We start from the raw sequence: 72,089 nt of genomic DNA, 5'->3' as shown, positions 1-72,089 counted from the left end.
CCTGCAGAAATCACCTTTTCTTTTTTCTGGGTGAGGAATCTGGCTAATGTTGAACCACCCTCCAGAAATGCTCCCTTAATGTTGGCCCTACATTTTCTATTCTCGCCAACACAGCATTTCCTGAGCTTTCTGGGGGTACAATGTAAATTGTTGTTTGTTTAGTTTTGTTTTAAAATGTGTGATCTTATCTAATCCTCACCACAGCCCTTTAAGATAGATGGAGCTGGCAAAGTTATCTGCCCTCCCCACCACTGTAGACACGACAAAACAGACAAAACAGAGGCTCCCGGGGGACTCTGTAGATGGCACAGTTGAGCAAACAGGAGAGGTTAGAAAGTCGTGTTTCATACTTGGGACTGCTCGCTGGAGCCCCACCACTTCCACTGCATTGTTTGTGGATCCAGCATGCACTGGGCTTTTGCTGCTGGCGCCTGCCCTGCTGTAGCACACGGGTCCAGTCTGAGTCCCTGCTCCTGAGCATGCGGGACGTGTGTGCTCAAGCTGAGCAGGGAGGCACAGTCTGTCTCCCCGGGGTTCCTTCCATCACTGCTTCTTTTGGGGGAGTTGAGGGGAGGATGGGTGAGGGTAGAGCAGTACCCAGGCATCCAACCCCACACCTTGCGCATGCACACCAACAGCTAAGCCATACCCCTGCCCTCACTGCTTCTTGATTTGTCCTTCCTGTTTGTCTATTTTGAGGCTATATCCAGTGGGGCTCAGGGGCTATTCCTGGCTTATTGCTCTGGAGTTGTTGCCAACAGGGATCCAGGAACTATAAGCAGAGCCAGGGATTAGACCTGGGCCTCTGGCAATGCAAAGCCTGTGCTCGCTTGTTGAACTCTCTCTCTCCTGCCCATTTTATCACTGCTTTATTTTATTTTATTTTATTTGGGGGACACACCCAGTTATGCTCTTGGTTTAATTCTGGCTCTGTGCTCAGGGAATCACTACTGGTAGTGCTTGGGGGACCATATGGGGTGCCAGGGCTGGAATCCAGGTGGGTCATAAGCAAGGCAAGTACCTTACCTGCTGTACTACCTCCCTGACCCTCATCACTCTATTTCTTGAACCCAGAACTCATGGGTCCTGCTGGTGTTGTGGATAATCAGCCCTGAGAGATAAATAACAAGAGAAAGTACACAAAATTAAAAAAGTAATTCATGCAAAAAAATCCTGTAATATTTTCTAGTTTTGTTAGTCTAACACCATTCACTCTGACTGGAAGGTCTTCCGAAACTGGGGTCTTGGTTTTTTCTGGCCTACTTCTGAGAGCAAAGCCTCTATATGTTGTTCCCTTTATTCTCTTGTGGGAGGAGTCCCTACATTTGGGAACTCAGTGATGAGCATGAGAGAGTGCAGACATTGGTGGGCTTCCTCGTGGGGATGCAGGCATGCTTCTTGCTCATCTCCCACATTAGGCTTGAGAGGCTATTTGTCTCCTTCACCCAGTGGAAACGGAGGCCCAGACCTGAGCTGCAGGCCTCACCTGGTACGAGTGCACAAGGAGCTGTGTCTCAAAGTGCTGTTCCTGGGACCCTGGGTCACACAGTGGGTGACGGCCTGGATCCTCTCGTCTCGAGTGTCTGGCCCTCCAGGAATTCCCAGCTAGAGGACAGTCATCTGAGAATCAGGGCTTCCCACTGGGGCTGTTTCCCTGGATTGACTCCATCCTTCTGGCTGGGTAGGTGGGCATCACACAAGAGAAAGAGAGAGTGCAGTGTCCCAAGCAGACAGCACCCGGTAGGGGACCCTGGGGAACTGTGCCCAGCACTCCCTCTTGGCCTATGCAGATGGCTTTGGACAGTGATACTGCTTTGCATGGGACCTCCAGAGGCTGCCCACATGTGAGCAGAAGGGTTGTCCCAGGCTGAAGGGGACATAATCATGGCTGAGCCCACATGTGAGTGTGGCTAAAACTACATGTGATATGGCCTAAACATCTCTGCTCTCAACACCAAACAATCCTCACTGGACTCCTTTTTCAAGATTCCCACCTAGGTTTTGGAGAAGGTATAAAGAGGACACAAGCAGAAGGGAGAATGGGGGGGGCAGGTGGTGGAGGTGAGCTGTTACCCAGCTTAAAACCTCTGGTGTATAGTGGCAGCAATGACCTCCCTGGGTTCTCAGAAGGAAGCAGCTATGTCTGCAGGTCTGCCCACGTCTGATGCTGGACACCTAGCTGTGGTCTGGGTGAGAGATCAGGTCCCCAGAGCCTCTCTGGCTCAGGCCCTCAACAAAATGGAGCAGGGCATCAGATGGTCCTCCTCTGAAAGCCATTTGTATTTTTTTTGAGGAAGTTTCTGTTCATTTCTTCTCCCCATATTGGAGGTTTTTTCTTTTAAAGTTCTATTAGTGTCTTGTATATCCTGGGTATTAACCCCTTACCTGATCGGTATTGCATAAATAAATTTTCTCACTCCATGGGCTCTCTCTGTATTTTTGTCACTGTTTCTTTTGAGACAGAGAAGCTTCTTAATTTAATGTAGTCCCATTTGTTTATCTTCGTTTCCACTTGCTTGGTCAGTGTTGTTTCATCCTTAAAGATGCCTTTAGCTTCAATATCATGGAGGGGTCTGCCTACATTTTCCTCCATGTGCCTAATGGATTCAGGTCTGATATTGAGGTTTTTAAAATCCACTTTGATCTAACTATTGTGCCTGGCATTAGACAGAGGTCAGAGTTCATTACTTTGCAGGGAACTGTCCAGTTTTCCCAGCACCACTTGTTGAAGAGGCTTTTCTCATTCTGCTTCACATTTGTTGCTCCTTTATCATAGATTAAGTGGTCATATGTTTGAGACTCTGTGTCAGAATATTCAACTCTGTTCCATCGGTCTGCAGGTTTGTTTTTATCCCAATGCCATGCTGTTTTAATTACTACTGCTTTGTAGTACAGTTTGAAGTGGGGAAGGTGATGCCACCCATCTTCTTTTCCCCAAGGATTGCTTTAGCTATTTGTGGGGGTTTATTGTTCCATATCACTATCAGGAGGGTTTTGTTTATTTTTTTGAAAAATATCATGAGTATAGTTATCGAAAATACATTGAATCTGTATAATGCTTTGGAGAGTGCTGCCATCTTGACAATTTTAATCCTCCCAATCCATCAGCCAGGGATGTGACTCCATTTCCTAGTCTTGAAGCAGTGTTTTGTAGTTTTCCTTGTATAGGTCCTTCGACTCTTTAGTTAAACTGATTTCAAAGTACTTGATTTTCTGAGACACTATCATAAAGGGGATTATTTTTCTTTTAATATCTATTTCTTCTCTTTCATTATTTGTATATACAAAAGCCATGGGCTTTTGGGTATTGATTTTGTAACCTGCCACTTTACTACACAAACCTATTGTTTGTAGGAGTTTTTCTGTAGGATCTTTAGGATTTTCTAAGTATAGTATCATGTCATCTGCAAATAGGGAGAGCTTGACTTCTTCCTTTCCCATCTGGATGCCCTTGATATCTTTTTCTTACTATGGCAAAAAAAGGCTATTTAATAGAAGTGGTGAGAGTGTGTAACTTATCTTGTCCCTGATCTTAGAGGGAAGGCTCTTAAATGTCCCATTGAGAATAATGCTTACTGTGGACTTGACTATACTGAGGAAAGTTCCTTTGACTCCCATTTTTTGAGTTTTTTTCCCCATAAATGGGTGCTGGATCTTGTCAAAAGCCTTCTCTGTATCTATTGATAAGATCATATGGTTTTCATTTTTCCTTTTTAAAAAAAATTTTTTTTATTGAATCACCATGTGGAAAGTTACAGAGTTCTCAGGCTTATGTCTCAGTTATACAATATTCAAACACCCTTCCCTTCACCAGTGCCCATATTCCACCACCCAAAACCCCAGTATATCTCCCGCCCCCGCCCCCACCCCCCACCCCCAACTGCATAACTGATGAATTTCACTTCATTTTCTCTTTACCTTGATTACATTCCATATTTCAACACAAAACTCACTATTGTTGTTGGAGTTTCCCCCCAAGAAAGACAGCCCTACTACCAAGGAAGCATTTGATAATTAGTTTTCCATTGCTTAGAATGAAGAGATATGTAGCCCCACTGCTCCAAGTACATAACTTTTTTTTTTCTTTTCCCTTTTTTTTCCCCCTCATCCCCCTTCCCGCACCTCATAGTATGGTGGACGCCACGCCGCCTTTCTCCCTGAAAATGGGAAACAACTGGGAAAGAGGGATATTTCCTCTCCTCGGCCGGCATGGGGCTATTGCTTAGTTCACAGTCTAGAGAAATGGCTGCTACTTTGATTACCTTCAATATTTCAACAAAAAACTCACTGTTATTGTTTGGAGTTTCCCCCCAAAGTCAGACCTGCTAAAAAGGAACCGTTTCACATTGCTGACAATTAAGAGATGTTAAGTCTTGGATTTCTATATAAAGTCCAGGGAAAATTCTACCAGAAATTGCATAGCCCAGCTCACAGTCCCAGTGCATTGTTTTAAGAAGCTGCTCTGGATGCCAAAATGGGTTAGAAGGCCTCTGGAATCAAAGTCTTTAGAAGCAGAGGGTCCGTTTCGCTCTCAGCAGTTCCGGATTTATCTGGGCCGAGGGCGTGCCGGTAACACCCACTTCTCATGATTGCCTAGGAGCCCCAAGTGTAAAAACTGTATACCTCTGGGTTAGGAGTCTTAGAAGGTGGCTCCCGCCACGTGGATATTGCTGCCGCTGCCATTTTCCGTGCAGAAAAACAGGGTGGAGAGGAAAGATCCATCCCCGGGCAGCACAGAGTTGTAGCCCAGCTCACAGTCCCAGTGCATTGCTGTAAAAAGCTGCTCTGGATGCCAAAATGGGTTAGAAGGCCTCTGGAATCAAAGTCTTTAGGAGCAGAGGGTCCGTTTCACTCTCAGCAGCTCTGGATTTAACTGGGCCGAGGGTGTTCATTTTCCTTTTATTGATATTATGTTGACTGACTTGCGAGTGTTGAACCATTCTTGCATCCCCAAGATGAATCCTACTTGGTCGTGGCATTGATCGTTTTGGTTTGTTTTTCACTTTTTGGGTCACACCCGGCATTGTACAGGGCTCTGCATTCAGGAATTACCCCTGCCAGTGCTCAGGGGACCATATGGAATGCTGGGAATCAAACCTGAGTCCGGCCGCGTGCAAGGCAAATGCCCTACCTGCTGTGCTATCGCTCCGGCATTGATCGTTTTGAAGAGTCTTTGAATTCTATTTGCTAAGATTTTGTTGAGGATCTTTGTCTCTGTGTTCATCAGGGATATCAGCCTGTAATTTTCTGTTTTCTGTGTGTTGTCTCTTCTTTTGACATGTGGATAATTTTTGCCTCATAGCAACTGTTTAGAAGTGTTTCTGTTTCTTCAATTTCCTAGAAAAGCTTGAACAGGATTTAAAGGTTTGGAAGAATTCACTAGTGAATCCATCTAGGCGAGGGCTTTTGTTTTTTGGGAGACTTTTGATTACTACTTCAATTTCCTTGATGGTGATAGGTCTGTTCAGGTATTCCAAGTCTTTTAGGGTCAGCTTTGGGAGATTACAGGAGTCCAGGAATTTATCAATTTCTTTGAGGTTTTCTTGGTATAAAGATTCTCAAAGTAATTTCTGATTATCCTTTGAATTTCTGTGGTTCTGTTGTGATGTCCTTCTTTTCATCTCTGATTCTGTTTATTAAGGGTCCCTCTCTCTACCTCTCTCTCTCTCTCTCTCTCTCTCTCTCTCTTTCTATGTGAGTCTTGCTAGTGGTTTATCGATCTTGTTATTTTCTCAAAGAACAAGCTCTTGGTTTCATTGATCTTTCAGATATTTTTTGTCATCAATTTCTGCCTTCTCTGTATCTATTGATAAGATCATATGGGTCTTTGGGCCCAGAGAATTTTGTCAGAGAAGTCAGCTGTAAATCTTAAGATGCTCCTTTATAAGAAATTTCCTTCTTCAATCTTTCTGCCTTCAGAATTTCATCTCTATCTATGGTTTTCATCACTCTGATAAGGATATATATTGGAGTATTTTAGTTTGAATATTTTTTATCTAGTACTTTTCGGGCCTCCTGAATCTGTTTGCATATGCTCTCCAGCTCTGGGAACATCTTAGCAATGATGTCTTTGACAGTTGCTTCTTCATCAGGGTCTTCCTGTCCCTCTGCACCCAGCGATTCTTGTATTATTCCTCTTGGCTTCATCATGACTTTCTTTGTATCTGTTAGTTTATTTTGAGGCTCCTTTCCATTTTCTGCTGCTGTGTGGAGATTCTCTACACCTCATTTTGGAGCTCATTGATTCTGTCCTCTGCAGCTGTTACTCTGCTGCTGAGTTTTTCCCCTGAGTTTTTAATTTCACCTACCAAGTTTTTGAGGTCTGTCATTTCTGCTTGTATTTTCGTTTGCATTTTCCTCATTTTTGCTCTCATATCCTTTTGCATTTTGTCAGCAGTGCATTCCATTGTTTCTTTGAGCTCCTTATGCATCATTAACAGCCCCATTCTAAATTCCTTATCTGAGAGGCTATATAGTTCGTTATTACTGTTTGAATCAGCTGGGCTAGGACTTTACTCACTAAGCCTGGTGAGTTTCTGAATTGTTTTACCATTGTGACCTTTGCATTTTGTAGTTTCTTCCTGCATGTTGTTGTATGTTTTAGCCCCTGCAGTTGGGCTGTCTTTGTGTGTTACCATGGTTTATGAATAGATAAAGAAATGTTTGGCCTGGGATATAGGGTATAGATGAAGTAGCTTCTGTGTGTCTGTGTCTGTGTGTCTGTATGTGTCTGTGTTAGTGTGAACTGGAAAATCCTACTATGACTTATTCAGGTTCTCCCTCACCATCAACCCCTCTTGCTAAGGCTTGTCTCTGTTCCATCATCAGCAATTTATTCTAACCCAAATTAAATCAGTCTCTGGGGAGACAGACCCCATGTAAGGGATGGTGGGAAGAGGAGGGAGAAGAGGGAGAATAGGAGGAGGTGGGGCAGGAGAGAGGACAAGAAATGAGTATTTTCTCAAAGGTCCTGCTTTTGGTTCTGGTCCCTGACTGGTAAAGTACTGACTTCCTTACTCCCACCTCCCTGGCTGGATCAAGTTAAGGCCTTCCAGAAAATTAGGATATAGGCCTCACAGCACCTCACCCAGGAATTGCCCTCCCTTGCTAGTTGTCACCCCCAATGTGCCGGTCTAACTTCTTAAACCAGGTGTGTGGACCCCAGTGTTGACCCCGGATCTACCCCTCCTGGCATACCTTTAAAATCTCTAACTACAGAACCTGTCTGGCAGAGAAGAGCAATTCCCGGATGAGATGCTGTGAAGCCTATACCCTAATTTTCTAGAAGGCCTTACCTTAATCCAGCATGGGAGGTGGGAATAAGGATATTGGTACTTTACCAGTAAGGGGCCAGCGCCAAAGCAGGACCTCTGAGAAAGTCTCTTATTCCTTCTCCCCTCTCCATCACTCTCTCCTCTCTCTCTCTCTCTCTCTCTCTCTCTCTCTCTCTCTCTCTCTCTCTCTCTCTCTCTCTCTCTCTCTCTCTCCCCTTCTCCCTCCTCCTTTCCCCCATTCCTTCCATGAGGTCTCTCCCCAGTATTCTGATTTAGTCTGGGTTAGAATAAGTCACTGATGATAGAACAGAGACAAGCTGGAGCAGTTGATGGTGAGGGAGAAACTGAATGAGTCATGGTGAGATTTTTCACTTTGCACTCACACAGACACACAGGCACAGACAGACACACAGACACACATGCCTTCAGAACCTGAAACTCTTGCTAGATGGGACGCCACTTAGAATAGAAAGGAACCCTATGTTCATTGCAGTACTATTCACAATAGCCAGAATCTGGAAACAACCCTAGTGCTCAAGAACAGACGACTGGTTAAAGAAACTATGGCATAGCCGCACAGTGGAATACTATGCCATTGTTAGGAAAAATGAAGTAATAAAATGTAGGATAACAGAGCCTCAGGTAGTTTAGATTTATTAGGTTACTCCCGTAACAGTGCTCCCATTCCTCTGTGTTTATTTGTAACTTCTTTCTTTGTGTTCCGTTGACTTGTAAATATTGTTTTTCTTTTCTCCTTGAGTCCTCTCCATAGTTTATTCAGAGCCATGTCCTTTTGTATGGGCACAGGAAGACTGTAAAAAATGCTATGCTTTTGTAACCTGGGAGTCATTTGACTCTACATGATATTTTCCTCCTGGGCATCTGTTCTCTTGACCTAAGCCTCAGCTGCCCTTACTTCCTAGCACCTCCAAAAGCAGGGTCCCAATGAGGGACAGAACGGATCCAGGGCAAGCGGTGAGTTATGTGCTACCCTGGCATCGAGATGGGCCTGGCCAAAGTGCTTAATGCTTAACTATAAGTTAAGAGCTTAGTCATGGACAAATGCTGTCATGATCCAAAAAGTAATAACTAGATTTGGACCCTGCTAGGGTTAGGAATGATTTATCTGGCCTGAGCACTGTAGTATGAGTCTGTGGCAAGATGTTGCCAGGAGAGCTGCCCTACAAGCCAGCCTCAATGTATCTCTTACTGTGTCCATACAAAATAATTAGTATTAAGATGTTGATGGAGTTCTTGGACTGAGGAAAGGAGAAAAACACCTTAGGAGGTATTTTGCCTGCAGGCGGTAATGAAGGGCTTTGGAATACCTCTAGGTGGTATTTCCTGTGAACATGGTGGGCCCTCAGGAAGGGCTTTCTTATGATGATTTTGCTACCAGACTGGGTGTGGCCCAGAGGGCAAGATGGAGAGAGACAAGTAGGGAGAAGAGACTAGGGAAGGAGAGAGGAGAATCCAGAGAGCGGGGATGGAGGAATGAGGAGCTAGGAAGGAAGAGTGCGAGAGATGAGAGAGACAAAAGATTGAATAAAGGGTAACTAATCAGCAACCAGCTTGGTCCTCGTTCCTTCGCCTGCCCAAGGCCTTCGACCTCAGAGGGGTGGGGGAAGCAGCACCAGACTACCGAATGTGAGCGGTGGGAAACATGGAGCACCGCTGCCACCTGCCCCTTTTTGTGATTGCACGTTGAAATTTTCTTATAAATGGATGGACCTGGAGAATATCATGCTGAATGAAATTAGTTAGAAGAAGAGAGACAGACACAGAATGATCACATTCATTTGCTGGATATTTAAAAAAAACATAATATATGAATAATATCCAAAGATTAAAAACAAGGGCCAGGAGGACTGGTGCATAGTTGAAAGCTTGCTGCCAAGGGGAAGGGGGAGTGCAGTTAGTACAGAGAAAGGAGCACTATAACAATGATAGTTGGAAATGATCACTCTGGATACAAACTGAGTGCTGAAAGGAGGTGAAGAGATATGCATAATACCATTTCAGTAACATTACTACAAACCAAAGTGCCTAAAATTGCAATGAGAGAGAGAGAGAGAGAGAGAAGAAAAGTGTCCGCTGTAGAAGCAAGCTGGCAAGGGGCATGGGGTGGCAGGAGGGAAACTGGGGATATTAATGGTGGGAAATATACAGTGGTGAAGGAATATTGCTCAATCACAAACAACTTTGTAGCTGTATATCTCACAGTGATTCAATAAAAGAATAAAAAGTTTCAAAAAAAAAAAAAGAAAAAGTCTCTGATGATGTAGACAAGTCTTATCTGGAGGGTTTATGGTGAGGGAGAAACTGAATGAGTCATGAGTCCATTCTGTATGTGCATGAGTACGCACACACTCACACCCCATCAGAACCTGAAGCTCTTGCTAGATAGGAGGCTGCTTAGAATGGAAAGAAAATCTAGGGCCCAAGCAAGGTCAGACACTTGCCTTGAATGTGGCTGACTCGGGTTTGATGCCTGGCACCATATATGGTTCCCCAAGCATCGTCAGCAGTGATCCCTGATATAAGCCAGGAATAAACCCTAAGTACTTCCAGGTGGGTGACCCAAAAAACAAAAATCAAAAGAATGGAATGGAAATTAATTGAGAAGTCTGATGCAATGAAGAGACCTGAGAAGAGCAGAAGCAGGGAAAGCAGGACCAACTTCATCCCTTCTTGAAATCAACTCCAGGATGCTGATGACTCAGCTGACATACACTTCCAAATAATTAATAAGGGATGATGTTGTTTATGATGACCTCTCCCCTCTATCCCTTATATAGTTTGTCCACATCTACTTAATCAATTTTCTCCTCTTAAACATTTAAATTGACCCCATTTTCAACGAATGAACAGTATTGCTTCTTTTTTGTTTGTTTGGGGGCCATACCTGGTAGTGCTCAGGGATTCCTCCTGGCTCTGAACTAAAGGATCACTCCTGGTGGTCTCTGGGAACCTTATGGGGTGCTGGGGATCAAACTTGGGTCAGCTGCATGTAAGACAAGCACTCCATCCACTGTCCTATCCTCCAGCCTCTGGGTCCTTTCGCTTCTTGGGTAAAATCATTGCTGTATACCTGTAATGAAAAAAAAAAATATATATATATTATTCTTCCAAATCACTCATACTGTTGTTCAGCAGAAAACTGATACCTACCTGCATTTATATAGGCTGAATCAAAAACATGCTTTTCACGTATTTTTCATATTTTCCCCTTCTCTTTTAGTAAAAGATTAAATAAGGACCTATTGAAATGAAAATCTGCATTTTTTTTGTTTATGAAATCCATGATCTTTTCCTAGGCTTACCTCTCAATTGTCTTTCCTCTCATAGGGACTGTCTTGTTGACGACCTTTACGATTTTAATATCAAGGTGTCTGTCTTTGCTTTCTAAGTTTTTAAGGAAAAAATAATTTTAATAATATTAGCCCGTAGCTGGCAAATAACTTGTCTGTTTCAGGACTTTGTCCTTGCATGCCTTATGTCTCTTTTGACATGGAAGTTTGAAATAATACAAAATCAAATATCATTACCATCATTATCATCTCATTAATCGTTGATTTTCTCGAGCGGTCTCAGTAACGTCTCCATTTGTCCTAGCCCTAAGATTTTAGAAGCCTCTCTTTATTCCTCCTTCCCAACAGTGCCACATTGGAGGCTCTTTCAGGGTCATGGGAATGAGACCCATCATTGTTACTGGTTTTGGCATATGAATACACCATGGGGGCTTTTCCAGGCTCTTCCAGGTGGACAGGAAACTCTCGGTAGCTTGCCAGGTTCTCCGAGAGAGAGAACTAAGCTATAAGATGTCACAGCCATGTGCTTCTGGGAGCTTAGTTTTATAGTCTCTGGATGTTGGCCATTGATGGGATTACACAACGCTGGGGGAAGTTTTTGGGTGTGACTGCCTAGGTACTGGAAAATGGGGGAATCTGGGTGGAAGAGGTCCAGTCCTGATCTGAGCAGGCTTGGAGATGTCAGCCCCGGCTCCCACACACCTGGGCTACTCTGCTGGTTCCTTCATGCGTGAGGCACCTCCGAACATGACTTAGAGGCCTTGAGCATGGCTGTGGCTGGGTTCCGGAGGTCTTTGGCTGTGGGGGCTCTGCTTGGGGTGGGGAGGGAAACTCAACCTACCCCCTCTGAGGGGCCCTGGTGAAGACAGCTCGGTGCGGGGGCAAGAGACAAAATCAGATATATTGATCCTTTTCTTTTTCATCTGGTTGTCCTCACAGTCACTCTTGGTAGATGCTTTGTTGCTCAGAAATCCACTGAACTGTAAGAGGGATGGAAGGAATGTTTCAAAGAGAACAGAAAGTTGTTCTGTATAGGCCCAGGTAACTTGGGGAAACTGCCTGGAAAGTGGAGGTGGGAGATCCTCTGCCCTTAAAGGTGGGGTGTGGGTGTGCCGCCACAGAATCCAGGTAAGACCTTGAAAGGCTGAAAATTGTTCAGCTCAGTGGACTGGAGCAGGCCCCTCAGGCCCCTCAGGCTTGAGGAGAATGCATGCATACCTCAAGCATTTTTTTCTTTTCAAAAACTCTTCATTATAGAAACAATGTACTTGTTACCCAAATTTTTAACTTTACAAAAGCTCATTTTAAAAAGCTTCCTTCCTGATTTCCTCCTGGAAATTGAAGTCATGAAAGGGGAGTTCTCCTAGTTTAGTCAAATTCTACCAGATGTTCCCTCTTTTATATGCTAATAATACTATAGTGTGATATAGTGTAATGCAGGGAAGGATGGTATAGTGCAGTGTAGTATGACTATGGTATGGCATGGGGTGGTGTGGTATGCAGTGATATGGTATTGTATGGCACGGTATAGTATAAAGTGGTATGATATGGTATAGTATGATATGGTACAAAAGCTATGATACAACATGGACCAGTCTATTTAAAGGTATTTTTAATTTTTAATAATATACTTATGTCAGGAAACATATTACTTCCTTATATATGGTATTATATGACGTTTCCTGGTATAACTATACTCTAATAGTAGTTTCTTGCAGTTTTCCTTACTAAAAATGCTACAACAAATATCCTTCAATAGAACCTGGAAAGATAATAAATACCACAGGGAGGGTGTGCACACACTTGAACCAGGTTTGAACCCTGGCATCCAATATGTTCTCCTGAGTACCACCAAGTGTGGTCCAAAACCAAAATAAAGCAAAAACAAAAACAAAAACAATCCCCCCAGACCAAAAAAATAGCAGAAAACAAACAAACAAATATGCTTGAATAGAATTTTTGCACATTGATGAAATCTTATGCTGACCTCCACAACCCAACTTCTGCCACACTCCAGGCCACTTTCCACAGGCTCGGGCTGAGCCTCACGCATGAGGGAAGTCCCATGGAACCCAGGTAATACGGAACTTTGTGACCTTAGACTCCGGGCTCAATGGGACCCAGAAGCAGAGATCCTCTGCCTACTTCCCCCAGCTTCCAGCCACCTAGGGGTCACACCCATAAGCCACTTCCTGCCACCATCCAGAACTCATAATATGAGGTCCCCATAACCATGCCACTAGACTCTGCGCCAGGCTGTTTTCACTCAGGGTGCCCCAGAGGGGCGCGGGTGAGAGCCCTCTCCACCCCAAGGGACCCAGCCCCGGCAGCCGACTTCCACAACCCAACTGCTGCCATGCTTCAGGCCGCTTTTCACATGCTCAGGCCGAGCCTCACTCATGAGTGAACATATTCCGGTTCACATCATAAGACAGTCCCTGCCCATTCTCCATAATTACCACACCATATTTGATGGGGTTCAGACAGTAGGCAACAAGTCATATATATACATATATATATATGTATATATATATATGCCTGACTGGGAACACCTGTAAACCTGTAAAGGCAATTAGAGGCCAACCCCAAAGCCTCTATGCCTCTCGTAGAGCCTGGCAAGCTACCAAGAGTATCCCACCCACACAGTAGAGCCTGGCAAGCTACCCGTGGCAAACTTGATATGCCAAAAACAGTACCAATGTTGGTCCTCATTCCCCTGACCCTGAAAGAGCCCCCAATACACCATTGGGCTACACTAGTACATGACAGGGACGAATGGAGACATTATTGGTGCCCGCTCAAGCAAATTGATGAGAGTGGTACAGTGATACAGTGATGAAATCTTTGTATAGGACAAACTTCTAAAATCAAGAACATTGTGGCGATACAGACTATTTTCCCTTTATTTGGGAGGCAAAGCTGGCAGTGCTCAGAGCTACCCCTCTGTGGGGCTCAGAGTCCACTCTTGGCAGTGCTAGGGGACAATGTAGAGTGAGACCCCGGGTTTCCACAGGCAAAGGCTGCATCTAGACCTCCAGTCCTTTTTGTCAGCAACCTAAACCCCTCAAGGTACATGTTAAAGTTTGGTGATAATTGTTGATTTTCATTCCCCAGCAGACACACGCCTCCAGTCCACTGGAGCGGGAGGGACTGTTCCTGTTACTCCTACATTCTTGTCATGGATTTCTAGTTTTTGCCAATCTGAAGTGAAACATGGGATTCTATTTTTCTGGCAGATATTTGATCCCTGATATAATGACTAGATCTACTTTTTTTTCACTTTACAATTGTGTGAAAGGAATCTGCCTTTGTTAAAACAGTATTTTGAACTCTGAACCACCATTTCCTTTCCTGACACCCCTCTGGAAAGGGTTAGTTTTTTTTTTTCTTTTTGGGTCACACCTGGCGATGCACAGGGGTTACTACTGGCTCTGCACTCAGGAATCACCCCTGGAAGTGCTCAGAGGACTGTATGGGATGCTGGGAATTGAACCCGGGTCGGCCACGTGCAAGGCAAACGCCCTACCCGCTGTACTATTGCTCCAGCCCCTGGAAAGGGTTAGTTTTTACCAAACTCCTTCACTGTGTTCTTGGCGGCAGCTCAGCTCTAACCCCGTGATCACAGGGAAATTGCTGGCACCCAACAGCGCACACTGCAGGAAAGGATGTGTCTGGGTCTTTTGAAGGGCATACATCCATTTCTGACTTCTGGGGTTTATCAGGACATAACCCCACTGTAAATTGAGGATGAAGATCTGTATGTTTGGGGTCACATAAGAGATTGTCTCAGACATGTACTGATATTTTTTCTAGTAAAGCATTCCATCTATGCTTTCCATTTATATGCTTTGCCCATCATAGAAAATAAAGCAAACTGAGTTTGGAGGACCAGAGAGATAGTACAGGGGTTAAGGCCTGGCCTTGCACATGACCAATCTTAATTTGATATGTGGGTACAACCCTGAACTCCTCCTAAGCACTGAAAGACTCAGGGAACAGAGAGATAATACAGCAGGCAGGGCATTTGCCTTGCACACAGCCAGCCTGGGTTGCATCCTCAGCACCACATATAGTTCTTTGAGCACTGCCAGGAGTGATCCTTGAGTACAGAACAGTAGTAAACCCTGAGCACAGCCTCAAACATAAAATTGGAAATTTGCTTTAAAAATCTGTCAGTGAGGATCCCCTTTTCCTAGAATCTGGCCTCTGGGCACACTTTACTGGGGGCACCAGGCTATATCCCAGATCAAAAGTTTCTCTTTTTTCTGTTCTCTCCTTGGTCTCTACTCCAGGGCTTCCTGCATGCACCATTCTTCCTGTATTCATCACCGAGCTGCACACAGCGCCCCCCCCCCCTTTTCTTCCTTTACCATCCATTGAATTTGCTGTCTTACATGTTTTAGGATTATTTGTTCTGGTTGTTTGATAGTTCTCAGTTTCCATGCCTTTTGTTTGCTCTCAAATTTTTATTTGTCTGTGAATTGCAATCTTAACACCATTGCAATATTAACACCAATACTTGAAGATTTCAAGCATTTAGAGCTTAGCTACAATTAGTAGGTTTTTTTAAAATCACAAAAAGATTTGAGAACATTAAAAGTGCCCTTTGGGAAACAGGTGTGTGTGGGAATCTGACTTTGTAATGTTATCCTAAATATTCTAATATTTACTGTAATGGGATACATATTTGGGTTGTTCTTTCATGGACCACTTGGACACTTCTGCATATTCCTATGTGATCTTGCTATGTGCACCAGGGCCATTGGAAACAGACTGTAGGGCTGAGTTTGTCTCCTGTTAGCAAAGGGTGATTAGGCAATTCACTACATGACCTCTCAGTTCCTCTTCTCATCAACAGGGATAATGAAATCCACGTAAGTTTGTTGTGATGTTCAACCCATGAACAGGGAACCTGCTCATAAACATGCCTGAGTTTATGATCAAATGCACCTGTAAGGTTATTATCTCTGTGAGTGTGTGAATGTGCATGCATGTGTGTTTTCTATGTTACTATGAAAGAAGAAAAAAGGAAGAAGCACGTGGTTAAACTCGCTCTCAGTGGGTGGATCCCTCCAGTTTTGTTTCAGTTCTTTTTGCAAGAAGAGCTCAGAATCACAAGGAAACTAACTCCAAAGATGAACCTTGTTTATAAAATCTTAGCCAGCCACCTTTTGATCATCTTTTTTGCTTCCAAAGGTAAGTTGATTTGTGGGTTGATGTGAGAAGGTTCTTTGGAGCCCTGAGTCAAAGGAGCTCCATCTCAGTTTTCCAAGGTACTAAGTATTCTGACCTCAGTCATTGTCTTGATTTTTTATAGCTAGTGTGGAGACTAGTACTTGGGGTGCCCTGGGTGAGCAAGTCTATTGGGAAACTCCCATTAAGTGCGATAACAATATAGAAGACATACGATTGGAAAAAAATCAAGTCAAGATCGCACAGTTCAAAGGATGCATCTGGAATTCCCAGGAGAAGGGGAAATATTATTTTTTCGATAATGGAACTCTGAAGATTGAACATCTGGAAAACAGTGATAGTGGGAATTACTCAGTGAACATATATAACACGACTGGAAAACACGTATTTGAAGGGAAATTTGTGTTGCAGATTCAAGGTAAGTTCTTCTATTGTGTGGATTGTGTCCACACTGTCTTAATTTGGGGAATAACATTGATGGAGTGTTCCAAGCCCAGATGTTGGCTCTGAGAAACCCAACTAGAAGTGAAATTGATCCCTTCTCCTGCCTCCAGTCCTGAGGGAGAGATGGATTCATGCTTAAAAATAGAGCTTATGGCCCTTCATATATGCTCAGAACTTTACCTAGAGAGGTACAGGGGTCAAGGATCTTGTCATGCTGGTGGCAGACCCCAGTTCAATCCCAGAGACCATATATGGTCCCTTGAGCATAACTGGGTGTGGCTGGGACCCTCCACTAAAAAAAAGCCTCAAACCACTCTTAGTAGTATGGGTCAAAGTCAGCACAGGGGTTAAGTTTCATGTTTTGCATCTGGCTGACCCCAGTTTCATCCCAGGTACCACTGGAGCATTGTCAGGTGCAGGCCTGTAAGCCTGAGCACCACCTGAATGACTGAATCAGGCCCACACTAATGGCACAATTGCACCACATCCTCAGGCTCTTAAATGGAACTGCCAGCCTGCTTGGCCAAGAATTTCTGGGAGGCCACCCCCAAAAATTAAAAACAAAATTAAGAAGCTCTCGTTTGTAGATACAGGATGTGGGAGTGAGTTATGCTAAATTGTGGGGCCTTAATCAGAGGAAGGGAAACAGGTGGGCCAGGGCAGAGGATGAAGGAATGGACAGAGGTTAGATACAGGGTGATTGGCTGGAGAGAGAGTAGCAGGGGTCTTCCCTAGAAAGACTGTTTCAAGCCAGCATGCCCTGAAGGAATGGCAGAAAGTTCTAGAAATAATGAATTTAAGGATGAATCCCCTTGTTTCTGTTCTGCTCAACATCAGATAGGTCAAAGCTAGAAGACAGCATTTGCTGAGAATTGGAAAATTGACAAAGTGTGGTGTTGTTTGTCTAAAGCTGCAGCAGGAGGGCAGGATATTGAAGGTAAAGACCAGGAGACTGGCCAGGGAGCTACTGCTGGAATCCAAGTGATGTGGGAACAACTGATTCATGGTTCTTTTTCAAAATAGGAGCCCGAGCCTGGTGGAGCTGGTCTGGTGGACTCAGGGGGATAGGAATATAGTGGTTCCTATGTTCCTGAGCACCTGAACCATGCAGTATTGGGGTTCCACTCAGGCTCGGACCTATCACTTGAACCATATCCCCATCCCCTGGCTCATGTTTTTTTTTGGGAGAAGTTAGGGATACATCCAGCCACTCTCAGGGCTTACTCCTGGCTCTGTGCTCAGGGATCACTCCTGGTGGTACTTAGGGGACCATTTGCAGTGCTAGAGATCAAACCTGGGTCAGCGACCTTTCAGGCCAGCACATTAACTCCTCAACTACCTCTCCACCCCAGTTCAACCCTGGTTGATATTCATTCAGCTGAGAAGTTGTAATATTTATCTGTGCTCAGGGCCCAACCAAACCAGTTAAATTAGACTATTTCCTCGTGGGAATCTATGCATCAGCAGGTGTCAATATAATTCAACTAAGTGGAAGTTGATTAGGAAAAAGGGTGCCTGGAAAATGAGAAAGAGCAAGTACACTGCGGGGCATGGGGTGGGATGATGGCTGACTGAAGGAGTGGAGAAAGAAAGTGGAATTGTGATGACATTTTACTTGAATGTCCAGACAGCTGGAAGAAGCACCTGCACTTGGCTGGGAGTGAGATGGAGGTATGGGGGTGCCAGGCAGAAACGCCAGGATGAGCACAAGCCAGAGATTTGGTTAACAAATTAGGGTTTTTGTGTTTTGTTTTAGTGGTGCTCAGGGCTCATTCCTGACTCTGCACTCAGGGATTACTCCTGGCAGGACTCGAAGGGACCCTCTGAGGTGCTAGGGATTGAACTGTGTGCTAAGCAAGTATCCTCTCTGCTACACAAATAGACAAATAAGCATTTTTGCACTTCACCAGAAATGTCATGAGTCAGGGCTCCCTCTGTGGACTCAGTCACCCTCAGCCCTGTTTTCGCTGCCTTCAAAATGACAGTTTTCCATTGCCTAGTCCTACAAACTTGGACTGCTGAAGCATTCCAGAAACAGAGGGATGAGGATGAAGTCAGAGGGTCCCTGCTTGTAGGTTCTGGAAATCCCAAGCTGAGTTCTGTGGCATGGTCCTGAGTATCTTGTTGGTGAGCTGTGCCCTACAGCCATGGCTCCAAGAATGTCACAGTCATACCAATGACAGCAGCAGCAGTGGAACTCAGCCTCCACTAGCCGGCCACGGTTCTCCGCCCTGCTGAGGGCAACTCTCCCTACTTGTTGCAAGGTTGGCAGAGTCTTGCCACTGGGCAGGAGCAAAGTTGGGACCCAAGCCCCGGGCTTCTGTGAGCAAGAGTGGGGTACTTTCCCTCTCCCAGGGCTGGACTGAGGTATAGATGACATGTTACAGAAATCACTCACCCGAATGCCTGACTTAGTGTTTAGGGTCATTTCAGTTTGGGGAATGTCACTGTAGTCAATTTTAAAACATTTCATTACTCTAAAATAAATTTTGGGCCCAAAGACACAGAACTTTTTTTTCTTGTGGAAGTTTTTAATTTTTTTTATTTATTTAATTTTTTTTTGTTAATGAATCACCGTGAGAGTACAGATACAGATTTACATATTCTCGTGCTTGTATTTCTGTCATACACAGCTTGAGTACCCATCCCTCCACCAGTGCCCGTTCTCTACTGATGACCCCATCATCCCCCCCACCCCACTTCTCCCCTACCCCGCCTCTGTGGCAGGGCATTCCCTTTTGTTCTCTCTCTCCTTTTGGGTGTTGACACAGAGCTTTTTTCCCCCCATGACACAACAGCCACTCTATTCATGCATGTGCAAATGCCACATTGCATTTGGTGGTGTAGGGAGGGGGCTTGAGTCATACTCATAGTGCTCAGGGATTACTACCGGCTCTATGCTGTGAAATCTCTCCTGGTGCAGCTTGAGGGAACATGTAGGATGCTGGGAATTGATTCTGGGTTTGCTATATGAAAGGCAAGAGCCCTATCCACTATACAGTCTCTTAGACCTCCCCATACAGCATATTTTGGCGGTGCTGGGAATTTATTACATTCAATATTCCAACACCAATCCCACCACCATTATACCTTCTCAACCACCATTATTTAAAAATTTCCCACTGACATCCAAGCCTGCCTCAAGAGTAGGTCCTAAATATTTTGCATTGCTTGTTATGAATGACCCTCTGAAAATGATCCAAAATAGTTTTCTTGGAGGAAAGTGTGTGGAGATTGTTGCGTCTTACCCTGGAGTCATCAAACCCTTGTCAGACCCTATTTTTAAATGCAGGTTTTTTCACTTTAATAATGATGGTATTGATGATGTTTGGAGCTACTCCTGGCTTAGGACTTAGGGGACACTTCTCACTCTTTTGTGGTACCATGTGGTCCTGGGAACAGAACTCAGGTTTCCTACATGCAAAACATGAGCTCTTGCCATTGCACTTTCTCTCCAGCCCTCACACATTAATTCCTTTTATGGAATTTGTGTAATGCTCACCATTTCCTGCCCTGAGCCACAAGTTTTTAATCTGCTGAGAGTCTGATTTTCATCTAAGTGACTCTTTGGAATATTCAGTGAGTAAAGGGTCTCAGGAGACCACTTAGCAGAGGTGCCCTGCAGTGCCTTAAACCCAGACTTGTTTTCTAACACTGCCACCTCTCCTACCCCTATTTTGTCATGCTCTGTCTTAATACTCACATCTCAGCCATTGCCCCCAGTTGAGGAGGCAGTGAAAGCAGATGTTAGTGGAGAAAAAGTTAGATCTAGAATGACGGGATTCTCAGCTTTGAGGTATTCCCACATGCAGTCCAGCTGTTCCTCCCCCTAGCCTTACAGAAGAGAGCATATATATGGAGAGAAAACTTCTGAGCTCAGATCCTCGTGGCTTGTTGTACTGAAGTACTGGAAGATTTAAAAGTCCACAGCAGAAACTCACTCTTTGAATTCACAATGATTAGAAGATTGTGATTTAAATTAAGAATACACTAAGAAGATAACAGCTGGATGTGAACTTCAAAAACCTTCAGATTCACCTTCCTTCCTTCCTTCCTTCCTTCCTTCCTTCCTTCCTTCCTTCCTTCCTTCCTTCCTTCCTTCCTTCCTTCCTTCCTTCCTTCCTTCCTTCCTTCCTTCCTTCCTTCTTTCCTTCCTTCCTTCCTTTCTTTCTTCTTTCTTTTTCTTTTTTTGCTTTTGGACCATACCTAGTGGTGCTCTGAGCTTACTCCCAGCTTTGTGCTCAGAAATTATGCAAAACTGGAGCTCAGGAATTATACACAGTAAAAGGATTCGACCAGGGTTCTCTGTGAGCAAGACAAATGTCTAAATTCCTGTACTATCTCTATAGCACACAAAAAAATTCTTGTTTTTTGGGGGAGCACAGCTAGAAATGCTCAGGGGGTTTTCTGGTTCTTTGCTGAGGACTCAGTTTTGGCAGTGTTCAGGGGTCAGATGTGGTGCCAAGAGGATTGAAATTGGATCTACCATTTTCAGGACAAACACTTTAACCTCTGTACTATCTTTTCAGCAGTCAGTTTAAAAAGCACCTTTATTAGAAGTTAAAGAGACAGTATAGTGGGTAAAGGGTAAAGTGTTTGCCTTGCATGCAGCAGACCCAGATTCAGTCTTGGGTACTGCATGTGGTCTCCCAGGCTCTGCCAGGAGTAATCCCTGAACACAGAGCCAAGAGAGAGCCCTGAACACACTTGGGTGTGGCCCTAAATGCTCCCTCCCCACAACAACAACAAAAAACCCACATTACTTTTTGTTTATTTATTTGTTTCTTGGGTCACACCCGGCGATGCACAGGGGTCACTCCTGGCTCTGCACTCAGGAATTATCCCTGGCGGTGCTCAGGGGGCCATATGAGATGCTGGGAATCAAACCCAGGTCAGCCGAATGCAAGGCAAATGCCCTACCTGCTGTGCTATCACTCCAGCCCACCACATTACTTTTTATGCATATGTTTTCATATAAAACATTTGATAAAGATGCAAAGCAGTAATAAGGATTGATTTGGGCTGTGAAGTTGTAAGAGTTTTCGTCTTAAAACTTTTCTGCCAATTTTTAAAATAATGATCATCATCCCATTGATTGTCGATTTTCTCGAGCGGTCTCAGTAATGTCTCCATTCGTCCTAACCCTGAGATTTTAGAAGCCTCTCTTTACTCATCCTTCCCAACAGTAACACATTGGAGGCTCTTTCAGGGTTAGGGGTATGATACCCATCATTGTTACTGGTTTTGGCATATGAATACATCATGGGGAGTTTTCCAGGCTCTTCCATGTGGACAGGAAACTCTCAGTAGCTTGCCAGGTTCTCCGAGAGGGAGAACTAGGATATAAGATGTCACAGCCATGCGCTTCCAGGAGCTTGGTTTTATAGTCTCTGGATGTTGGCCATTGATGGGATTATACAACGCTGGGGGCAGTTTTTGGGTGTGACTGCCTAGGTACTGGAAAATGGGGGAATCTGGGTGGAAGAGGTCCAGTCCTGATCTGAGCAGACTTGGAGATGTCAGCCCCGGCTCCCACACACCTGGGCTCCTCTGCTGGTTCCTTCATGCGTGAGGCTCATCTGAATGGGTGGAGGGGGTCTTGAGCATGGCTGTGGCTGGGTTCCGGAGGTCTTTGGCTGTGGGGGCTTTGCTTGGGGTGGGGAGGGAAACTCAACCCACCCCCTTCGAGGGTCCCCTGTGAAGACAGCCAGGCGCAGGGGCAAGAGACTCATGGTAAAATATTATTAATTAAAACAAAGAATATTTCCACTTTAAAATGACAAGTCAATGCCTTGACTCAGGCCCTAAACTGCATACTGACCAGGTCTGTGACATAAAGATACATTATCTTTCTCATTATTCTGAGCCATGCAGAATCCCAGAATGAAAAGGAGTTTGATTTATTATTTATTGGGACAGAACTGAAATCTGGGAGAAAACTGCATGGAAAAAAATACTGTGACATAAGTCTCAAGAAAGGGGAAACAATAGAAAAATAAACCGTCTGTCTGCTTAATAAGTAGAGAGGAAGTCAAGGAAAGAGAGTAAAGGATGAGAATAGAATGGAAAAAACGGAAGTTGCCATAGCTTGGAATGGTTGAGCTAAGAGTTGAATATATTTGTGGGGTGCCAATCCCAGATCTTTTCTTCTATGATGAAGCCTCTGTGTACTTCTCCACTGGAAAAGAAGAGGCACCGACTCTATACTCGTGAACACGGATGACATATGTATAGCTGGTACCCAGCGAAGCTTTCCCAGCACAGGCCCTTGCTGTGACAGCTGGGACTTGTTTTTCCTTTCTTTCCTTTTGGAAATGATCTATTTTATGAAAAATGTTTGTTAAGATAGAATTGCATTTTAAGATTATATAAGTAGTTGTGTATATGGGTGTGTGTATTTTTGTGTGTGTGTAATTTTTCCTTTCTGATTATTGGTTGCATTTTTCCACTTCCTCTAGTTTCTCTGACTTAGTGGTTGAAGTTGTTTGTGATAGTCTCTTATGATCTTTGTATTTCTGTGGTTTTTGTTAGGAAATCTTCATTTCATTCCTCATCCAGTTTATTAAGATTTTCTCTCCCTTCATGATCCTAGCTAAGGGTTTGCTATTTTTTTTATCCTTTCTAAGAACTAACTCCTGGTTTAGTTGCTTTTTTGAGGACAATTTTGATTCTTTCTATTCAAATATGTATTATTTTCTTCCTTTCACAGGCTTTAGGTCTCATCGGTACTTTTTCTAGTTTCTGTTGGCGTGAGGCTATATTGTGTCTTTGAGATTTTTCTTCTTTCCTAGTGTAAGCCTGTATTGATATGAACTTTCCCCTTCCTATTGCTTTTTCCCTGTTCTTTATTTTTTATTGTTGTGTCTTCATTTTCATTTATTTCTAGAAACTTACTATTTCCTTGTCCTTGTATTTGGTGGCATGGTGTTTAATATCTGTATGTTTGAGTTCTTTTCCAATTTTCATTTCGTGGTTGGTTTCTAGTTTTATAGCATTCACATTATAGCTTTGAAAAGACAGTTTGGAGTTGGAGAGACAGTACAGTGGGTAAGAAGCTTCACTTTCGTGCTGCCAATCTGAATTTGATACCTTGTATGATACTCTGAGCACAGAGTCAGGAGTAAGCCCTAAGCACAGCTGAGTGTGGCCCCCGAACCATTATAATCAACATCATCAAAGAGAAGAGAGTTGATATGAGTTTAATGTTTGTGAATTTATTGACACATATTTTGTGAGTCCCAACTGTAGATTATTGTTTCCTCATTAGTTCTTTATCTGGCTGATCTGCTTATTAGTAAGAATGGGATATTAAAGTCCCTGAATATTATTGTGTGCTGTGGCTCTCACTCGTCAGGTCTGCTAATAGCTGCTTTATGTGTTTTGATACTCCTTTGTTGGGTGCATATATTAAATATTAAGTCCACTCAATGATTGATCCTTTAATCATTATATTATGTCTACCCATGTCTCTTTTGCCTTTTTAGTTTAAACTCTACTATTTCTGATGTAAGGATGACTCCTCTTACTTCTGGGAGGCTACCAAATGTCTGTTCGATAGTTTTCCAACCTTTTACTTCAAGCATATGTTTTTTTTCCTGGGTATTCAAGAAGGTTGGATTCTGTTTTATGATCTGTTCTTGCCTTATGACTTATGAGTTCAGATCATTAACATTCAGTGAAATTATTATGATAGAAGACTTTATTGTTACTTTTCTATGTGGATTCTGCATGTATTACAATGTGTTTCTGTTGATCTGCACTTCTCTTACTCCTCTTTTGATATCTTCTTTTCTTTATCTCTGTCTTCCTGTCCCTTGGTTGCTGTTATGATTACTGGGGTTTCCTATGCTCCATGGAGTTGGTGACACTTCTACACTTGGATGAGGATCTTAGGAGAGGTGGGATACCTGCTTGGCAGAATCACACATGTAGCCGAAGTACTCGCTCAGGACCAAATGCAGTTTCATTTGTCATGCATGCACAAATGCTCACTGAGATTGCCCATATTTTTTGCTTGTGCTTCTTCTGGTTGTAGTGGCAGCAAAGGCTGCTGTGGTACTCAAACATGAGCTAAATTGGAGTCACATCCCTGGTCTCAGTACTCATACGTATTTAGTTGTGACCTTGCTGTCTGTCGCCGACTGTAGCTGTGGTGTTTGTATACACCTGTCTATATACCAAAGAGCACACAATTTGCTGGGGTCTGGGAGTTTTAGATAATGGAGCCATATGAACCAGGTTTGGCACATGTGGGTGGTACTGGTGATCAAACTCATGGCCTCACACTTGCATGAAAACACTTTTAGCCATCAAGTCACCCCCGGAATCTAACACCTTCATTATTATTATTAATAATATTTTAGTTTTGGGGCTAAGTCTCGCAATGATCAGGGCTTACTCCTGGCTCTGTGCTCAGGGATTACTCCTGGCATTGTTAGAAGACCATGTTCAGTGCCAGAAATCAGAGTGGGGCTTGCTGTGTGCAAGGCAAGTACCTTAACCCCTTTACTATCTCTTTGACTCCTTCCTTAGTTTCTTAGTATTCTTTAGCTTTATGATTTCTACTTGGGGTTGTCTTCTACTTTTTCCATCTCTGCTGATGTTGTAGCTCCTATGATTACTCATTTAGTAATTGCTCATTTTTAACGTCTTCTTTTTTAATTGAACCACTGTGAGATACTTACAAAGCTTTCATATTTGAATTTCAGTCATACAATGATTGAACATTCATCCCTCCACCAGTGCACAGTTTTCACCACTAATGTTCCCAGTATCCCCACCCCCCCGTCCAAATCCTCCCCTATATCTATGGCAAACAATTTCCCCATACTCTCTCTCTACTTTCAGGCATTGTTTTGCAATATAAATACTGAGAGGCCATCACGTTTGGTCCTGTATCTACTTTCAGCACACATCTCCCATCCCAAACGATTCCTCCAACCATCATAGACTTAGTGATCCCTTCTCTATCCCAGATGCCTTCTCCCCCAGCTCATGAGACAGGCTTCCAACTATGGAGCAATCTTCCTGGCCCTGGTCTCTACTGTCCTTGAATGTCAGTCTCATACTATGTTATTTTATATTCCACAAATGAGTGCTGTCCTTCTATATCTGTCCCTCTCTTTCTGACTCATTTCACTTAGCATGATACTCTCCATAGCCATCCACTTATAAGAAAATTTCATAACTGCATCTTTCCCAGAAACTGCATACTTTTCCACTGTGTAGATGTACCAAAGTTTCTTTAACCAGTCACCTGTTCTTGGGCACTCGAATTGTTTCCAGATTCTGGCTATTGGAACAGTGCTGTAGTGAACATACAAGTGCAGATGTCATCTTTGGTATGCTTTTTTTGACCCTCAGAATATATACCCAGAAGTGGTATTGTGGTGTCAGAGGGGAGTTCAATTTCCAGTTTTTGAAGGAATGCCCATATTGTTTCCAAAAAAAGGCTTGGCCAGTTGGCATTCCCACCAACAGTGAAAGAGAATCCCTTTCTCCCCACATCCATGCCAACACTGGTTGTTCTTGTTCTTTTAGGGTGTGCCAGTCTCTGTGGTGTGAGATGATATCTCATTGTTGTTTTGATGATTAGCAACATTTTTTCATGTGCCTTTTGGCCATCCTTTATATTTTTTGAGGAAGCTTCTGTTCATTTCTTCTCCCCATTTTTTGATGGGGTTGGAGGTTTCTTTCTTGTGCAATTCTACGAGTGCTTTGTATATCCTGGATATTAATCCCTTATCAGATGGGTATTGGGTAAATATTTTTTTCCATTCCGTGTGCTCTCTCTGTATTTTTGTCACTGTTTCTTTTGAGACAGATAAGCTTCTTCATTTAATGTAGTCCCATTTGTTTATCTTCGTTTCCACTTGCTTGGTCAGTGTTGTTTCATCCTTAAAGATGCCTTTAGCTTCAATATCATGGAGGGTTCTGCCTACATTTTCCTCCATGTGCCTAATGGATTCAGGTCTGATATTGAGGTTTTTAAAATCCACTTTGATCTAACTATTGTGCATGGCATTAGACAGAGGTCAGAGTTCATTACTTTGCAGGGAACTGTCCAGTTTTCCCAGCACCACTTGTTGAAGAGGCTTTCCTTGTTCTACTTCATATTTCTTGATCCTTTATCATAGATTAAGTGGTCATATATTTGAGACTCTGTGTCATAATATTCAGCTCTGTTCCATTGGTCTGTGGGTCTGTTTCTAGTCCAATACGATGCTGTTTTAATTACTACTGCTTTGTAGTACAGTTTGAAGTTGAAGAAGGTGATGCCACCCACCTTCTTTTCTTCAAGGATTGCTTTAGCTGTTCCATATGAATTTCAGAAGTATTTTGTCTATTTCTTTGAAAAATGTCATGAATATCTTTAGAGGGACCACATTGCATCTGTGTAATGCTTTGGAGAGTACTGCCATTTTAACAATTTTAATCCTCCCGATCCATGAGCAGGGGATGTGTCTCCAATTCCTAGTGTCCTCTTTTATTTCTTGAAGCAGTGTTTTTTAGTTTTCTTTGTCTTCACCTCTTTAATTAAACTTATTCCAAGGTACTTGATTTTCTGAGGCACTATTATGAATGGGATTTAAAAAAATTTTTTTTAATTAGTGATCACCATGGGGTACAGTTACATACTTACAAACTTTCGTGCTTGTGTTTCAGTCATACAATAATCAAGTACCCATCTCTCTACCAGTGTCCATTCTCCACCACCAACCAATGATCTCAGTATCCCTCCCACCCACTCTCACCTCCCCAATCCTGCCCCACCCCACCTCTGTGGCAGGGCATTCCCTTTTGTTCTTTCTTTCCTTTTGCGTGTTGTAGTTTGCACTAGAGGTATTGAGTGGCTATTGTGTTTGATCTATAGTCTACATTCGGCTCGAATCTCTCAACCTTAGTTGGTCCTCCAAATACCCTTTACTTGGTGTTCCCTTCTCTATCTGAGCTGCCTTTTTCCCCAACTTTTGAGGCCGGCTTCCTAACCATGGAGTAGACCTCCTGGTCCTTATCTCTACTATTCTTGGGTGTTAGTCTCCCATTCTGTTACTTTATATTCCACAGATGAGTGCAATCTTTCTATGTCTCTCCCTCTCTTTCTGGCTCATTTCATTTAACATGATACTTTCCATGTTGATCCATTTATATGCAAATTTCATGAAGTCATTTTTTCTAACAGTTGCATAGTATTCCATTGTGTAGATGTACCAAATATTCTTTAACCAGTCATCTGTTCTTGGGCACTCGAGTTTTTTCCAGATTTTGGCTATTGTAAACAGTGCAGCAATGAACCTACAAGTGCAGATGTCATTTCTACTATACTTTTTTACCTCTCCAGGATATATTCCCCAAAGTGGTATAGCTGGTTCAAATGAAAATTCAATTTCTAATTTTTTTAGAATCTTCCATACTGTTTTCCAAAAGGGCTGAACCTATTGGCATTCCCACCAGCAGTGAAGGAGAGTCCCTTTCTCCCCACATCTGCGCTGACACCGGTAGCTTTTGTTCTTTTGGATGTGGGCCAGTCTTTGTGGTGTAAGATGATATCTTATTGTTGTTTATATCTTCATCTCCCTGATGATTAGTGATGAAGAGAATTTTTTCATGTGCCTTTTGAACATTAGGATATCTTCTTTGAGAAAGTTTCTGTTTATTTCATTGCCCCATTTTCTGATGGGGTTGGATGTCTTCTTTTTGTAGAGTTCAACTAGTGCCTTGTATGTCCTTGACATCAACCCCTTATCCAATGGGTAGTGGGTAAATATCCTTTCCAATTCTGTTTACTGTATTTGTATTTTGATCACTGTTTCTTTTGAGGTGAAGAAGCTTCTTAGTTCAAGATAGTCCCATTTGTTAATCTCTGTTTCCACTTGCTTGGCCATGGCATGTCATCTTTGAAGATACCTTTAGCTTCAATGTCGTGGAAAGTTTTGCCCACCTTGTCTTCAATGTATTTTATGGATTCTGGTCTGATGTTGAGATCTTTAATCCATTTTAATCTGATTTTCGTACATGGTGTTAGGTAGAGATCTGAGCCCATTTTTTGCATGTAATTGTCCAATTTTGCCAGCACCATTTGTTAAGGAAGGTTTCCTTGCTGCTCTTCATGTTTCTTGCTCCCTTATCAAAGATTAGGTGACCATACATTTGAGGGTGTGTATAAGGATATTCAACCCTGTTACATTGATCTGTGTCTCTGCCTTTGTTGCAGTACCATGCTGTTTCAATTATTACTGCTTTATAGTAGAGTTTGAGGTTGGGGAAGGTAATGCCTCGCATCTTCCTTTTTTCCCAGAATTGTTTTAGCTATTCGTGGGGATTTGTTGTTCCATATGAATTTCAGGAGTGTTTGATCCATTTCTTTGAAGAATGTCATGGATATCCTTATTAGGGATTGCATGGAATCTGTATAATGCTTTGGGGAGTATTGCCATTTTGACAATGTTAATTCTCCCAATCCATGAGCAGGTGATATCTTTCCAATCTTTGTGTCCTCCTTTATTTCGTGAAGTAGCATTTTGTAGTTATCTTTGTACAGGTCCCTTACCTCCTTAGTTAAGCTAATTCCGAGGTACTTAATTTTCTGAGGCGTGTTGGTGAACGGGATTGCTTTTTTCATGTCACTTTCTTCTCTTTCATTATTTGTGTATAGGAAAGCCATGGACTTTTGGGTATTGATTTTATAGCCTGCAACTTTACTTAACAAGTCTATTGTTTCTAGAAGTTTCTTGGTAGGGGCTTTAGGGTTCTCTAAATATAGTATCATATAATCTGCGAATAGTGGGAGCTTGATTTCTTTCTTTCTTACCTAAATGCCCTTAATATCTTTTTCTTGACTAATCGCTATTGCAAGTGGAGAAAATGCGCATCCTTGTCTCATCCCTGATCTTAGAGGGAAGGCTCTTGGTTTTTCCCTATTGAGGATGATGCTTGCCGTAGGCTTGTGATAAATGGCTTTGACTATATTGAGGAAGGCCCCTTCTATACCCATTTTGGCGAGAGTTTTCGTCATAAACGGGTGCTGGATCTTGTCAAATACTTTCTCTGCATCTATTGATATGATTATATGATTTTTATCTATTATTTTGTTGATATGATGGATTATGTTGATTGATTTTTGAATGTTAGCCATCCTTGCATCCATGGGGTGAATCCCACTTGATCGTGGTGTATAATCTTTTTGATGAGTTGTTGAATTCTGTTTGCTAATATTTTGTTGAGAATCTTCGCGTCCGTGTTCATCAGGGACTGTAGTTCATCGGCTGTAGTTTTTATTTTTGTGGTGTCTTTGTTTTTGGTATTAGGGAGATATAAGCCTCATAGAAACTGGGAGAGTTTCTTTTTCTTCAATTTCCTGCAAAAGCTTGAGAAGAACTGGCAATAGGTCCTCTTTAAATGTTTGAAAAAAAATCGCTAGTGAATCCATCTGGACCTGGGCTTTTGTTTTGGGGAAGACTTTTGATTACAGTTTCAATTTCCTTGATATTAATGGATCTATTCAGGTATTCCAGATCTTCTTGATTCAGCTTTGGGAGATTATAGGAATCCAGGAATTTATTCATTTCTTCTAGGTTCTCTTGTTTTGTGACATACAGACTTCCAACTAGTCTCTGATAATATTTTGAATTTCTTCAGTTTCTGTTGTGATAGCCCCTTTTTATTTCTGATTTGGTTTATTAGGGTTCTCTCTCTTTCTTTCGGAGTCTTGCTAGTGGTTTATTAATCTTGTTTATTTTATCAAAGAACCAACTCTTGGTTTCATTGATCTTTTGGATTTCCATGTTGTTAATTTCGGCTCTAAGTTTTGTTATTTCTTTCTTTCTGCCTGGTTTGGGCTCCTTTTGTTGGTCCTTTTCTAAGGTCTTGAGCTGTGAAGTCAAGTTTTCTATGTAGGCCCTTTCTTTCTTCCAAGGAATGCTTGCAGAGCTATAAATTTTCCCCTTAACACTGCTTTAGCTGCGTCCCATTGATTCTGATAACTCTGATAACTCGTGTCTTCATTCTTATTTGTTTCCCGGTATCTTTTGATTTCTTCTTTGATTTTCTTCCTAACCCACTCGTTGTTCTACATTGAGTGGTTTAATTCCCAGGTGTTTGATTTAGAGCTCCATGTCTGTGGTTGATTGACTTCTATATTCAGTGTATCGTTGTCTAAATAGATAATTGATACAATTTCTATCTTTCTGATTCTGTTGAGGTCTGTTTTGTGACCCAGTACGTGGTCTATTTTGGAAAATGTTCCATGTGCACTGGAAAAAAAATTCTGTGTTCTTTCTTTTTGGGATATAAATCCCTGTATAGATCTATTAGTCCTCTCTCTTCTATCTCTTCCTTCAAAGCCACTGTTTCCTTGCTGAGTTTTAATCTTGTTGATCTATCTAGAGGTGATAGGGCAGTGTGGAAATCTCCAACTACTATTGTGTTGCTAGTAATATCCTCCTTAAAATCTGTTAACAGTTGTTTTAAGTATTTAGCTGGTCCCTCATTAGGTGCGTATACATTTAGGAGTGTGATTTCTTCCTGCTGTACATATACCTTGATTAATAAAAAAAATGGTCTTTGCTGTCCCTTCTAATCTTTTTCAACCTGAAATCTATGTTCTCAGATACTAGTATGGCCACCCCAGCTTTTTTGAGGGAGTTGTTTGCTTGTAAGATTGTTTTCCATCCTTTGACTTTGAATCTGTGTTTGCTCTGACTGTTCATATGGGTTTCTTGTAGGCAGAAAAATGTTGGGTTCAGTTTCTGAATCCATTTTGCCACTCTGTGTCTCTTAATCAGTGCATTTAGACCATTGACATTGAGAGAGATTATTGTCATGGGGTTTTGTGCCATCTTTCTGCAGGGGTTTGTTGCACTTGTAGGGTTTTTTCTTGTCTTACAGTAACCCCTTTAGTCCTTCTTTTAAGTTTGGTTTTGTGTCTATGAAGTTCCTGAGCTGTTGTTTATCCATGAAATAGTGTATTTTTTCTTCGAGTTTGAGTGAGAGGTTAGCCAGATAAAGTATTCTTGGTGAATTGTTCAGTTCATTGAGTTTTTTCACTATATCCCACCATTGTTTTCATGCTTGGAGGGCTTACTCTTATAGGTCTGCTATAAATCTAAGGGGTGCTCCTTTGTATGTGATTTCCTTCTTTGACCTTGCTGCTTGCAATTTTGTGTCTCTATCCATGGCATCCATTATTCTGACTATGATATGTCTTGGAGACTTTTTATTAGGGTCTCTTTTAGCTGGCACCCTTCAGGCTCCTTGGATCTTTATGCCTGCATTTCTAGATCTGGGAATTTCTTAGCAATGATGTCTTTAACTGTGTTTTTTTCATTGAGGTTACTTCCCTGTCCTTCTGGCACTCTGATGATTCTTATGTTGTTACTCTTGAGGTCATCCCCTAGGACTCTGATTCTCCCTAGAGTACTTTGAGGTCTTTTGTAAGCTTTTTGCAGCTCATCTTCAAGCTCACTGATTCTGTCTTCGGCTGCAGCTATTTTACTGTTGAGGGCACCTACTGAGTTTTTTTTTTTATTTCATCTACTGATTCCTTTATTTGTATCACTTCTGTTTGCAGCTTTGAAATTTCTGCTCTCATTTCTTCCTGTATTTTCTTGGTGGACCGTTCCATTGTTTCTTTCAGATCCTCCATTAATTTATTGGATGTCTGTTTCATGTTTATTTTGAGTTCGTTGAACATCTTCAACATTTCATCTCTGAATTCTTTATCTGAGAGATTGTATTTGTGGGTAACCCCTGTTGGGGCTTTTGGAATCTTTTCTTCATCCTCTCCTCATGGTGGGGATTTTTGCTGTTTCTTCATATTGTTATGGTACTATAGAGGTGGAGCCTTCCAGTTCTCTATCCCTATTCCCTCTTGCTGTAAGAGTGGATTCTGGGTGAGCTAAGTCAATTAATGGTAGCCTTTCCCCCCTTTTAGAATACTTCCTTACTCTCAGGTGCTCCTCCTGGTTTATGTGAAGCCTCTAGTGAAGATTTGGAGGCTATGCTCTTTTTATAAAGGTTTGTGCAGATTCTTGTGTTCACTGATAGTTTTGGTGAAATTAGAATAGGCTAATAGACTATTGTCATATAGTGATTGAGATGGCCAGTGTGTTCGTCCAAGAAATAGGTTATACAGATAGTGACCTAAGTCCGCAGTGCAGGGAAGGGGAGAAAAAGAACTGTGGCCCTACAGGAGGCCACGCCCGTTCTGTTGAGGCCACGCCCCATGGCGTAGAGTCCACACCCCCAGTAACCTGTTGTGGGAAGCAGCAGAACTAGGGCAGTGCGAAGGGGGGCCTGGGGCCGGAAACTGGGGTCCTGAGGTGCTGCAGAAGTGCTGCACGGGTCTGGCAGGGCAGCTTTGTCATGCTGGGCGGGGCTGGGAGGGTCCCACACACCTGTTCAGGAAGTGGTGGAGCTAGGGTGGTGCACAGGGGGCGGGACTGTTTTTTTTAATATCTATTTGTTCTCTTTCATATTTGTATATAGGAAAGCCATGAACTTTCGGAGTTGATTTTGTAGACTGCCACTTTTCTATACAAACCTATTGTTTCTAGGAGCTTTTTTTGTAGAATCTTTAGGATTTTCTAAGTATAGTATCATTTCCCCACAAATAGTGCTATCTTGACCTCTTCTTTTCCTATATATGTGCCCTTGATATCTTTTTCTTGCCTAACTGCTATGAATATAAGGGGTGCTCCTTTGTATACGATTTCCTTCTTTGATCTTGCTGCTTGCAGTATTGTGTCTCTATCCACGGCATCCATCATTCTGACTATGATATGCCTTGGGGAATTTTTATTTGGGTCCCTTTTAGCTGGCACCCTTCGGACTCCTTGGATCTGGATGCCTGCATTCTCTAGCTCTGGGAATTTCTTCGCAATGATGTCTTTAATTGTGTTTTTTTTCATTGGGATTGGTTCCCTGTGCTTCTGGTACTCCAGTGATTCTTATGTTGTTTCTCTTGAGATCATCCCCTAGGACTCTAATTCACTCTAGAGCCATTTTGAGGTCTTTTGCCATTATTTGTTGTTGCCTGTATGCCTTCTGCAGCTTGTCTTCAAGCTCACTGATTCTGTCTTCGGCTGTAGTCATTCTACTATTGAGGGTTCCTACCGAGTTTTTCATTTCATCTACCGATTCTTTTAATTGTGTCACTTCTGTTTGAAGCTTTGAAATTTCTGCTCTCATTTCTTCCTGGATTATCTTGGTGGACCATTCCAATGCTGCATCCATATCCTCCCTTAATTTATTGGATGTCTGTTCCATAGTTGCTTTGAGTTCGTCAACCATCTTCACGATTTCCTCTCTGAATTCTTTATCTGAGAGGAGGTTGTATTTCTGGGAAGTCCCTGTTGAGGTTTCTGAGATCCTCTCTTCCATCTCTCCTGGTGGTGGGGATTTTCGCTGTTTCTTCATACTGTTATGGTCTTTACTGTCAGGCGCTCTTCCTTAGCTTGAGAGGGGCCTCAATTGAAGACGTGGGGCTATGATCTTTTTATAAAGGACTTTATGTGCAGCTTGATGTGTTCACTGACAGTTTTTGTGAAATTAGGATAGGCTAGGCTAGTTGACTATTAACATATAGTGACTAAGATGACCAGGGTATTCTTCAGAGGAATAGATTATATCGATTGTGGCCAAAGCACAATGCATGGAATGGGAGAAATAACTGTGGCCACATAAGCAGCCGCGCTCCAGAAGGAGGCCACGCCCCCTTCGAGACCACACCCCCTGACGTGAGGACACGCCCCCAACAAACTGAGCAAGAGGAGAGGGGGTTAAGGCGGTGCAGGGATGTGACTGAGAGGCGTGAGGAGGGGCTGGGGGCTTCAGAGACCCAGACTGCGGGCGGGGGGCGATCCTCTTGCCTAACTACTATGGCAAGAACTTCCAGTACTACATTGAATAGGAGTGGTGAGAGTGGGCAACCATGTCTTGTCCCTGATCTTAAAGATAAAGCTTTGAGTTTCTCCCCATAATGATGCTTGCTGTGGGCTTGTGGAAAATGGCTTTGACTATATTGAGGAAAGTTCCTTCAATGCCCATTTTGCTGAGAATTTTCATCATGCACAGGTGCTGGATCTTGTCAAATGCTTTCTCTGCGTCTATTGATATGATCATATAGTTTTTATCTTTTCTCTTATTGATATGATGGGTTATGTTGATTGACTTGCAAATGTTAAATCATCCTTGCGTCCCTGGAATGAATCCTATTTGGTCATGGTGTATGATCTTTTTGATGAATCTTTGGATTCTATTTGCTTGTATTTTGTTGAGCATTTTGTGATGTGTTCATCAGGGATATTGGTCTGTAATTCTCTTTCTCCGTGTTATCTCTGTTTGCTTTTGGTATCAGGGTGATATTTCCCTCATAGAAACTTTTTGGAAGTGTTTTTGATTCTTCGATTTCCTGGGAAAACTTAAAAAGGTTTGGAAGTAAGTCCTCTTTAAAGATTTGGAAGAATTCACTAGTGAATCCATCTGGGCCAGGATTTTTGTTTGGGGGGAGATATTTATAACCGTTTCAATTTCCTTGATGGTGATAGGTCTGTTCAGGTATTCCAGGTCTTCTTAGTTCAGCCTTGGGAGGCTGAGGAATCCAGGAATTTATCCATTTCCTCAAGTTTTTTTGTTTTGTTTTATTTTGTGGCACAAAGATTCTTAAAGTAATCTCTAAGAATTCTTTGAATTTCTGCAGTTTCTTTTGTGATGTTCCCCCTTTTCATTTCTGATTTGGTTTATTAGGGTTTTCTCTCTCTCGCTCTTTGTGAGTCTTACTAGAGGTTTATTGATCTTGTTTATTTTCTCAAAGAACCAGCTCTTGGCTTCATTGATCTTTTGCATTGTTTTTTTGGCTTCCATCTTGTTTATTTCTACTTTAAGTTTTATTATTTACTTCCTCCAGCCTGGGTTGGGCTCCTTTTATTGGTCATTTTCCAAGATCTTAAGTATGTGGTTAGGTTACTTATGTGGGCTCACCCTTCCTGAGGAATGCTTTTAGAGCTATAAGCTTTCCTCTTAACACAGCTTTTGCTGTGTCCCATAAGTTCTGGCAACTCGTGTCTTCATTTTCATTTGTTTCCAGGAATCTTTTGACTTCTTCTTTGATTTCCTTTCTAAGGCACTGGTTGTTCAATAGTGAGCTGCTTAATTTCCAACTGTATAATTTGATTTTCTGTTTGTATGTGTGATTCACGTCTATTTTCAGTACATCGTGGTCTGAAAAGATTGTTGGTATATTCTCTATCTTCTTAATTTTATGGAGGTTTGTGTTTTGGCCCAGCATGTGGTCTATCTTGGAGAATGTCGCATGAACACTTGAGAAGAATGTGTATTCAACTTTTTGAGGATGAAGTGTTCTGTATATATCTACTAAGCCTCTTTCTTCCATTTCTTCCCTCAGATAAAGTATGCCCTTGCTAAGCTTGAATTTGGTTGATCTATTGAGAGGTGATAAAGCGGTGTTGAAATCTCCCACTAGTTTTGTGTAGCTATTGATATCTTTCTTCAGTTTATGGGTTTGTTTTAAGTATTTTGTTGATTCCTCATTAGGTGTATATACATTAAGGAGTATAAAATCTTCCTGATGTACAGATCCCTTGATCAATAAGAAATGACCTTCACTGTCCTTTGTGACTTTCTTCAGTCTGAAATCAATATGTCTGATACCAGAATGGCCATCCCAGCTCTTTTTAGGGAGTTGTTCGCCTGTGGGATTGTTTTCCAGCCTTTGACTTTACGTCTGTGTTTGCTCTGACTGTTCATATGTGTTTATTGCAGGCAGCCGTTTGTTGGGTCTAATTTTCTGATTTATCCTGCCACTCTGTGTCTTTTAATTGGTGCATTTAGCCCATTGACATTGAGAGAGATTATTGTTATGAGGTTTTGTCTCATCTTTCTGCAGAAGTTTGGTGTATTTTAGGGGGTTGGCTTGTCCAAAAGTAGCCCGTTTAGTTGTTCTTGTAACCATGGTTTTGAATTTATGAAGTTCTTGAGTTGAATGTTTGTCTGTGAAACTGTGTGTTGTTCCTTCCGATATGAATGAGAGTCTATCTGGGTATTATTGGTGAGGCATTTATTTCATTGAGTTTTTTCACTATATCCCACCACTATCTTCAGGCCCTGAGAGTTTCATCAGATAAGCAGGCTGTAAATCTTCTTTTTTTTAGGACAATGAGAAAGCTTTATGTTTTATCAAAGTGAATGATGTAGATCATTACACATTGTACATTATACATTATCCAACTCACAGAGTGTGTAATACTAATTGATCTATATGAATTCTAGTTGAAGCTGATGTCTGAATGTACATTTATTTTATTTAATTTTTTTAATTTATTTTTTATTTTTTAATTTTTTTTTATTGAATCACCATGTGGAAAGTTACAAAGCTTTCAGGCTTAAGTCCCAGTTATACAATGCTCGGACACCCATCCCTTCACCAGTGCACACATTCCACCACCAAGAATCACAGTATACCTCCCCTCAGCCCCCATTCCCCCAGCCCCGCACCCCACCTGTGTATCTGAATGATGAAAACCATAGACAAAGACAACATTCTAAAAGCAGCAAGATCATAAAAAGAAATTACCTATTGGCTGTAAATCTTAAGAATGTTCCTTTATAGGTAATTTCTTTCTATGATCTTGCTGCTTTTAGAATGTTGTCTTTGTCTATGGTTTTCATCATTCTGATAAGAATGTATTTAGGAGTATTTTAGTTTGGATTTCTTTTAGCTGGTACCCCTCTGGTCTCCTGAATCTGGTCGCATGTGCTCTTCAGTGCTGGGAACATCTTAGCAATGATGTTTTTGACAGTTTCTTCTCTGTCAGGGTTTTCTTCCTGTCACTCTGGGACTCCAATAATTCTTATGTTATTCCTCGTGACTTCATCTCAATTTTCTCTTGACAACTGTTGGTTCATTTTGAGGCTCTTCCATTTTCTGTTGTTGTTTGGAGATTCTCTGCATCTCATCTGGAAGCTCACTGATTCTGTCCTCAGAAGTTGTTACTCTGTTGCTGAGGCCTTCACTGAGTTTTTCAATTCACCTACCAGGTTTTTCAGATCTGTCATTTCTGCTTGTAATTTTATTTTCATTTCCCACATTTCTTTTTTTTTCTTTTTTCTTTTTGGGTCACACCCAGCGATGCACAGGGGTCACTCCTGGCTCTGCACTCAGGAATTACCCCTGGCGGTGCTCAGGGGACCATATGGGATGCTGGGAATCGAACCCGGATCGGCCGCATGCAATGCAAACTCCCTACCCGCTGTGCTATCACTCCAGCCCCAGCATTTCCCACATTTCTGCTCTCAAATATTCTTGTGTTTTATTGGAGGTGCGTTTCATTTTTTTTTTTTAGCTCCCTATAGATCCTCAGTAGCTCCCTTCTAAATTCCTTTTCAGAGAGGTTGTCTAGTGCACCACTACTGGTTGGGTCTTCTGAGTTGGTTTCTTCACTAACTGTTCTTGGTGGGCTTCTGCATTGCTTTACTACTTGACAGTAATTACTCATTTTAGTGAGCATCTTTAGGACTATTGCATTGACATCTTCCTCAAATAGCTTGCACAGCTCTACTCTATCAGTTCTTCCTACACTCTTGTTTTGATCCATCAGTATGGGTGAGATCCTCTATCTCTTTATTATGTCTGGTGCTCCAAAGGGTCTGTGTGGGGGCTGGGAACCTGTGTTCTGTTGAGCCTAGGCTAGACTATGACCAGACAGTAAAACTGACTTGTGAGAGTTGGGCAGCAAGTGTGCATGGCCATATACCAATGTCTTTAGGTGTTGCATGAAGCTCACCAATAAATGTCCAACTCTACCTTTCCCCATACAATTGATCGCATTCACATCTATTTATCCACCTATTTCCCCCCTGTCCTTTCTGATGGTTATTAATTTGATCATAGAGTCTTAAAGTTTACTTTTGATGCATTTAGCTTTTTGTTTTATATTTCTATAAATAGCATATGACTAAAACCATTCTGTATTTGATTTTATTCAATCTTATTTATTTCACTAAGCATAATACCTACTCTCCCAGGTTTATCCATTTTCTTGCTAATTTCATGACTGTCATTTTTAAAAAATAGAATAGAATTTCATTATTTATCTAATAATATGTTGATGGCACTTAAGTTTAGTTCTTCTCCTTTTCTTATAGATGAGATTCTGCAACGTCCAGTAAATGGCAGTAAATAGCTTTGGAGAGAACAGGGGCTGGTTTTCCCTTCCCCCAAATTTGACTTGTCCACTGACCCCTCTGCTCCCAGGACCTGGTATCGGGTGGAGGGCTTGGGTTTACACTTGTGACAAAGGTCTCTGGATACATATGGAGGAGATATGAATGCTCTCGAAGCAGTGCTCCCTCAAATGCTGAGATGAGGTGCAAAGGGAACAGGACTTGAAAACCCTTATCCATACAAATTAAACTCTTCTCAAAATCTTCCATTTCTTACTGCGGGCTCTTGGAACACACATTTCACCTCTCAGAGCTCTGGACAATTCATCCATAGATGGGAAGAAAGACATTTGCCTGTCTTTTAGAGTGAAGCATATCATATGTGAATGCATTTTAAGATAGAAAACAGCACAATAACATTTGATATGATTCATTTTTACCAGTTTACTGTATCTACGAACTTTATCAGGAATACATCTGTTCTAAATGTACTTTATTTCAAAACTAGTTAAGAGTCTTTGAAGTTGTTTCTTGACCCCAAACTGTCTCCATCCTCTGCTACTCTTCGTACCTCTGTAAATAGGTATGCTACTAGAATCATAAAGTGACCTGATATGGATTGGATCTTTGTTCTCTTTCCAGAGAGAGTGTCAGAACCCACCATCTCATGGGATTGTAAAAACAAAACCCTGACATGCCGTGTAGCAAATGGAACTGGCACTAAACTAGAACTGTCTCTAAATGGGAACAAGACCAGCAATGATATGAAGATGATCACATCCAAGTTTTACATGGAAAAGACTAAATTCTGGTGCACAGCCAGTAACAACATCAATAAGAAAACCAAACAAGGGAATTTTGATTGTTCAGGTAAGTGGCCAGTACTAATCTTATATGCAAGTCCACTTTGCAAAAACAGCCCAATTCAGGTACAGGAGGACTTGCTCTGTGAGAAAAAGCCTTGGCTCAGGATGAAAACTGAAAAACTTCTACTTATTTTTCTTACTTTAAAAAATTAGTGCTATTATTTTGTTGTTGTTGTTTGGGGCGATATACCTGCTGATTTGCAGGGCTTACTCCTGACTTTGTGCTCAGGAATCACTCCTGTTGGTAAATGGACCATGTGTGGATTGAACCAGGGTCAGTTACATGCAAGACTTATCCCTGTACTATCTCTGGCCCAGCACACCTCTTCTTTCAGGATGAGAATGTTTTACCCAGGGAATCTCTCCACAAAATTTAGGAAGAGAGTGGGGGTTGTGTTCTTTGGTGTCTTATGCAGGGAGTCTTCCATGAAACACAATTGCCAAGCTAAAGAGGCAGATGGTTATGTCCTGCAGATTTCCATTTCTTGGAGCTGCAAACTGACTTGCCCAATATTTTCAGTGACTTTGACTGTGATTCCCAGGGTAAATGATGAAAGAAGAGAGCAAAAACTTCCCTTTCTGGAGGGGCAAAGTCAAGAGGGGCTATCCTGGAGTCAGGGGGTGTTAGGGGAAGATACATGGGGTGGGAGGGAGGGCCAGGGGCTCAGGAGGGCAGTACTGGCCCTGCTTCAGCTGATGTTGGCTCCAGAGACACGCAGACATGGACCTGCAGGATTCAAAGCTATTCCCGGGAGTGGCACTCCTTGACCTGAGCCCCAGTATAGAAGCACCTGCTGAGAAGCAGACCTGCTGCATTGCCCCAACGAGTTGGGGGCCAAGCTGTGCATGGTCACTGAGCTCCTGTCCTGGTTCCAGGAGGACTTTGGCAGGCCCTCTCCCTTGCCAGGCTACTCTTCCTTCTCAATTTGACCAATAGGTGTGTGCATTAGGGTGGTGTCAGGTGGGGTCAGCGGGGCCCTGGGAGAAGTGAGATTCGGAGTCTGACTGATTCCGAGCCTTTACTCCAGACACCAGAATGCAGCTTGCAGGAAAAGACCACCCAAGAAATGGGAGGGAGATGCTCCTGCCAGATCAGGAAGAAGAGGCTGCTCTTTAGTTTCTCAAGTACCATGGCAAAGGAGCAAGGAGATGACTGACCTCTGTGCTCTGGAAAGGGCAGGGTGGGGAAAGGGCCGGCTTGAACACATAAACTAGGGACACCCAGTCTCCGGAAGGGCACGATAGGAAAAGCATGGTTGTGTCTGGAGTACCTGCAGACACATTGGCTGCAGGGCCAATACGGGGAACACAGCTCAGTGGAGAAGAGGCCCTTGCATGTGTGATGCCCAGGCTTCCAAGTCCAGCACCAGAATAAATGAAAAGAATAGTAGGTCCCACAGTGCTGCAGAGACAAACAGGGGTGTCCCTCTGCCCTAGAAGGACACACTGTGAGTGTCCCTGTGCCCAAGTGTGCCTGTGACAAGCAGTGGCCACCCTGTTGTAAAACTCTGCGAAACAGCTGGTGGCCTCATGGCTCAGTCAGGCGCCCCTGACTTGTTCTAGCCTTACCCCTTCCTCTATGTCAACACATCCTTATAGGTCCTGAGCCTCTTCTTGGCTGTTTCCCCAGCATCTTTGCCTTTGAAAGCGCCTTCCTCAGCAGAGAACAAGGTTGTGTCCTTGGCAGGCAAACAGCAGGACCTCAGGCCCCAACAAAGAGGCGGGTGTCCAGTCAACATGGCCACTGTGGTTCTGTTCCCAGGCTGGTTCCTGGGACCCAGTGGGCGCTTCCTGGTGCTATACATTCCTAGTGGAGTCGGGCAGGAGAAGGGTGGTCAGTGCTACTTGGCTGAGTTGTTTCTTGACCAGAAGTCCAAATCCCCTGACCCCTGGCCTCAGCTGCTGCTTCTTCAACTGCTATGGACTCATAAAGGGCAGACACACCCCCTTCCCAGGACACTGCCTCCCAGGAAGAGGCAGGACCTCGCCTTCAAGCTGTTTGATGTGTGAACAAAGCACGTTCATACTGGTTGCTGGATTAATTTCCAACTGTCTCCCTGTGATGTTACTTTCTTTATTTCTGGGTTTACAAAGGGAAGAGGCTCAGAGGTGGAGCAACTTGTGAAAGGTCATACAACTCTTTTTTTTTTTAAATAATGTAGGAGTACTGCTATTTATTTAGCCATTGATTAAGCTGATTGAATTGGGCATGAACTCCACATTACGTTTTTTAAAAAATTCTATTCTGTTAACTTAATTTTATTGTTATCCCCCCCCTTTTTTTGATTCACCATGAGTTACAGCTACAAAGCTTTCATGTTTGAGCTTCGGTCATATAATCATCAAATACCCCATCCCTTCACCAGTGCACACTTTCCACCACTAAAATCCCCCCCACCACCCCATTCCAATCCTTCCCCTGCTTGTGTGGCAGATAATTTCCCCCATACTCTCTCTACTTTGGTTACATTCGATATTTCAATGCCAGTCTCACCACCACTCAAATCTGCCGAAAAGGTTGGTTAGACTATTTGTTTTGTATTGCTTGTTATGGATAGGATATAATGCCCAGGAAATTCTGTGTCATTCTCTTCTGGAAGCTTTAGTTTATAGTCTCTGGGTCTTGGCCATTGATGAGATTACATGGCACCAGGGGCAGTTTGTGGGTGTGACTGTGAAGCTTCTGGTAAACTGGGGACCTGTGGGGAGGAGACCCAGTCCCAATCCAAGCAGGCTTGTTGATCTCAGTTACAAGTTCCCACATATCTGGGTTTTCTTGCCAGTCTGCTCTCTGGTGAGGTTCATCCCATTTGGAGTGAGGCTGGTCTGAGCATGTGGAGAGTGGCCTTGGGAATGACAGTGGTTAAGTTCTGGAGGTTTTTGGCTGCAGGTGTTCTGCTTGAGGCAGGGAGCGAAACTCAACCTGCTCCCTTCTGAGGTGCCCCGGTGAAAACAGCCTGGTGCAGGGTGAGGGCATTATGTGGCACTTTCTTCTGGGAGCTTTAGTTTATAGTCTCTGGGCCTAGGTCATTGATGAGATTACATGGTGCCAGAGGCAGTTTGTAGATGTGACTGCCAAGCTACTGGAAAACTGGGGACCTGGGGGAAGGAGGCCGAGTCCTGATCCAAGCGAGCCTGGTACTCTCAGTCATGGGTTCCCACCTACCTCTGCACTACAGGCCCTAACTGCATCTTTTGATCTTTCAAGATTTATGGGTCTCTGAAATAAGGCAAATAAATGAGCTTGTATAGCTGAGTCAGAGGTAGTTTGTGGGTGTGTCTGCCACATACCTAATTTTTAGCCATTTAATTCTTGGTAAACTTGGCCCCAAGTTGTTGGGACCTGGCCAAAGGCACAACAATTTTGGGGTATCTGGAAGTCTAAAGGCATCATCAAGCTGCTGATGCACTCGCCCCACAGGTATAGGTTTACCTGCTGGCGGCACCATACTCCCAGGTCACACAACTCTTAACTAGAATACCTGAGCCAGAAATCTTCTCCTCTGTACTTCTCTTTGTCTGAGGATGAGACAGTGAATGGAGATCTGGGAGCTGAAAATCTCCTCTGCTGCTGAGTTTCTCTGACTAACCAGGGAAAATCTGGGGGATGTAGGGGTGAAGTGGAGGTGCTGGTTCTGAGACTAGAGAGCTGGGCTGGACAAGTGAAATATTTACCTTAGGTTCTTTAGGAAGTGCCTGGTAAAAGGGCAGCTGGAGATGAAGCTGGACCCAGTGTGAAAACACAAGCAAGGGTGCTCACAGGGATCAGGAGAGCAGATGTGTGGCCTCAGGCAATACATTCCTCCCTTTATGGGCCCTTCTGTGAAGCCAGGGGTTACATCAATGGTCTAAAAGCTTCTCAGAGTCAGTAGATAGGGCCTCAGCAAAGGAACAATAGGGAATTTCTGGTCCCACAAAGTAGTGCTCAAAGAATGTTTTGGGTGAGCTGATCCTGGACCTGGGCCCTCTCAGGAACAGACTCAGTCCGTCACCTCCCTCACCTCCCTGACTTTGGCTTGGTGAAAAGGTCCATCACACTCTTCCCTGCTTCCTGTGGGGCCAGGAATCCTCTGCCGAGCCGAGATGCGATCCCCATTCTACCCCGCTGCCCACTGCCTGTGTTCTCCTTGCAGAGAAGGGACTGGACCTGAGTCTCCTCCTCGGCATCTGTGGGGCTGGCGCTGTGGCCTTGCTCTTTGTGGCGCTGCTCATCTTCTACATCAGCAGGAGAAAACAGTCGACCCCCGAGAGGAATGGTGAGTCCTCCCTGTGCCCTCATCAGACCTAGGGGAGGGGATGCAGAATCTGCACGGGACACTTGGGAGGGTGACATGGAAGGAGGACACTGTGGGTGGGCGTCTTCAGACTGTCTAGTCTCTAATCAGCTGCTGGTCTAGCCCATTGGGCATAGAGCTTCATTTCTGAGGAACAAAGATAGGGCTGGAGGGGAGGGGCAGAACTCGGGAAGCTGACCCTTGACCCCGCATGAGGTTGTGGAGATGTATTTGGGGGGTCCACCTCTCTATGCAGATGTGCTCCAGATTTTCTCTGAACAGCTTTTTCTCTGCAAAGGGATGGCCACGGTGTGTCCAGGAACCCTGTGCCCCTCAGGCCACAGGTGGAAACCAGGACAACAGGGTCTCCAGAACACAGGCTTTCTCTTGGGGTACAGTGCTGTCCAGTCAGAGATGCTCAGGGGCTGCTCTGGGTGAGACCCTGTGGTACGGAGACAGATGGGTTGACCGCATGCAGGGCAGACACTTCACCAATCTGGACTGCACAGGTGCAGTGATGAGGCATCTCCCATTTCCAATGTGCTGTCTCCAGGGACGCAGGAGAGCAGTGGGCCCCTTCAGACAGCCTAAGCAGTGCCGCCCCACAAATGACCAGGTTATGGTCCTCTGGACCCTGGTTGCTGGAGTCAGAGAACAGTGCCTGGTGTCTCCAGAGGTGCGGGGGGAAAAGCGTGGGGACCTCAAACTGCAGAGGGGTTCAGCAACCAGCCACAGATGGGACATGTAATGAGGCAGGCTGGCCCCTGGGGCTCCCTGTCCATTTTAAGGAAAATGGGGAGAGGGTTTCACTCTGTGCCTCTCCCTAGCAGGAGCTATTCAGACCCCACAAGAAGTCCCTACACCCACTCCAGGCAGTATGGCCCTGGGCCACCCTGGGTTGTGGCTGCCCTGCTTCAGACCTCCTTGTTGGAGTCCCCTTCAGACCTGTGACCTGCCATGTGGGCTGGTGTCTGCACTCCTTCCCCCATATCCCGCCTTCCCTCACTTCCTGCCCTGCCTCATAGAATGTCACAGGTCCTCACAGCAGCTCTTGGCCTGCTTAGACTTTCTTGGACCCCAGCCCCTGTGTAGGCCCTTCCTCTATCACCTAATCCCCCTCCTTTGCAGCTAAAATAACCCACGTGGCTTGTATACAGTTCTGCTCGAGGGCCACGGTCTGGAGATGCTACTCATACAGATGAAGGAGGTTAGCCACTGTACATAGCCCTCTGGCTATGTGCTGAGGCTGGGGCAGCCTGTGTCTAGGACATGGTGCAAAAGAAGACCCTGGTTCTCGGGCTCACGCCACCTGTCACCAGGTTGGGCCTAGAAACCTGCTTTAATTTTTCTTTGTTTGGTTTGGTTTTCTTTACAAGCCATATCTGGTATTAACTTCACTGAGCACCCCGGTGCTGTGCTTAGGGGATTAATTCCAGTGGTGCTTGGGTTCCCATGCAGTGCTGGGGGTCAAGCCTAGACTCCCTCCTGCAAACACTAGCCTCTGCCCCATCTCAGCCTTGTTTCAGTTCAGTGCCCTGGGCACCTTGCGTGCTTCCCCCTTGCCCTGTGGCTGGGTTGGGGCTGCAGGAGATGAAATAAGGAAGGACAATGGCTGGAGCCACTCCTGGAGCAGGAAGGGCAGTGCTGGAACTTGGGTGTGAGGGATAGGGTCACCATCTTACTCTCTACCAGCCTCGACTGTCTGAGTCAGCCTGAGTTCTCAGCCACTTGCTCAGTTAGCTCCTCCTTCCCAAACTCAGGAGGCTCTTGGTACTCCTTTGGTTGACACAGTCATGGTGGGTTTGGTTTGTTTCTGGAACTGGCCTGACATGATATTGGGTCCCTGCAGACAGTAAAGCCATCTTTGCCACTTAGGAATGGCCTCTGAGGTGAGGCTGAAAGAAAAAGTGAAGATGCCAAGGGAATAGACTAGTTGGTCAACAGGAGCCCAGCTTGCTATGGAGGGGCTGGACCAGAGCTGCCCACCGTCCCAAGAGGGAAATGGGCTCCATGGGACCTGGGAGATGACACAGGGGCAGGCCGTCCCCTTCTTGGGGGCCTCTCAGAACTGTATTTGGTAACCCCCCGTGTCAATACTGAAGTGGGACCGGCAGGGCCTGAGGTCTGGCTTTTCACCGAAAGCCACATGTGCTGCCCAGAGAAAGCTGATGTTCCTGAAGAAGCCCATCCCAGGGCTGTGGGGCTGATCAGGGGCAGGGACAGGGAGGCTGGGAAGCCCCCCAGAGGCCAGGGCACCTGTAGGCCCAGGCCTGAGCACTGAGCCTCTGCTGGATTCACTTGGGTTTGCAAATAGCCAAGGACAATTTGTCCAGTTCTGGCCAGAGCTCACAGACTGCTGCCCATCCCCAGCCCCAAGGCAGCAAATCCCCAAAGACTGCCCAGGAGGACTTCCTTTCCTTCAACCCTTTGCTTGATGAATTTCTGGGAAACAGCTTGGTTTCTTAGGCCCCGCATGTTGCTGACCAGGGCTGCAGTTCAGGGAAACTGGGCAAATGGGAAATCTGAGCTCTGAAGGTGGGGAGACCTAGGGCCACCCTCCCTACACACACTGCCAACTGCCTAGCTCAGGTTCAGGGACTCTAAACTTAGGGGCTTATTCTCGGGCACTGTCTTTAAATCACACAAAGGACAGCCCTGGGGGCTGGACCCAAGGCTCCTACTGGGTGCTCCCTGTGGAGTTCCCTCAATCACGGGGTGCCACTGTCCCTGGAGATTGCCCTATAGGTCTGGGTGTGTTGGGGGTGGTCCTGCTCCTCCCTGGCCCCCTGCAGGTGTGTGGGAGATGCTCACTAAACAGCTGTCGATGAGGACGGAGCGAGACAAACTCTTCTCTTGTTGCAGATGAAGTGGAGATCAGGGCTCTCAGGGTTCCCACCAAGGACAGAGGCCAGAAGCCCAACCGCGCCCCTGGTTCTGCTCCCAACCCAGCAGCGCAGCTTCCTCCACCCCCGGGGCATCACCCACAGGCCCCGGGTCAGCGTCTCCAGGCCCCGCACCCGCAGCAGAAGGTGCCTCTCCCCCCAGTTCCCCCGCACAAAGGCCCTCCCCTCCCTAGGCCTCGAGCTCAGCAGAAGCCGCCGCGGGGACCTAAAGAGCATGCCTGACAGTGCTCCCAGCTCTGAAATGGGGAGAATGGACCTTTCCCTGCTGCAGAGTCACTCACTCTGGGATGGATCCCAGCGCCTCCCTGGGAATGTTCTAGTAGGACAGCAAAATGTCTTCCCATAGGGTGACCCAGGGCCTTGCTCACATCCTCAGGCTCAGCACGGGCTGAACTCTGGAGTCTCTCAGCCTCAGGGCACTGCAAAGAGCACACACTGGCTGGGTCCCAGCACTGAGCCCCCATTCTCTCCCCTGCCACCCAGGGCAGTTCAGATGAGAACTTTCTAGAGTCACCATGCTGTGATCTGCTCTGTATTCCCAATGTACCTGCTGGGCCTACCCCATCGTGAGGGGAGTGTGTGTGAAATAAAGGCTTTCACTTGACTCAGTGTCCACTAATTGTCAAAGACAGTCTTACACCAGGCTGCTGAAGTGAGAAAGGGATGCAGCAGCATAGTTTCATCTGGTCACCCCACTTTGTCCAAGCCCCCTTGATCACCACAACATGTGCCCTAGGACTCGGGTGCAAGGTGGGTCTCACTGTCTAGTTGAGATTTGTCTCATGAGTGGAAAACTCAGCAGGAGCCTCCAGAAGGCATTAGCCATAGGGACTCACTCCTGCAATGGCTCGGACTCGCCATGGTGGCCTGTAGAGCCAAGCCTGGAAAGAAGGGAACCCCTGAATCTGGGGGGTGGAAGTGAGGAGCATGAGCCTGAACAAGAACAAGCCAAGAAAGTACAAAGAACAAGCCAAGAAAGAACGTGGTGACATCTTAGTTTAGTGCATTTTAAACAACCACCATGAGGAGGCCAAGTCTAGCCCCAACCAGCAGCTGGGCTTGCTGTCCTTTGGGCAAATGGAGGAAAAAGAAAACAACACAACAGTTTTCAGTTAATATTCTCAGACACTAGACAGTGAGAAGGCACCTGCTCTGGAGTGTTGGGGCCACATCTGTGACCCCACTGTTGCCCGCCTCTGGCATTCTAGCCTTGCTAACCCTTGTCAAAGCCAAAGCAGGAAGCTCTGAGGTTGAAACCACAAAATTGACGTGTGTTCAGGACTTCCTGTGACAGCTTAGGAGAACTGAACTGCTTTTTCCTCTGAACCTGGGTATTGCTTTAGCACCCAAAGTTTACTGGTTAAGGATGATGATGACTAAAAAAGCCCATAGCCTCCTGCAACTCAAACACAAAATTCAATGAAGCAAGAGCTGTTGCTGCAGGTTTAACCAGGAGAGATGGAGACTATAGCACTGCCCCTTTCTCTTTTCTCTTGGCCATCCTGAAGTACTTTATCAGCTTTCTTGCCCAAAGACTCACACAGAGCCTGCCCCTTCATGCAGGCTCACCTGGTCTGCCCAGGCCTGTGTGCCATTTTTCTTGTGAGCTGCTCCAATATTACTCTAGTGTAGAATGGATATTGCTAGTAGCAGTCGCTCCACCATGTGTTCATCTGACATTTACTGAGTTCCTATCACGTGCCAGATTCTGTGTTAGGTTCCAGGAACATAGAGGTGTACAATTACTATCCAGTCTGGGTGGAAGACTCATGGTTCATGACAGGACAGGTGTGCCACAGACTAGAAATCCAGAGCCCATGGGTGAATCCATATTGGACTGTGAATCCATATTGGATGGTGGGCCTGAAGCAATATAGAAGGCTTCCCAGAGGAGGTAACATTTGAACCAAGTTGTTGTTGTTTCACAGAACTGGTGATGCTAAAGAATCAGAATAACCCATTGAGAAGAAACCACATAAAAAAAACCTCCTCTTGACACCCTGTTTATGCAATATGTTGTTTCCTTTTCAACTGCTGTGCCTCTTTGCTTTTAAAGGTCAATCTTATTTCCTATACCACTAAGAAAGAAAAGAAAAATATTAGAATATAACAAATGATGTCATATCATTGAGTTTTGGGCACACTTGCATTCTGAGGGGTTAAACTGGAGGAAAGAGAAAAGAATGAAATTGAGCTGCAATGCTACGTTTAGTTAATAAGCTTATTGAGGACTGGAGCCAGTTGCCAGTATGGTCCACAGCACCTTATATGTGATTTCACTAGCTGTGAGACAGTGATGCCAATGGAGAAGGGGAGGTGGACACCTGGAGCAGTGACTGAAGTAAAAGACTCGGTCCATTACCAGGTGGATACCATGAACTATGTTCAGTGCTGAGTGACCGTGCTCGCCAGTGTCTGACCTTCCCCTGACCCTGTCCCTGAGCACAAGTTTTCTGAGAAGTGCTCAGCCAGTTGCATAAGAAATTCTTGGGATCTCCTGTAAGCTGAAGAGCTATGAGTTCGTAGCCAGGAATGATCCTTGAGCACAGAGCCAGGAGCACTGCCAGCTGTGCAACATTACCCCTTCCCCAAATCCAAAACACATAGAAAAGTAAAGAAGCTTCCTTAAAGCACTCTAACAAACAAAAACACTAAAATCAATGAAGGAAACTTTAAAAAGAATACTGCCCTTAATGTGCTCAAAGAAATGGGAGTTTATTGCATCCAAGAAAAAAGAACAAAATGCTATGAAAAAAAAAGAATATTCAATGATCAAATAGTGTTGTTGGAAGTTACAGATACAAGAGCAGAAATAAAAACTTCAACCAACTCAAATTTCATAAACAATGGAGCAAAGAGACAAAGAAGAAAATGGTAGTAAAAAAGATTTTTAAATTAGTGAATGGGTCTTTCTAAATCTAGTAATGGGTGTTATATAAAGTAGAAGGGAGTTTATTGTCCATGAAATAATCCCAGAACATTTTTACAATGAAAAGACATGTTTTCATGTTAAAAGAGCTCACAGACACCTTGCAGTATGAAAGAAAATGTATCCACAAAAACTTCAGAGCACTATGTGAGAGAAAAGTTTCCCGCCCATGGGAAAAGCAGGAAATAGAGAAAGGAAGAATTTGAATTTCACTAGTCTTCTCAAGCATTGTAGTAGAATCTAGACAACAGAACAATGCCTTAGAATCTTTGGAAATTTCCTAGCATTCTCAGGCAAACTATCAACTAGATGTGAGGATAGAATAATAGCATTTTCAGAAATGTTTACAGCTCTAAAAACTTATACCTCTAATTGAATCCTCTTCAGAAAGCCATTAGAAGGATAAATTGGGCCAAAATGAAGGGATTAACCAAGAGAGAGATCGAGTACATTACACAGCCAGTTTAGAAGTCAGTCTGCCCCAGCAACAACAGAGAAAGATCCAGGGGAAAATAATGAAGATAAAATGATAAAATACCTGATTTACTTGAGACTATTGAGGAAAGATTTACATGTGTGGGAGATAGTTTGGGAAAAAATTAGAGATATGTGCCAAGACTGTTACTCAGAATACAGACTATTATTTACAGTTATTTATATATATTTATAGTGATTTCTGTAGTTATTTACTATAGAACAATAAGAACTTCAATATAAAAGCAAATAATTGAATAACATGAATACCCTTTACGTGACCATTCATAATATAAACACTGAAAACTGAATTCCAAATTGTGCAATTACTTTATTGGGAGGATTAGGGGTAAGAAATTTATATGTAATGTCTAGAAATAAAAAAACAAAAACAACCCAAGGGACTGAAGCAATTGTACTGTGGGTAGGGAATTTGCCTTGCACAAAGCCAACCCAGGTTCAATCCTGGTATCCCATATAAACCTCTCTGGCCTCCGCACCTCCAGTAGTAATTGCTGAGTGCAGAGCCAGGGGTAATCCCTGAGCATTGCCAGGTGTGCCCCCAAACAAACAAACACACAAAAAACAAGAGTCAACTATTTAACCATGCTTTTAAAAGACAAGCTATAAATAGTAAAATAATTGGCTTAAAATTTTGAGTGGGTTCTCGTGGAAACTGTAGGAAAAATTGGGAGGCAACTATTAGTATCATTCTTTTTAGTAACAAGCCTTGTAGAATTAAGGCTTGTTAACTATGCATAATATAACTTGGTGAAAATCAAATCTACTGCTTTAAAAAATAAGGATATTAAGGCAAATCTTTCTAAAAGCATACAAAGATGTTAGAATATAGAAGATGAACCCAAGAGAATCCTAGGCTGAGGAAGTTGAATCTATCAGAACAGAGACATAATTGAGTGGGGTTTTATCTGACTTTAGAAGCAACACGGAATTCCAGAAGTCCAGGACAAACATCCTGAACAGTGGTATCAAGAATAAGTGGCATCCTTAACCACAACACCTAATCAGAGAGAGAGAACAAAAGGGAAGACCTTGCCATAGTGGCAGTGTGGGGTGGGGGGAGACGGGACTGGGGAGGGTGGGAGAGATGTTGGGTTTACTGGTGGTGGAGAATGGGCACTGGTGAAGGGATGGGTTATCGAACTTTGTATGGGGGAAACATGAGCACAAAAATGTATACATCTGTAACTGTACCCTCACGTTGACTCACTAATTAAAAATAAACTAATAAAAGAAAAAGAAAAAAAGAATAAATGCATCCTCATGGTGACTCATTAATAATAAAAAATAAAAAGAAATTCCAAAGTAAAAATAAATAAATGAAAAAGAAGAAGGTGTTACCAATGGAATACTATGCAGCTGTTAGAAAATATGAAGTCATGAAATTTGCATATAGGTGGATCAACATGGAAAGTATCATGTTAAGTGAAACGAGTCAGAAAGAGAGGGATAGACATAGAAAGATTGCACTCATTTGTGGAATATAAAGTAACAGAATGGGAGACTAACACCCAAGAACAGTAGAGATAAGTACCAGGAGGAGCTCCACAGCTTAGAAGCTGGCCCCGAATGCTGGGGGAAAGGCAGTTCAGATAGAGAAGGGACCGCCAAGTAAAGGGTGCTAGAAGGGCCCATTCAGGATGGGTGATATGGGCTGAAAGAAAGTCTTCAGACTATAGACTGAACGTGGTGGCCACTCAATACCTCTACTACAAACCACAACACTCAAAGGAGAGAGAAAGCAAAAGAGAATGCACTGCCACAGAGGTGGTGTGGGGTTGGGGGAGAACACAGTGGGGGTGGTGGGAGGGATGCTGGAACCATTGGTGGTGGAAAATAGGCACTGGTGGAGGAATGGGCACTCGACCACTGTATGACTGAAATTCAAGTATCAAAGTTTGCAAGTATGTAACTGTACCTCACAGTGATTCACTAATAAAACAATTTAAAAAATTTAAAAAAAGAACAAATGTGTTACAAGAGTGTAAGGTGAGAGTTGTTACAGTGGTGCTGCTTCAGAGAAGACCCAGATGTGGGAGGTGGAAATAATTGCCATTTCCTCTTTTTGATTCTTCCTTTCTGCTTTTGTTGATGATTTTGTAAGTTATTCAGGTGACCATAAGTCTTCCACAGATTGGCTTAAACCAGTCTTTTTTTAAAAACTTTTTTATTGAATCACTGTGAGATAGACCCTTACAAAGCTGCTCATGATTAGGTTTCAGTCATACTGTATTCCAACACCTCCCCATTTGTACTCCTGGTATCTCTTATTCTTCTTATAAGAATGCTAGTTCTATCAGATTAGAGACCCATCTTTATGACCTTTGTTACCACCTTACAAGTCATACTCTAAATGCAGGGTTTCAACATAAGAACATTGATTTAAATTTTTTTTTAAAATGAATCATCGTAAGGTACAGTTACAGACTTACAAACTTTCAAACTTTCATGCTTACATCTCAGTCATACAATGATCAAGTACCCATCCCTCCACCAGTGTCCATGCTCCACCACAAAGTTTCCCAGTATCCTTCCCACTACCCCAACCCCATCACCCCCACCCCAGGAACATTATTACAATTTAGTAGCTAATGGTTTTAAAGTGCTGTCTAGTGTTCCTCAGGGAAAGAAAGCTTTGATGTCGCCTCATGAAGGGAATAGATTCCATCAGCTTCATTGATTCTGCCATTGGGCACAAGCTCAATTCTAACCCAAACACAATGGCTCTTCAGTTAGCTTTATTTAAACAGAATCATGTGCCAAACTAAGTCATGTATTGTTCAGTTAACAAAAATGTTGCGGTGAGAGAACTACAGAATCGTCTCCCTATTTTTTCTTTTTGGGTTATACCCGGCGATGCACAGGGGTTAATCCTGGATATCTGCACTCAGGAATTACCCCTGGTGATGCTCAGGAGACCATATGGGATGCTGGGAATGGAACCTGGATCGGCCACATACAAGGCAAACGCCCTACCCACTATGTTATTGCTCCAGCTCCTCTTTTCCCTGTTTGTTTTTTTTAATTTATCCCTATTTTTTAAAAGCACCTTAAGGCTTTATTTTTTCTCCCTTAAGAACACATTATTTTTATTTATCTTCTTAATTTTGGCTTAATAGGCTTTCTGAATCTCAGACATTGTAAGAAGTTGTGGAACCTTCAACTTTTATGCCCCAGTTTGGAGAATGACCTATATTAAGCCAGATGGTAGTATATGATTGTAAAAATATGGGTTGGTCAAGGACAGTAGATACAAGGGCTAAGAGGATTGCCCCATAGCTAGAAGCCTGCTTCATGAGTGGAGGGGAGAAGGCAGACAGAATAGAGAAGGAGGGATCGCTAAGCAAAGGATGGCTGGAGGAATCAGTCGGGATAGGAGATGTGTGCCGAAAGTAGATAATGGACCAAACATGATAACCTCTCAGTGTCTGTGTTGCAAGCCATAATGCCTCAAAGTAGAGAGAGTATGGGGAATATTGTCTTCCATGGAGGCAGGGGAGGGCGGGAAAGGGGAGGTATACCAGGGGTATTGGTGGTAGAGAATGTGCACTGGTGGAGGGATGGGTGTTTGATAATTGTGTGATTGTAACCCAAACATGAAAGCTTGTAACTATCTCATGGTGATTCAATAAAATAAAAAAATACACAGCAATAATAATAATAATAATAATGGATTGGTTTGCCATCCTCACCCTATATTTTCTCTGAGAACAAGGTTTTAATTTTTGCTGATTCAATGTTTATGGTGACTTTATAGGATCTAACTACTATGAACCATGAAAAATGACAGGTTTATTTACCTTGTGCCTCACTACCGTCACAAGCTGATTGGACCATTGCTGACAATCACTATGGTGAAGGGACAGATGACAGCCTAAGATTGGGGGTTGGAAAACATGGTAGGGCTTAAAGTCTCCTATCAAAGGCACCTTTTCTGCCCCAGGTGTTCATACCCCCCATTTCCTCTTGCTCACACTCCAGCTCATAAGAGCTTTCAATCTTTTTAAAACGGTTACAGTTGTATGTGTGTGTGTGTTTTATATCTATGCTTTTTTTTTTCTCTTCTAGAGTTATTTTGTTTTTCAATAGTTAGTGTTGAGAAGACAACAGTACAAGCTTGTTCATTGGTTTGTTAGCAACTTGTCTAGGGAAGATTTAGTAATATGAAACAAGAATGAACAATCTATGGAAGATATAATCATGGAAACAAAAGACATAATAGCTGGGATAAGCAGTAGTAATGCCACAGATGAAAAATGAAATAATGTGCTTTGTTATTATCCTGAATATTTATTATAGGAGGAAGTAGAAAGATTTTTTTTGTGTTCCTCAGTTATTTATTTATTTATTTTTAAATTTATTATTTTTTAATTAGTGAGTCAATATGAGGGTACAGTTACAAATTTTCCCATTTTCGTGCTTGTGTTTCCCTCATACAATGTTCGAGAACCCATCCCTCCACCAGTGTCCATTCTCCACCGCCAATGAACCCAGTATCTCTCCCACCCTCCAATCCCATCCCCCCCACCCCACCCCACCTCTGTGGCAGGGTATTCCATTTTGTTCTCTCTATCCTTTTGGGTGTTGTGGTTTGCAATAGGGGTATCGAGTGGCCACCGTGTTCAGTCTCTAGTGTACTTTCAGCACGCATCTCCCTTCTCACGCGGGATCTTCAACCACATTTTACTTGGTGTTCCCTTTTCTATCCAGGCTGCCTTTTCCCCAACATGTGAGGCCAGCTTCCAAGCCATGGAGCCAACCTCCTGGTATTATATGATGCTATTCTTGGGTGTTAGTCTCCTACTCTGTTATTTTATATTCCACAGATGAGCGCAATCTTTCTATGTCTGTCCCTCTCTTTTGGAAGTAGAAAGATTTTAAAATTAAAAATTGCTGCGCGGGAAGGGAGATGCGTGCTGAAAGTAGACTAGAGACTGAACAGGATGACCACTCAATACCCCTATTGCAAACCAGAACACCCAAAAGGAAAGAGAGATATAAAATTGGAATGCCCCACCACAGAGGCGTGGTGGGATGGGGGGGATGGGATTGAGGGAGTGGGAGGGATACTGGGTTCATTGGTGGTGGAGAATGGACACTGGTGGAGGGATGGGCTCTCAAACATTGAATGAGGGAAAAACAAGCACGAAAATGTGTGAATCTGTAACTGTACTCTCACTGTGACTCACTAATTAAAAAATAAATTAATTAAAAAAATAAAAAATTAAATTAAATTAAAAATTGCTAGGAAATTTCTTAGAGGAATAAGAAAGAGATAAAAATCCCAATATTCGGATAGTAGGAATTCCACAAGAAAGGGTGAAAGCCTAGAAAAGATGAGTCCAGTCCAAAAGAAGAGGGAGAAAACCCCAAAAGGAGACAAACTATTGGCTCAGATGGAACTCTGCCATGTTTCCAGATAGGAAAGCAGCTCACATATAGAAGAACAAACATTAGATTTACATTAGACTTCCAGTGGCAATGTTGGATGCAACACCATTTTAAAAAGCACAACAAAACCTTATTTTAAAGTGTCATAGAATTTTATATCCAGCTATATTGGCATGAAATTTGAAGAAATAATCCAAAATATACCAGATATAACAACTGTTGACATATGTTGACATATGCTTTATATGTTATGTTGACATTAAAATTTAGGCCCAGGAATACAGAGATTCAATTGAAAGGATCTATGGTAGAAATATTAAAATAAGAGCAACATAAGTACAACAGATGCGGTTGAGAAATACAAAGTTGGGTAATCAAGTAAGCAGAGAGTAAAGGAAAAAACACTTGTCAGAATCCAGCATTAATATTTGTTCTATCATGTAATAGTTTGTGTATTTGTGCATGTTGTTGCCATTGTAAGTACCAAGGATGGGAGAGGGAAGCAGAGCTCAGACACAAGAGAACATGCTGACCTACTTGTTTTGTTGGAGAGGGAATATAAGTATAGCTATGTTCAATAAATCAGGATGATAAAGAAATGTCTTAAGAGCAACCACCAGAAAAATGAAATATGTTCTTTAAAATAGCAGCATAAATAAACTATGTTTATTTAATGAAGAGTAAGAAACTTACAGAGTCAGGGCAGTACTCAGATAATAGATCACATGCCTAGTTCGTGTGAGGCCCTGAGTCTGACCCCCCAACACCACAAATCTCAGCTCTAGCACTGCCAAGTGTGTCCCTCATGGCCCTTGAGTAATGCTGGGCCCAGGCACTGAACTACAAGGGCCTCCTTTTTGTCCAGTTTCCCTCAGAGTGACCCCACACACAAAATAAAAAGTTTGAATAACAGCAAATCAATCAATAATGAAAATAGGAAATAAGATGGCAGAAATAAGTCCTAATATAAATCAATTATAATAAAAATAAATTGGTATCATCAATCAAAAGATAGAGCGTCCTGAAGTGGTCATTTAAAAATATCCAAGAAAAAACTTTCTGTTGGTATTTCTGTTTTTGTTTTGCAGTGCTGGATGTAGAACCCAAAGTCTCACACATGCAAGGCAAGCTCTCTACCACTGAGCTACTTTTTTGGCCCTAAAATATATAGTTTAAAGAGGACACATTCTTTGCAAAGAAAGAATACAAAAACATTGAAAATAAAAGGGTACCAAGCAAATATGATTGAATAAAGTTCAAGGCTGCAATCTTAGTGCCTGACAAAAGAAAATTCAAGGGACAAAGAAGAAATCACATACTGGTTGAAAGCAAGCATAGCAGAGCATATGTAGCCTGTAGCCATAGTGCCTCAAAAAATATAAACTAGCGTTAGGTATAACATGAAGAGAAACAGATAAATCAATTATCTTACTTGGAAGTTTTACCATTAAAAAAAAGGTAAAAATGAAGCCTTCAAAAATGAATAGGCTAAGCAGAGAAGAAAATTACCTGTGATACAGAAGATGTGGATATTTCAATTAACAGGTTCATTTTATCTACACCCAGCAGAAACTACATATTGTTTGAGTACACATGAAACAATTTTAAAAATTAATTACATGCTAGGTTATTGAAGGTTACCCAAAAGCCTGAAGAATAGATTTTATTCATATTGTGATTTTCAGTTACATTTGCTTAAAATTATGAAATTCTTTTTAAAAGGTATTGAAAAAAGTGTCAGATTGCTAGACATCATAATTTTATAAATACACATCATTTATAGATGAGAGAGGGAAATAAGTATTTTTAGAAAAGCACATTATTTAGTACTGGGCTGTAAAAATCACAAAGTTATGAAATGTGTAGTTAAATTGTAATGAAAGTACTGTAGCACTGTCATCCCATTGTTCATTGGTCTGCTCAAGTGGACACCAATAACGTCTTCATTTTGAGACTTGATGTTACTGTTTTAGGCATATCAAATACGCCATAGGGAGCTTGCCAGGCTATGCTGTGGAGGCGGGATACTCTTGGTAGCTTGCTGGGCTCTCTGAAAGGGACGAAGGAATCGAACCCGGCTTGGTGCAAGGCAAACGTCCTACCCACTGTGCTATCGCTCCAGCCCCTGCATGTCAAAATTTGGAAATGATGTTATAGCGGTACTTAGAGTCAAATATGCACAAATGTATATATAGAGTCAAATATGCATATATATATATATTGTGTGTTGTGTTTGTGTGCTTGGAGTTGGGGTAGCTTGGGTCATATCTGGCTATACTGAGGAACTATTGTTGAATCTGTGCTCAAGAGGCACCCCAGCTGGTGCTCAGGGAGCCTCATATGGTACCAGGTATGGAACTGTGTTTTACCACATGCAAAGCAAGCTCCTTACCTCCTGAACTATCTCTATGGCCCACAAGTATATAGTTTAAAAAATTATTAAATTGTAAGATAAGTTAAAAACAGCTCTGCTGTTCAAAAGGCTGAGCGTGGCCCAGACGAAACCCTGAGCGGCCCCACACGAATGCCTTTTCCGCTTCTGAACAACCATGATCCCGGAGGCCCACTCACTAATATTAGAACCCAGTGGCTTCTTGAAGAAATGCCTCTAGACTGTGAACTAAGTTACGGCCCCATGCCGGCCCAGGAGGGAAAAGATTTTTCTCTCTCAGCCTTTCTTTTCAGCGGCAGCGGCATGGTGACCACCATATTTTAGAGCCCACTAAACAGAGGTATGAGCTGGCAGTGACACGACTTCTGGCAGAAATTTCTCTGGACTTAATTGCTAAAATACCAGAAATCCAAAACCTCATATGCTCTTTATTCTCAGCAATGGAAAACAAATTATCAAATGATGCCTTTTTGGCAGGTCTGATTGTTGGGGGGAAATTCCAAATAATAATAGTGTGTTTTCTGTTGAAATATTGAATGTAATCAAAGTAAAGAGTAAAGTGAAAATCATCAGCCACAAAGGCAGTGTTGGGGAGGGATGGGAGGTATACTGGGGTTCTTGGTGGTGGAACATGTGCACTGGTAAAGGGATGGGTGTTTGATCATTGTATGACTGAGACTTAAACCTGTAAGCTTTGTAACTTTTCTCATGGTGATTCAATAAAAAAAAAAAAAGAAAAATACCCCAGCTCTGCTGGAAGATTACTTAGAGAAAAAGAGGAAGCTTGAAGCTACAAATGATAAAACATAGAATGCAAAGGAGGAAATAACTGTAAACATAGCAGAGATTTAAAAATCAAAAAAAGGGTATGTGTAACAGCTAACATTTTGGTTTTTGGCAATACTGGGGATTGAACTCTGTGTGTGAATCTGAATTCTACCACTAGGCCACATTCTTTGTCCCACTTAAATGTAACTTTTATTGTTGGTTCAGGGGTCCTACCTGGAAGTTCTCAAAGGTCACTCGCAGCAGTGCAGGAGAGTGTGCAGTGCTAGGGGTAGGACCCAGGCTTGTGAATACAAAACATGAGCACTAGTCCTCTGAATTATTTTCCAGCCTCACATTTAAAAAAAAATTTTTTATTGAGTCACCATGTGGAAAGTTACAAAGTTTTCAGGTATAAGTCTCAGTTATACAATGCTCAAACACCCATCCCTTCACCAGTGCACATATTCCACCACCAAGAATCACAGTATACCTCCCCCTTGCCCCCCACCTCCCCAGCCCCCCACCCTGCCTGTGTAACTGATAAATTTCACTTTACTTTCACTTTACTTTGATTACATTCAATAATTCAACAAAAAACTCACTATTATTGTTTGGAGTTTCTCCCCCCTAAAGTTGGACCTGCTGAAAAGGAAGCATTTGATAATTTGTTTTCCATTGCTGAGAATGAAGAGATATGAGGTTGAGTGGCTGCACTAGCAGCCTCACAGTTTTGGGTTTCTGTATTTTAGTATTTTAGTAACTAAGTCCAGAGAAATATCTGCCAGAAATTGCATCACTGCAAACTTGTACTTCTCAGTTATATTATATTCCACATATGAGTGCAATCTTTCTATGTCTGTCTCTTTCTTTCTGACTCATTTCACTCAACATGATACTTTCCATGTTGATCCATTTATATGCAAATTTCATGACTTCATGTTTTCTGACAGCTACATAGTATTCCATTGTGTATATGTACTAGAGTTTCTTTAACCAGTCATCTGTTTTTGGGCACTCTGTTTTTTTCCAGATTCTGGCTATTGTAAACAGTGCGGCAATGAACATAGAAATGCAGATGTCATCTCTACTATACCTTTTTGCCTCTCCGGGACATATTCCCAGGAGTGGTATTGCTGGATCAAATGGAAGCTCACTTTATAATTTTTTGAGAATCGTCCATATTGTTTTCCAAAAGGGCTGAACCAGTCGGCATTCCCACCAGCAGTGAAGAAGAGTCCCTTTCTCCCCAACCAGCCTCACATTTTTATCACTAAGAAAATTTCTATATTTCTTGAAAAATATAGAAGTTACCATTGACACCAGGAGAAATGCAAAATCAGTAAATTGTTGGATATTAACCCGAAGTGTTTTATGTCTCATCAGTGAATTGATCCCTTTTCTCCCCCCAGAGAAATTTACAGTGCTCTTGTGAGCACCTGTAATCCCTTAAATTTATCTTCAACTTTTCTTTTGTGCTTTACCTTTCATTGTTACATTCTCAAGTCAGTCTTGGTTACTTATAAGCCAAACTTTCTGGTGATTCTGGACTTGTATATAAGTGAATTACTTATTTTTTCCTATTTCCTCTATAGTTTTTTTCATATTTTACCATAGAGCAATGTTCTTTGCTTAAACACAGAAAGACCATTAATGCTGCTCCTAATATTTGGGAGTTGATTGACTCTGAAATATATATACTCCTGGGCATCCATCATAATTACTTGACTCAGGCTTCAGTTGCTGTAGTTCCTAACACCCCACAAAGGGAGGTCCTGTCGTGGGACTAGGATGGACTAGGGGTGAGCAGCAAAACTACCCCATCATCGAAATGGGACAGTCTAGAATACACAAAAGCACAGTCTTGATGCAAGCTATTATGACTTAGGATACAGGACCTCCATGGGGAAGCTGAACTGACCTGAGGACCTAGTTGGATTTATGGTAAAAAGCCTTGCTTGCCCTCTCAACCCAGAGAACTAAGTTTTGGAATCTATACATATCTTACTGTGTTTATCCAAATAACAGTTGCAAGTATTAATAAGAAGTAAGCTTAATGCTTAATATGTACAACTAAAGGGAAAAAGAAAAAGCAGTATGGATGTCCCTGGGAGACAGAGAGTCTCCTTGAGTTATCCCCACAAGAGAAGTGCCCGCAGGAACAATCACACCTTCGTGCAGTTGAGGAATCCCTCAACCCCCTTCAGATGTGCAGTAAGTATGTCAATAGCGTTGCATTAAATGGGCCATTTTTACCATCAATCCGTGGTCCCCCATCTCTTTGTTTCTCTGCTGGGGAGGCTGGGGCAGTTCTCGGCCACCTAACGAATGCATTGTACAACCCCCACACTTTGTGGACTCATGTAAGTTATCAGGCATTAAAATAAAGTGACATGATTATTAGGTATTATTAGAGATTCCATTTGACTTCTATGAAATGTTCATGGAGTAGTTAAATTTTAATCTGGTATGCAAAGAATTTCAGAAAATAGAGACAAAATGAAAAGTGCTGCGTACAACCATATTAAACTTATTATCATCCTGATTCTGAAATGAAATAAGGCCCCAAAGAGCACATGTGCAAGTGACCAAGCACAAACCAAGGCTGAGTCTGTGGAAGGCATGGTCTGATGCACAACTAAGTGTAAGGGTCCTGCTGCCAGCAGGCATATGCCTCCCACCTCAGGGCAACACCAACATCAACAGTGGCTGCGAGGAAGCAGAAGCAGTGGGGTAGAAATACAAAACAAATCAATTGCTTAATTAAATTGAATTAATTATTCAAAATAAAATTAATTATTTTTCAATAGACTTGAGGGAATTGGAGAAAATGAAATAAGCTAAGAATTAGAAAGAAAATAGTACTGAGAAAATAATAGTATTTTCACATATGAAAATTGATAAAACTCCACAAGTGAACCAGAAAACCCAGGTATGAGGGACTTTGTGACTGAGAACTCTGGGTTCAGTGGGACGGGGAAGGGAAATCCTCTGCCCGTATCCCCCTGTCTCTGGTGACTCAACAGTCTCACCCATAAGCCACCCCTGGCTTGTGCCAGATAATCTCATCATCGGCCACCATCCAGATCATACGTCCTTCTCTCCTGGAGGGGAGCAACATGACGCTCACCATAACCATGGCACCAGACCCTGTGCCAGTTGTTTCATTCAGGGCACCCTGGGCGGGGGCGGTGAGACCCCGCCCCACCCCAAGGGACCCAGCTCCAGCAGTCGAAAACCTCCAAAAACCAATGGCCGCCCTGCTTATGGCTGTTCTCCATATGCTCGGGCTGAACCTCACTCACAAGTTAACCTTTTCAGCTGCTCAACACTTCATTAGACACACACTACTCATACTCCAAGAGTACTGCACCACATTTGATGGGATTTAAAGAAAGAGGCAACCAACCTTAGAAGGAAATATTTTATTATTTTGGTTCTGCTTTGGGGCAGGGATTGGGATTCGAGACGGAAACACCAAAATATGGTGGTGGGAAAGTGTAATGGTGGTGGGATTGATGTTTGAATATGAAATGTAATCAGATACTGCGAACTACTTTGTCACTGTCACTGTCATCCCGTTGCTCATTGATTTGCTCGAGTGGGCACCAGTAATGTCTCCATTGTGAGACTAGTTACTGTTTTTGGCACATCGAATACACCATGGGTAGCTTGCCAGGCTCTGCCGTGCGGGCTAGATACTCTTGGTAGCTTGCCAGACTCTCTGAGAGGGGCAGAGGAATCGAACCCGGGTCGGCCGCATGCAAGGCAAACACCCTACCCGCTGTGCTATCGCTCCAGCCTGAACTACTGTTTATTTATTAATTTTCCCAGGACCACATATCTTCTTTGTTTTTTAAAATTTTTTTTATTTTATAAAGTAGTTCCGTTTTGGGCTGAACTACTTTATAAAATAAAAAAAAATTAAAAAAACAAAGAAGACATGTGGTCCTGGGAAAATTAATAAATAAACAGTAGTTCTTGATCAAAAAAGAAAAAGAAAAGAAAGTTAATGAAAATATTCTAGAAGAAATAGTAACACATATCTATCATTTTACTAATAAAAACACATCATCCCTGAGCAATATTTATCCAAGAAATACAAGGAAGTGTCAGCATAAAATGACCTATCTACAAAATTGCAACGAGTAACCAACAGAAGAAAATGAACCAATATTTTTGTAGAAGGTGGTAAAAGTGATATTTCATTATATTTAACAAGGCAAGACTAGAAAAGGATTGCTCAGCATTGCTCAGGATTTACTCCTGGCTTTGGGCTTAGAGATTACTCCTGATCTCTAAATGCTTGGGGGAGGGGGGGTGGGCAGGGCATATTCAGAGCCAGGAATCAAACCAGGGTGGGCCATAGGCAAGGCAAACACCTAATCCTTATACTCTCTCTCTGGCTCACCTAATTAATCTAATGATGAGTTAACCAGGACATATGTAGTTGCCAAGCTAAAGACTGTGTTTCCAATATACCCTTGCTACTAGATTGAGCAAATACCCTTGCTGCTAGACTTGACTCTGGTTCTGGGCATCTTCCAGTGCTGAGCCAAAAAAGGAATTCATATTATCTTTGGCCCAGAGTGGTTCACATATAGAAAGCCATGGGTTCTATCCTTGGCACCACCACCATAATAAAAAATGAAAAGGATTTAAACAGTATTTGGATCCAACAAATTTGCCTCTGAGTATTTGCATCTTAAAGAAAGCCTCACAAGACCTATTCTGTCTACTGTTTCATGGGAGGAACACCGTGGGTGTTCAGCAGCTACTCCTGATTCAAGGATTGCTCCCAGGTGATGCTCAAGGGATCAGACAAAGTTGGGGATCAAATCCTGGACTCCTGCATGCAAAACATGAGCTCAGTCTATAGATGATCTTGCTGTGACCAGGAAAATAGTTAATTAAAATGTAGTCATATAATTTTGTCATATAATTTTATGTAGCAGTTATAAACAACAATTAAATGAAAATCCAGTCAAACAGGTAGACATCTTAGAAACAGCTGTGCTGGGCCAGCGAAGCAAGTTCAATGAGCTGAGCTCATGTTTTGCATGCTGGAGAGCTAGGATCAAACCCAGACTTGCATGGAGCAGTGAGCACTGTCAGGGAGCAACTCATGAGCAGTGCTGGGTGTGATGCCTGGGAAATACAATACAACCGAGTGCTACTGGGACCAGAAGACAGCACAGGGCTAGGGGCACGTGCTCCCCATTTTTGGGACCCCAGTTCGATCCCTGAACTGCATGGATTCCTAATCACCTCAGGGTAGAGGGTATAATTTGGAGTTCCCAAAGTACCACTGCATCACCAGCCCAAGTATTAACCCTCAGTCTAATTGGCTGAGAATTACAGAGCCTGGCCTCCAGGTTCTCTGAACACTGCTGGGCACTTCTCCACCCACACCCAAATTAGAAAAACAGGTGCCAAGAGATAGTACAGTGGCTAGGGCAGATGCCCAGCAGACACTGACCTAAGTTTGATTCCTTGAGCACCACGAGGTATAGCCTTGGAGGCCCCCCTGAGCACCATTAGGGCGACCTGGGTAATTCTCAGCATCAGTGCAGCCCCATATCTTTAAGAGCTTGCACTGAACCACTGTCCTGTGGCCAATGATAGTCTGTGGGGTCCCTGGCCTCATGAATACCCTATGCCCCCACAAAGTTCCCAAAGCAAAATAAATGCTGCTAATTAATATTTGCCAGGGCAAAGGAGTTATAAAGAGGTAGAATAGGGAGTTTTTTATGGTTATGGACAGTTCATTATCTTTGTACGATCTGTACATAAATCTATATTTAGCAGGACTAAATTAGCAGTGTAGTACCCACATCTCTTTCCTGATTCTGATACAGTAATACTAGATACTGTAATATTAGAATCAGATCAAAATACTGATTTTGATACTGTAGTACTAGATGTTGCCATATTAGAAAGGGTTTACTGAATTACAGTTTATGCTTTTGAAGTTTTCTATTAATGTATAACTATTTTAAAATAAAAGCAAAAGAAAATTAAGTCCTGGTAGAAAAATTGGGTAAGTCTATTGACTACTAGAGAATTAGAAAGAAGTCTGAAGGAGAAACCAGAAGTCCAGTAAGAACCATCTCTACAAATGCTGTAGAATCAACATGGAAATAACTGCATATCCAGAGCCATGCAATTGGGGAATGTCACTAAAAGCAATGCTTGGGATGTGTTTGTGTGGCAGGAAGTCATTGTTTCACTTCTAGGAATGGGAGTACTAGGGAGTTTCTGTTGCATCAGCACTGTCTACTCTGTGCTCATCGTTACAGCAATGACTCTGTTCTCATCTGAAAATAAAATTTCCATCAGAGCAGTGCTATTTAGAACCCTTTTTATTTCCAATCTCCTAAGAACAGACCAATCTCCTTGCTGCCGTCTGAAAATCCTTCCCAGCCGGGCTACGTCCTGCCTCTCCAGCATCTCCTGAGTTCACTTCCCTTCACTGCTAAAATCTGTGCAGGTTTATCTTGACTCACTTCTTTATTATGCATTCTGGGCCTCTGTCTGAAATTTTCTCTGACTTACTTCTGCTGTTATTTATGTTCTAGGTTAAACACAGTTCTTATCACCTAAGACTTCCTTGATTTGGACACCATCATGAGGCCTCCATTCTTCAATTCCTCCCTGACACTGACTGTCCCCTACTCAAACTTCTTAGCCTTTGAGAACAATCACTTGCTTCCTTTTTGCCTTTTTTGCCTCCAATTTAATAACATGGTGCCAGAAACATAGTAGGGACTCTGTTTTTTAAATAATAACAATTACAGTTAAAGTAAGTTTATTTGTTCACTAACATCTACTTGCTCAGGTGTGGCAAGCTCAGAAGCCAGAGGGCGGCCTTGGGTGCCATATTCCTGATGTGAGGCTTGAATAATCAGTGTGGTCATTGCTTTCCAGGGCAGAAATGAGGTGAGTGTAGTTAGGACACATCTGAGCACTGGCAGGGAGCTGTGTCTGCAGGCCAGGAGGGGCCTAGGGGACCTGTCATGAAAAGTGAGCTGAAGGCAGCTGGATAGAACCTGGAGATTCTCTAGCTAGTTCCCTACTCTCACTTCAAGTCTCCTACAGGGACAGATCTTGATCAAACAGGAAACAGTAACCAGAGCAGGAAGTCACCTCATCTTTTCTACCCTTGCAACAGCAGACAGTGCTGTGGGCTTCAAAGAGCTTAAGAAGAATTGGGGTGGGAGGAGGGAGGGCAGCCCGGAGAAGGGTTTTCACAGAGAAACCCACAGGCTCCAGCGTCTTTGTTTTGCTTTGCCCTGGGGTTAGGGTGTAAGCCTGACCTCCTGGGCCCCATTTGTGTGTGTCTGTGTGTCTGTGTGTCTGTGTGTCTGTGTGCTGTGTGTCTGTGTATCTGTGTGTGTGTGTGTGTGTGTGTGTGTGTGTGTGTGTGTGAGAGAGAGAGAGAGAGAGAGAGAGAGAGAGAGAGAGAGAGAGAGAGAGAGAGGCTCTGCCCTAGTTGAAACCCTGTGGTACCATTTACCAGATGGTGAGATAAGCACTGTTGCAGCTCGCATATCAATGTGTCCATCAGAAGAGGAGGCAAACCCTGACAGGAAAGGCAAAGATGTCTGTGACCCAGATTAGCTCCTGGTCAACGCCCACCTAACAGAGCTCACCCAGAGACTGGGAGTGGCTGGTGGTTACCCTACAGAAACATGCTTCCTGAAGAACTCAGGGGGTGAAAGCAGCAGCAGGGACTCCCGCCACATGGGGAATGTTGTGTCATCTAAGGGTGAGCTAAGAGATTTTTGTGAACCTGGGAAGAGGGGCAGGAAAGTTCCTTTTTATGTTTCATGTGATGAAGGAGTGTCACTAGCTAAGAAGAGCCCTGGATGAGATCTTGCTCAGTCTCTGAGGGGCCAGGAAGCCCAGTTTCCCTGTCACTGGTAATGGAAATTCCACCACCACAAGCCTGTGGGTTTTGGCAGTCATAAGAGCGTGTGACTCCACATCTGGCGGGCACTGGGTCTGTAAGAACATAGGCCCTGCTGGAGCCCTGAAGAGAAAGGTGTTCGGGCCCTGGTGAGGAAGTGTGGGAGCAGTGGAATGGGACTGTGGGTGTCGGGCACAGTTCCCTCACAGAATGTAATGGTAAGAGAGGGTTGGGACAACTTTCCTACCCCGCTCAGAGCTCTGCCAGGGCCCCAGCAGCCTGAGAGGAGGGAACAAGCAGAGACATGGTGGCTGCCCTGTGAAGGGTTGTCAGGCCATTTTACTCTCCGCTGGTAACCTCCAAGAAGCTGCCTGGAAGATCACTTCAATGTCAGTCTCTCCTAACAATGGGAACTGCCCGGTTCATAAGGAGATCGACTTCCCTTACCTCAGAGCTTTGGGCTAGTTCATGTAGAAGAGCTTGAAACTAAAGGAGCCTTGCTGAGTAGGAGTCTAGTTCAGGGGAGCACTCTCAGACAGATTCCTCAGAGAAACAGTCCTGGGGCCAAATACAGGGTATTCCTCAGTGACCCACATTTCAAGGGGAGAACATCTAACTACATGCGTAGGCCAGGCATTGTATTAGGCTCAGGGGCTGCAAGGATGAACAACATTATCTCTGGCTTAGCAACCTCACCTCCCAGTTGAAGTGTAAACATAATTATTTCCCAAATCTCATCAGGATTGAGGAGAATCAAGTCAAGAGTGACGAGTGCAGTCATTCTCTACTTGGAGTACTCTAAAGCAGTTGTCAAACTCAAAGTTTCCGGAGATTCCCTATGGCAAACATTCTCCAGCAAGCAACAACGGTTGCCTCCTTTTCAGGCATCTCTCTCTGATGCTGAAAACATGGTTCTGTGTTGGGTAAGCTCACCTGGGAGCCTTGGGTGGGCACATTCCTCAGTTTCCCTCCAACCCTCTGTTCCCTCTGACAAGCCCAGACTGTTCTATGAAATCATATTGCTTTAAAATCTTTTATCTGGGCTATCACTTTTACATGCACTCTCAAAGAATACATAAACAAGCTTTTAGAATTGGCTAGGTATCTTATCTGAAGCAGTTTTAGTCAAAAAGATACATGTTCTTAGACCTTTTCCTATTTTGCAGCAAGTGAGAAGGAAAACACCATGGATTGAGGCAGGGAGATTGCTGAGGGCTGGGGAAACAAGAGAGCAGTCAGGCTAGATTCTCTCTCCTCTGCCCCTGACCAGGGCGAGTGCTGCCAGGTGTCTGCAAGGAAGGAAAGCCTGTAGACCTCAGAGTGGTTGGGAGTGTGGGCATGAAGGCCTTGTCAATATAAGTCATGAGAACTGCCTCACCCTCCTGGAGTAGATCCAGTAAACAATATGAACCATTGAACATTAGAAAAGGTAGATTATGCTAGATTAGCTCTTAGTCCATCTATCTAGGAAACAAATATTTGTGCCTCTGGTCAGCACAAAGACAGAACTGAATAAGTAATGGCTCATTCTCTAAAAATGCTAGGTTTCTTGCCAGAGAGGTGAGCTCCAGAAAGACAGCTTTGGAGAGTGCTGCCATCTTGACAGTTTTAATCCTCCCAATCCATGAGATCCATGAGCAGGGGTTGTGGCTCCATTTCCTCATGTCCTCTTTGATTTCTTGAAACAGTCTTTTGTAGTTGTTTTTTTGTATAAGTCCTTCACCTCTTTAGTTAAATTGATTTCAAGGTACTTGCTTTTCTGAGGCACTATTATGAAGAGGATTGTTTTTCTTTTAATATCTATTTCTTCTCTTTCATTATTTGTATATACAAAAGTCACAAACTTTTGGGTATTGATTTTGTAACCTGCCACTTTACTACACAAACCTATTGTTTCTAGGAGCTTTTCTGTAGGGTCTTTAGGATTTTCTAAGTATAGTATCATGTCATCTGCAAATAGGGAGATCTTGACTTCTTTTCCTATCTGGATGCCCTTAATATCTTTTTCTTGCTATAGCAAGTATTTGGAAGTACTGGAGTACTATATTGAATAGAAGTGGTGAGAGTCTGCAACCTTGTCTTGCCCCTGATCTTAGAGAGAAGGCTCTTAGTTTGTCCCCATTGAGAATAATGCTTGCTGTGGATTTGTGGTTGATGGCTTCGACTACACTGAGAAAAGTTAATTCAACTCCCATTTGATGAGGGTTTTTTATCATAAATAGGTATTGGATCTTGTCAAATGCCTTCTCTGCATCCATTGATATGATCATATGGTTTTTATCTTTCCTTTTATCAATATGGTGTATTATGTTGTGACTTATGAGTTTTGAACCATCTTTGCATCCCCGAGATGAATCCTACTTGGTCGTGGTGTATGATCTTTCTGATGAGTTGTTGGATTCTATTTACTAGCATTTTGTTGAGGATCTTTGTCTCTGTGTTCATCAGGGATATTAGCCTGTAATTCTCTTTTTTTCTGTGTGTTGTCTCTGCCTGTTTTTAATATGCAGGTATTTTTGCCTCATAGGAATTGTTTGGAAGTGTTTCTGTTTCTTCAATTTTCTGGGAAAGCTTAAACAGGATTTAAATATTTGGAAAAATTTACTAGTGAATCCATCTGGGCAAGGGCTTTTGTTTTTCAGAAGACTTTTGATTACTACTTCAATTTTCTTGATGGTGACAGGTCTGTTCAGGTATTCCAAGTCTTTTGGGGTCAGTTTTGGGAGATTACAGGAGTCCAGGAATTTATCAATTTCTTTGAGGTTTTTTTGTTTTATGGCATAAAGATCCTTTCAATTTCTGTGGTTTCTTTTGTGATGTCCCCCTTTTCATCTCTGATTCTTTTTGTTGGGGGTCTCTCTCTCTCTCTCTCTCTCTCTCTCTCTTTCTATGTGAGTCTTGCTAGTGGTTTATCGATTTTGTTTATTTTCTCAAAGAACAAGCTCTTGATTTCATTGATCTTTCAGATTTTTTTGTCATTAATTTCTGCTCTAAGTTTTATTTTTCCCTCCTCCTGCCTAGTTTGGGATCCTTTTGTTGGTCATCCTCCAAGATCTTAAGCTAGGAGGCTAAGTAGTTATTTCTGTGGGCTCACCCTTCCTGAGGAATGCTTGTAGAGCTATAAACTTTCCTCTTAACACAGCTTTTGCCATGACCCATAAGTTCTGGTAACTCATGTCTTCATTCTCATTTGTTTCCAGGAATCTTTTGATTTCCTCTCTAAGGCACTGGTTGTTCAGTAGTGAGCTGTTTAATTTTCAGGAGTTTTATTTGAATTTCTGTTTCTGTGTGTGATTCACTTCTATTTTCAGTGCATAATGATTTGAAGAGATCATTGGTGCAATTTCTATCCTCTTGATTTTATGGAGTTATGTTTTGTGGCCCAGATTTGTGTTCTACCTTGGAGAATGTCTCATGTGCACTTGAGAAGACTGTGTATTCAGCTTTTGGGAGATGAAATGTCCTACATATGTCTACTAAACCCCTGACTTCCATTTCTTCCCTCAGAAAAAGTATGCCCTTGCTGAGCTTGAGTCTGGCAGATCTATGGAGAGGTGACAAAGTGGTGTTGAAATCTCCAACTATTATTTTGTTGACATTGATGTCTTCAAGTTTATGAGCAGTTGTTTTAAGCATTTTGCTGGTTCCTCATTAGGTGCACATACATTTAAGAGTGTGAGTTCTCCTGATGTACAGATCCTTTGATCATTAAGAAATGACCTTTAGCTTTCCGCCGCGGCTGCTGCTCAAGCAAGACCGAGGAGCCCAAATGAACTACTTTGGACACCAGCAGCCCACTGAAATACTTCCAGAATGTGAACTGAGAGTTTACGCCAGGCTGTGCCAGCGGGGAAGGGTATTTCTCCTTTTTTCCTCTCTCTCTCAACCCCTCCCTCCTGGGCACGGCACAGCATTCACCGCTTTATGAGCACAAAATGGAGGCACCAATCCAGCTGCGGCGGGACTTGTGGGAGATCCCTGGGGGCGGGGGGTACCGGCCCCCGCCCCCTGCCGATACTTAAGCCCAGCGGACCCACGTGCATGCCCTTTCTGCCGCGGCTGCCGCTCGAGCAAGACATAGGAGCCCAAATGAACTACTTTGGACACCAGCTGCCCACTGAAATACTTCTAGAATGTGAACTGAGAGTTTACGCCAGGCTGCGCCAGCGGGGAAAGGTATCTCTCTCTAGATTTTTCCATCTTATGAGCACCACAAAAGGGTGAAAGCTTGCAGTGATGTAATTTCTGGCAGAATTTTCCCTGGACTTTATACAGAAATCCAAAACCACGCAGCCGCTACTGCTACTGCGGCCGCGCAACCTAATGTCATCTAATCATCAGCAATATGAAATGGTTCATTTTTAATGGGTTGGACTTTGGAGGGAAAATCCTAACAAGAATAGTAAGTCTTTTGTTGAAATATTGAAGGCAAAGTAGCAGCCATCTCTCTAGACTGAACTAAGCTATAACCCCACGCCGGCTGAGGAGAAGAAATATCCTTCTTTCTCGGGAAGAAATGTGGCGTGGCGTCGGCCATATTATGATGTCCATTAAGCAGACACGAACTTGGTGTCTTGGGAATGGGATATAAAGGGAAAAACGTTATTATGTACTTGGAACAGCAGGACGCTGGTGGAGTCTCGAGCTGGGGCCGATACCAGCGCACTACTTTTGGTTCCAGAAACTGCTTGCAGACATGCTGCTAGACTATCAACTAAGCCATAGCCCCACGCTGGCTGACGACGGAAAATAACCCTCTTTCTAGTTTTTTTTTTCCCTTTGTCAGGCAGCGTGGCGTCAATCATATTATGAGGATTACTAAACAGGCAAGAACTCGGTGGCGCGGGAAGGAGGGGGGAAAAAAAAGAAAAGTTATGTACCTGGAACAGTGGGACTTAATATCTCTACATTCTCAGCAATGGAAAACTAATTATCAAATGCTTCCTTGGCAGTAGGACTGTCTTTTTTGGGGGGGAAACTCCAACAACAATAGTGAGTTATGTGTTGAAACATGGAATGTAACCAAGGTAAAGAGAAAACGAAGTGAAATTTATCACTTAAGTGGGCGGAGGTTGGGGGGCGGGAGGGGGTGGGAGGTATACTGGGGTTGGTGGTGGAATATAGGCACTGGTGAAGGGAAGGGTGTTTGAGTATTGTATAACTGACATAACCCTGAGAACTATGTAACCTTCCACATGGTGATTCAATAAAATAAAATTTTTAAAAAATGACCTTTATTGGGGGCTGGAGCGATAGTACAGTGGGTAGGGCGTTTGCCTTGCATGTGGCCAATCGGGTTTGATTCCCAGCATCCTATATGGTACCCCAAGCACCGCCAGGAGTGATTCCTGAGTGCAGAGCCAAGAGTGAGCCCTGAGCATTGCCAGGTGTGACTCAAAAAGCAAAAAAAAAAAAAAAAAAAAAAAAGGAAATGACCTTTACTGTCTCTTGTAACCTTCTTCAGTCTGAAGTCTGTGTGCTCTGATACTAGTATGGCCACCCAAGCGCTTTTGAGGGATTTGTTTGCTTGTAGAATTGTTTTCCATCCTTTGACTTGAGTCTGTTTTCTCTGACTGTTCAGATGTGTTTCTAGCAGGCAGCAGAATGTTGGGTTCAATTTTTGGATCCATTCTGTCACTCACTTTCAATTGGTGCATTTAGCCCATTGACACTGAGAAAGATTATTATTATGGGGTTTTGTCCCATGTTTCTGTAGTAATTCTCTGTGTTTGGGGGGCTTGTTTAGTCTTTAAGTAGTCCATTT

At 43.1% G+C, this 72,089-nt stretch overlaps 1 protein-coding gene across 1 annotated transcript; it reads left to right on the top strand.

Annotated features, from left to right (window-relative positions):
- The first annotated feature begins 15,715 nt into the window (after positions 1 to 15,715).
- On the top strand, positions 15,716 to 46,666 carry CD2 (CD2 molecule). Its single transcript, XM_055140854.1, has 5 exons — positions 15,716 to 15,781; positions 15,903 to 16,196; positions 39,044 to 39,271; positions 43,401 to 43,523; positions 46,404 to 46,666. The coding sequence occupies exons 1-5, from the start codon at positions 15,721 to 15,723 to the stop codon at positions 46,664 to 46,666; spliced, it is 969 nt and encodes a 322-aa protein (XP_054996829.1). The 5' UTR covers positions 15,716 to 15,720.
- Positions 46,667 to 72,089: the final 25,423 nt, after the last annotated feature.

This window comes from Sorex araneus, chromosome 5 (genome assembly GCF_027595985.1).
Source record: "Sorex araneus isolate mSorAra2 chromosome 5, mSorAra2.pri, whole genome shotgun sequence".
NCBI classification, from domain to species: Eukaryota; Metazoa; Chordata; class Mammalia; order Eulipotyphla; family Soricidae; genus Sorex; species Sorex araneus.
The sequence above is the reverse complement of the archived record's forward strand: the minus strand, read 5'-3'. Positions and strand labels throughout refer to the sequence as shown.

Coding starts and splice junctions, on each gene's coding strand:
- CD2 (XM_055140854.1), top strand. CDS start 15,721: ATGAACCTTGTTTATAAAATCTTAGCCAGCCACCTTTTGATCATCTTT. Junction 15,782..15,902: donor CATCTTTTTTGCTTCCAAAG/GTAAGTTGATTT, acceptor GATTTTTTATAG/CTAGTGTGGAGACTAGTACT. Junction 43,524..46,403: donor GTCGACCCCCGAGAGGAATG/GTGAGTCCTCCC, acceptor CTCTTGTTGCAG/ATGAAGTGGAGATCAGGGCT.